The following is a 52073-nucleotide window of genomic DNA, read 5'->3' on the forward strand; positions in this document are numbered from 1 at the left end:
ACAGAAAAATTTTGATGTGTTTAGAGATGGAAAGGCTAACATCTAACAACTACAGTGGACTTGTGCACAGTTCACTGGACTTCCCTTCAGTTCATAAGATTACAGTGCCATCATGTGGCCTCACTGTAAGGTTTCAATCTAACAAACATGCACTGTCCCATCAGAGCTTTTGGTGCTTTCCTCTTTTGAAACATTTTTTATGAGGAATTTCTTCACAGAAGGGGTGATTAGACACTGGAATGGACTGCCCAGGGAGGTGGTGGAGTCACTGTCCCTGGAGGTGTTTAAGGAAAGACTGGATGTGGCACTAAATGCCATGGTCTAGTTGACATAGTGGTGTTCAGTCATAGGTTGGACACAATGATCTTGGAGGCCTTTTCCAACCTAATTGATTCTGTGATTTATTTTCTTAAGAGGATCTTCTAACGGAATGACTTCTCCCACTATAGGCATTATCAGTATTATGCAAACAGCAGCAAGCCTTAGAGAACATTTGTGGCCACTAAGAATGGAATGGAGGTCCACTGGATGCATGGGCCAGGTGACCCTTTAATGACACCCTTTAATGACACAGGTAGATGTTACAGTGTGATGTGGGAGTAGTGACATTTTTGTTCCTGAGCAAGTTCCAGGTTCCAGCTACCTGCTCTGGAGGGAGAGCATTTGACACTCTTGCCCAGAGCTTGGAAGCTACATGAATGAAAGTGAAGTGCAAGGTCCTACACATGGATTGGGTTGTGACAATCCCGGACACGCCTACAGATTGGACAGAGAAGTGATTAAGAGCAGCCCTGTGCAGAAGGACTTGGGGGCGATGGTTGATGAAAAACTCAACATGAGCCAGCAATGTGCACTCACGACCCATAAAGCCAACCAAATCCTGGGTTGCATCAAAAGGAGCATGGCCAGCAGGGAAAGGGAGGTGATTTGCCCCCTCTATTCTGCTCTCCTGAGAACCCACATGGAGTACTGAGTACCGTTCTGCTGTCCACAACATAAGAAGGACATGGAACTGTTGGAGGAAGTCCAGAGGAGGGCCACAAAGTTGATAACGGGACTGGACTCTCCTGTGAAGACAGGGTGAGAAAGCTGGGGCTGTTCGGCCTGGAGAAGGTAAGGTTGAATGGAGACCTCACAGTAACCTTCCAGTATCTGCTGGGAAGCTGGAGAGGGACTCTTTGTCAGGAATTGCACCGACAGGAGAAGGAGTAATGGGTACAGATTGAAAAAGGGGTCATTTAGGTTAGATACTAAGATGAAATTCTTTACTGTGAGGGTGGAGAGACACTGGAATAGGATGCACACCCGGCAGTGTTCATGGCCAGGTTGGATAAAGACCTTGAGCAACCTGGTCTAGTGGGACGTGTCCCGGCCCATGGTAGGGGTGCTTGTAACTAGATGATCTGTAAGGCCCATTCCAACCGCTTATCCCCCTATGACTCCACAGGTACTTTCCCCTCCCGTCCTTCCCCTCAGCCCCACGCACCCTCGCGGGACCCCTCCCACAGCGCACACGTAACGGCCGCTCCCGCCCCGCCCACACCGCCCGAAGGCCACGCCCCCTTCCTCTCCGGCCCCGCCCCCAGCCAGGGTAACTCCGCGAAAGCCCCGCCCACGCCCCGCCCCCACTGCAAAGGCCCCGCCCTCCGCTCCGCCCCCGCCGTGCCGGCCCCGCCCCGCGCCTGCGCAGTGCGAGCATCCCCGCTTTCCCGCCCGTGGCGGCGGCGCCGGCCGGCGGGTGAGGCGTTGGGGGGGTGCAGCCGCGGCGGGGGCTGTGGGGGCACCGGGAGCGCCGGGCACCCTCTGCCCAGCAGGGGCCCCTGGGTGCCTTGGGCCCCGTGAGGAGGGGGCCTCCCGGTGAGCCCAGCCTGCCCCCGCCCCTCCGTACCCGTCAGAAATAGGCGCCGAGGCCGGGCGGCGTGGGGTGTGCCCGTGGGGCGGGGACGGGGGCCCGAGGGCTTCCATGGTGCGGCGGGAATGTCAGGGCGCTCACTGGGTTTTGCTTCTCCGTTAAAGGATGAGAGGTGGCAAGGAACCGTTTTTTGTGAAGTTCATAAAGTCTTCCGGGAGCTCGGAGTATTTTTTCAAAGCTCTTGAGGTAAGTGGACTTGGTCACCTCTGTCAGTGAGCTTGGTGGATTTCTGTCGTTGACTGAGCTGTATGCGCCATATAATAAGTTAGCTCGCGTGTGTACACCTGGAAATAAAGCTGTTTCCATAACATAGGTGTCTAATGTTTAATAAGAACAAGAACAATTTTGTTGAAGAAATTATTCCAAGAGATAATACTATTTCAAACCCTGTTGACGTTTAGTGAAGAGACATGTAGCACATAAGGTCTGGGTGGTGGTCACTCATTTAAGCCCTAAGCAAACTTAGAGAGGACACCGTGCATTGTTTTCCAGCTTGAGAGCTTAGTGGGAGCCAAAGGCATCGTGTGGTAGGATCGGGTCCTGAAAGTTTGTATGATGAATGATTGAGTCAGAACGTTGTAAAGAGTCAGGGGAACAGGACACCCACAAGGTGTTTTGCATGGTAGCTTTGTTGTGAGCTATTTCAAGGAGATGCACTTGTGTAGTTTGCACAGGACTGTCTGTTTGTGATTTGTTAATAAATGTTGTATGCATCATTTACCTGCAGTCTATAAAAGAATTCCAGTCAGAAGAACATCTCCAGATCCTTGAAGAAGAAGCAGTACTCAACATAAAAGAAAATGATAAATCACTTTACATTTGTGATCCTTTTAGAGGCGTGGGTTTCAGTCATCTCAAAAAGGTATGCTACCCAGCAACTTACTCCTAGCAATATTCTTTCTTTTCTAGAAGAACTCATGTCTGTACTTACATCCTGCACGTTCTCTCTTGCACTGAGTGAAGTCGTATGAACTTCACTGCATCCTTTTTGCTGCATTCTTTTTGGGTGAAGATGACTAGCAAACCATAATCGTTATTTTTAAACACGTGGAAAAATAGTGTGGTCAGTTCTGATTCTGCTGGAGTCCCTAAGCTGGTTCTTAAACTTTTTTCTATCTCCTGAGAAACATGATTTGGTTTTAGCTGCAAGGAATTGTCTAGCAGACAAAGATAGGCTAGCTGGAATTCTCTGGCATGTTAGCCATAGCATCTGCAGTTTTTACTGAGGCCAGAAAATCTACAAGGATTGTACAGAAAATCCACCGCTGAAAGCAAAAACAAAAGTGTCAGCTACCCAGAAATGGTAGAGGAGGGGGAGGACAGACCAAGAGGCCCTGCCTTCCTTGGGATTCAGGGACAAGGAAAGCCTTCCTGATACCTGTGTGCCCTCTGCTTATTTTCTGTGTGCCTTTTCTGTTACTTTCTCGCAGCTTGGTTGCAGGATCGTGGGACCACAGGTAGTGCTGTACTGCATGCAGTCCCAGAGATGTGTCCCAAGAGCCGAGTATCCTGTGTACAACATGACCATGGCCGATGTGACGGTGTCCTGTACCAGCCTGGAGAAAGATGTCAGGGTAATGCCTTCCAAAAAATGGATTGCTTAGCTGATTGTTGTTGGTGTTTGCTTCAGAAGGCTCATTACTAAGGCAGCAGTCATACTGTGTATGTCTAACTACCTGTGTCTAGATCTACCTAGTCTTCTGTGGCTTGTAGAGTATGTGTAGTTTATGTAGAGAGTTGTATGAAGAAAGAGGGAGTCTTGCAAGTATATGTAGTATATAAACATGTACGTAGTGGTGTATCTGTGCATGCACATATGTATATCACATAAGTATATGCATATATAATCATATTTGAGGGGTATTAATATGGGAGTAAATGTATGTTTTAGGGATTTTTATTAACTGATTAGATGGATCACTTATCTTGCTAGTTTGTCTGCGACTATAATGCTACAGACAACATTTCTGGTTACTCAGACTGCATGGTAAAGGTTTAATATCCAGTCAACTGTGGTTTAAGTAGTTTATCATAGAAATTTACTTTTTATTTATTCTGATAGCTCTTTCTAAAGCTACCTAAGATGTCAACCATCTGTCAAACTTTGCTTATACAGTGTGATGGTAATGTTTTTATTAAGGGTATATATTATGTTCAACTTATCATAAGTGAAAATAGAATGGAAATTATAGTTATGTTTTTATGGCTTCCATATATATCCATTTTGTATTTTTTGAATATTTTTTTAGGGGAAACCATGGACAATTGAAATCCACATTTGGTTGTTTTGGTTTTTTTAAGGTGAACACGACTGTCATGTAGGTTCTTTTTTCTTGATAATTTTCAATAATATTTTTTGCCCATCCAGGAAGAAGTTCATAAATATGTGCAGATGATGGGTGGATGTGTGTGCAGAGACCTCAATGTGTCAGTAACTCATCTTGTAGCTGGAGAAGTTGGCAGCAAGAAATACTTGGTAGCTGCTTCTCTGAAGAAACCTATTTTGCTTCCCTCTTGGGTTAAGACATTGTGGGATAAGTCTCAGCAAAGGTATGAAAAAACAAAACTGATTTAATTTTGGGAACTGGTAATTCCTATGTTAACACAGGCTACTAGTTGATTTTACCCAGAAGAAAAAGTATGCTTTCCTTTTCTCTCTTTCATTGTTTAGCCTGGTGAGGTACACGGATGTTAACACGGCAGACCATGCCTGTCCCGTGTTCCTTGGCTGCACGATTTGCGTGACCGGCTTGAGCAGCTCAGACAGGAGAGAAGTCCAGCGCCTTACTGCCGAACACGGGGGGCAATACACAGGGCAGCTCAAGATGAACGAATGTACTCACCTCATAGTTCAAGAGCCAAAAGGTAGGACCGACAGAATAAATACTGTATTCACTTCTTGAGTTGAAGTAGTGTAAATGCGCATAAGCATAAGGTTGGGAACTGTCTCCCGCTCTGCTTCAGTGTTGCTCTTGCTGCTTCTGTTTAGGCAATCACTGCTGTTGGAAGGAACAACACAGGGCACCCTTGCTTTGGTCTAAAGGCATGAGAGAGAGAGAACAAAAGAGATAAAAAAGCCAGAGACACAGTTGGTATTTAAGGGGAGAAAAAAGGGTGAATCCTAGAGGGGGTAAAGAAAAGAAAAACTCATTTTTTTGGGAGAGCTGGATAGTACTCTAATTTATACTGCAATTGAAATTGGATAGTAGCCTGATGCTTTTTTAACTAATTATTCTTTGTGCCTTCCGAACTCTATACTAAGATAAAATGAAAGCTCCTTTTCCTTCCTCTTGGGAAGATGAAAGGATTTTAGTTTTATTGTAAGAAAGCATTGAAGGGTTTTCTTTTTTCTCTGGTTTCCCTCCCTGTCTCTACAGTAAAATATCCTGGGACTTTATAACCATTTCTTTCCCGTGTGCTTGAAAGCTTTAAAACCTTTTTTCCTTTTTTGTTTCTTTACTGCCCTGTCACACTGTACCCATGAGCTAACCATCCATGATATTTTTTACTCTAACTTTAATTAGAGAATAAGCAGCTTATCAACAGAGTCCAGGATAACACAACTTGCACATTAAAATAAGTTATTTGAATTTCTAAATTTTCTTAATGTCCAACTGTCTTTCTGCGATCACTATCTGAAGGTTCAGCCTTTTAGTGATTGTGATTTTTTAAAATTTTGTTTACATTTGGAAGGTCAGAAGTATGAATGTGCCAAAAAGTGGAATGTGCACTGTGTGTCCGTGCAGTGGTTTTCTGACAGCATCAAGAAAGGCTTCTGTCAGGATGAGACAATGTATAAAATAGAGACTGGATCAAAACTGAGTAATGCACCCAGTACATCAACACCTACGAATGATGCCAGCAAGCCTGATAGTAAGTAAGATATTTTAAAATATGTTAAAACTAAGGTAGGAAACATTTATATTAAGGAGGAAGAACTGTTTAAGATTGGGAAGGTGCTTGCTTTTGCAGTGCTGGTTTGACAGTTTGGGTTCTAGATTCTGCTGAAGTTCAAAACCCAATAGATTGCTTTTATACACGTTGAATATTCCAGCATGTGTAGACTTGGAACGTGAATGATTGTTAAAAACATGAACTTGAATTAGGTGTATGATTGTCTGCTTAAGAATCCATGGTGTATATCTGTAAGTCCTGTAAGAGTATGAACATTCATACGTTTGAAGTTTAAAAGCATTGTTTGTAATGAATTTAATCTTACAGCAGTCTTGAGAGTGGTGAACAAATGCTGGTTTTGAAGTTTTCTTATTATTATTTTTATTTTTGTTTCTTCATATACTTGTTTTTACTTACTCCATGCTTCTAACAGAAGGAAAGTTAAAAGTATTTTTTAAGCACACATTGGTAACATGAAAGACACAGCCACCTTTAATGTCTGATACTGATTCCTACTTCTCTTAAATCACTGAACTTCTTGTTGATTTCTCTACTACAGAGAGCCCTGTTTATTTGTAAGAGTATTTCTAATTGGTGTCTACAAAACTGGAATGAAAATCTTGAAAACCAGTCTCGTTTGCTGCTATGTCATAGGAAGCATCTATTTGGGAATAAACAGAAGGTGTATACTCTTGCTAGCAAGACCGTACTCAATCTGTGTTTAAATAAAGCCCTTGGTTTAACCAAGGTTCTACTTACCTAGTATTTTTCATTCTTCAGGCTTTACATTTTGTTGTTTAGTGAAGCGGCAGAGAGGGATGAGCCAAATCTAATGCCTCTTTTTTGATTTTAATTTTATTTAAAGATCAGACCCTTTCGGACGTCAGCCACATTTCCAATATCAATTTGAGCGGTGTTAATGAAACCACATGTAGCTCTGTTATGAGCAGCCGACTGGATCCTCTTCCTGATGAGCTGGAAAACTTGGACCTAAGTTCTTTTCAAGCCCCTGAAGATTTGTTAGATGGTTGTCGAGTATGTTTGACAATGTATACTTTGACATGTTTAGTCTTAACAGTGTGAAAGCTACTATGTTGGAGCACTGGCACTTGCTGCTTGAGTAAATTGTTTCAATGGTCAACAACTAATACCAGATTTGTGTCCACATGCTGTAGCTTGTGTATGTGCCTACATTTGTGTAGGTATACAATTGTATTAAATATGTATGATAAATATAAAACTCTATATTCGTAGACATGTATATTTAAATACTGTAGTGAATGGGTTCTAGAATTGGTGTGGAGGTTTGTTTTGGGGTTTTGTATTGTATAATTTATGGGGTCCATTCCATTAGTAAACATTGAAGCTTTGCTAGATTAATTTTCAAAGATAAATTAATCCAATCATAAATGCTTAACTTTTTTGCTGCTTCTCAGAAGCTGCACCACTGCTTTGTGTTCTGCAGCAGTTGAAACAAATTATATCAAAATAGTCTTCTTTGTTTTTTCTTTCTTTTTTTTCTTAACATTTCTAAAGCCTTATTTATTGCTCTGTTCTCTTTGTAGATTTATCTATGTGGCTTCAGTGGCAGGAAGCTGGACAAGCTGAGAAGACTTATTAATTTTGGTGGTGGTGTTCGATTTAATCAACTTAATGAAGATGTTACTCATGTCATTTTGGGGGAAAATAATGATGAACTGAAACACTTTTTGGACAAGACGGCTCACAGGTTGTGATAACTGTATTGTTTAAGGTCTACTTACACCTTGTTTTCTTTCTCCCAACACTGCTGGTGTCCCCAGCACATAAAGGACATCAACCTGTTGGAGCGAGTCCAGAGGAGGCCACCAAGTTGATTAGAGGGATGGAGCAGCCTCAGGAAAGACTGAGAAAATTGGGTTTGTTCAGCCTGGAAAAGAAAAGGCTTCAGGGTAACCTAATTGCAGCCTTCTAGTACCTGGAGGGAGCCTACAAAGAAAGATGGAAAGGGACTCTTTACAAGGACATGTAGTGACAGGACAAGGACTGATGGCTTCAATCTGGGAGAGTGTAAGTTTAGATTAGATATTAGGAAGAAATTCTTTACTGTAAGGGTAGTGAGGCACTGGCAGAGGTTGCCCAGAGTAGTTGTGGATGCCCCATCGCTGGCAGTGTTCAAGGCCAGGTTGGATGGGACTCTGAGCAGCCTGGTCTGGTGAAAGGTGTCCCTGCCCATGGCAGGGGGGTTGAAACTAGACGATAAACTGTAAGGTCCCTTTCAACCCAAAGCATTCTATGATTCTTTGAAACCACATATTCATTTGAAAATACTAAGTGGTTCTTGATTTAAATGAAACGACTTACAGCATGTGTTCATAAGTACATCCTTATGTGCTCTTGAATGCTGTATTTTTGAGTAGCCATGAGTCACTTCAGTGAATAGAAAAGCAAGTGTTCTTATGGGTGAAGAGAGGTGTTAGCATGTATTTGTTAATATATTGAGGAGGAAGAATTTGGCTACTCAGCAGTGGCAGATATAATTTATGTTACAGAAAATAGGTATGAAATGCTGTTCTCAGACTGAAACAATTAAAAAAACTTGAGGTTTGTAGAGTGCCCAAAGCTTGCTTAGTATGGGAGTTACAGACGTCATGTGTGTGTATTTCCTAGTATTTTGTGGAGCAGGAAAGAAGAATCACAAGTCTTAAACCTGCTGTAACTTGTTTCTATAACACTTCGTTTCCTAGGCCTCATATAGTGACAGCAAAATGGTTGCTGGAGTCATATAGTAAAGGCTATCTACATCCAGTGGAGCACTATATCCCTCTAAACTATCAGCTGTTAGAGAACCCAATTTTGGAGCAACCTGAAATGAAGCCAATTCTTCCAAAAAAAGCCAGTCTTGCAAAGAAAGAAGCTGTGAACGTTCTAAAGCACCAGAAAGCTGTTGAAGATGACTTCCTCTCTCAATATGTAAATAATGGTTCTACATTAGGTATGTCCTAGGCTCAGCATACTGTATAAAGTTTAACTGCTCATAATTAGCATTTGAGTTTTCAGGATTTGCTTATTAAAAAGCTAGCCACATCTAGTATGTTAACTTCTACACTGTGTTTCAGAAATCAAATTTAAACAGGCCTATGTAGAACAGTTTTTAACTAAAACCTGGCTGAAAACAGCAGAATACTGTCATTTCTTCACGAAACTGTTTTGGGTTGTCTTTGATGTTCTTGTCAATCAATTATTATGCTTGATTGTTCATTTATTTTTCTTTAACCTTTCAGATGAAGTGGAAGAACTAACATCCAGAACCTTCAATGATGTTACTAACTCAACTGTTCAAGGAGAGAATCAGTCTTCTATCTGTAATGGTTCTTTGGGAGAGCCTTCTGCACCGGCTGAGGGAGGTGTATTTGTCAGAAAGACTTTTCTTCTTTTGGGTTTTGGTGAAGAGGAGGAGTCCTGCCTTGCAGATATTATAAAGGAGAATGCTGGGAAAGTTCTACCACTGCACAGCAGAACCATTGCAGACTATGCTGTGGTACCTTTATTGGGGTGCACAGTGGAGCCAACTGTTGGTGATGTTGTCACAAATACATGGCTGGTAAGGGAGTTATACTTTTTCAATTCCACAAGTACATAGGTATGTATATTAGAAATTTGTCTTGTCAGAATACGGAGTTATTGGTGACTTACATATATGTAGAACATATAGATAAGATACTGAGAGATTAGCCTTGTTTCATTTGAAATATACTAAATGAAAGCATACTTTAAAACTTCTGTGTCTGTAGGGTATCTTGTCTGTTGCACTTCATTTACTATAGACTCTTAAAGAGGACTTCATTGTCCTGACTCAAAGGTCATTATAAGGTCTGACAGTATTCTCTCTAAATGATGAATTGTAGAAGGAGCTAGTTGACTAATAAGGATTTCATTTTATATCTTTGCTTGTTTCATGCTTTTTATAGCTTTTTTAATTTGTGGCAGAAGAGGAAGTCACCTTTACAACTTAAAAGTCAAAAAATACTAACCATATTTGCCAAGAGCGGGCATATGATATAAACTACCCGCTCTTAGTATTTTTCAGTATGAGGTAACTTTCTGTGAAGTAAATCTATACAGACCCTCAGATCATGCCTTGAACTACTCTAAGGGAACATAGAGGGTTGGAACTTAAGTAATGAAAAGTTCTGAATAATGCTTCAGTATTTCAAACTTGACAAAATTGAAGTGATCTAAAAAAGAATTTGGGAAATAATTTGTATCAGGTGTAATGATGGAAGCAGGATTGCTTGTTGAGTCCATGAATGCTCTTGTGCAGTTGCTGAAATATTGTTGGCTTTGTTGCTGTTTAGCTTGATTGACGTTTTTATCTCTTTCACCTTCTTAAAGATAGCATGTGTGGAACAACAGCTCTTTTTAGATCTCCGGTCCAATCCACTTTTCACACCAGTCCTGGTAATGGAAGGAACTACCCCTCTGGAAGACTGTGTTCTTTCTTTTAGCCAGTTCACTGGTGCAGAGAGAGACTCCCTTGCTTATCTGGCAGGACTGCTGGGAGCCAGGTATGTCTCCTGTCACCATTTCTTCTTGTTCTTAGATAGCCGATGTGCTGCCATTGTGCATTTCATTTTTCTTTACAAAGATTAAAATTCTTTTGAATTCTGTTTGTTTACAAAAGCTGGTGCTGAAGCATGAGACATCATTACATAGTTCTTCTGTTTTCCTTTCCTTTCAAGAAATATGGTCTGTACTCACACAGTCTAATTTCTACCAGAATATGCTCAGTCTTGTGTTTCCCAGTGACTCGAGTCTCAGTAACTTTTTACTCTGCCCTAGAACAGAGTAATAAAAGTCAGTTTTTCAGGTGTCAGGCCTTCTGGGTTGTTCTTCAGTTATCCAGGAGAGGACCATTTTTCCTCTTCTTCAGCACTGTCCGGTTCAGCCTCATAACCAGTGATAGTGCACCATTACTTAGGAGCTGGCATGGTGAATTATTTCCTCCCAGTTCATCAGGATCTTTGAAAAACATGTTTAATCATGACATGGCAAAATTGTGTAGCTTACAGTATCATTTGATCTGATTTGTAGGCTGTTTGAACTAAATTATTTGCTTATGAGTTCTCAGTCCTGCCATCTTTTTGGAAGATTGTGTCCTTGATGATAAGAGAAAAACCGTAATACAAAGAAAACTGTTAATTATTTGGAAATGATACATGTTAGCTCCAGAAGGGAATCAAACCTGTTCCATTAATCTTATAGAAGAATGTTAGGCCCAGCATATGATTTGAAAATGAAGATGTGAGGAGTGCTGGAGTAAGAGAAATATTGTTTTCAATACTGATAGAAGCAAAACATTACTGTTTAATTTTTCTTTTTTTTCTACTTGTAGGTTAGGCTGTAAAGTGCAAAGTGGGTGGCTTTAGATGTCTAATTCTACTAGTTCTTTTTCTGTTGCTTGAATACATTTTATAATAGTATAAATGTGCCCTAGATTAATTTTCTTAATGACTAAATGAATGTTTTATTAATGTAATTGTAGAGTCCAAGAATTCTTTGTGCGGAAAGCCAATGCAAAAAAAGGAATGTTTGCCAGTACCCATCTTGTGGTAAGAGAACCGAATGGTTCCAAGTACGAAGCTGCGAAGAAGTGGAATTTGCCAGCAGTCACTGTAGCTTGGCTTTTGCAGTCTGCAAGGACAGGGAAGAGAGCAGATGAAAGCAAATTCTTGGTTGAAAATGCAGAGACTCAAGGTTGGTTATCAGCAAGTTAGGGAATATGAGTGTGTCTGTGTGAGTTTGTTTACAATAAAAAAGGCAGGTATGATAAATGTTTTTTCCTAACACCTTCAGAGTATTAGAGCTAAAGGATATTTTTCCAAATATTAAGATGGAATCATAAAATGGTTTGGTTGGAAGGGACCTTAAAGATCACCTAGTTCCAACCCCCTGCCATGGGCAAGGACACCTTCCCCTAGACCAGGTTACTCAATGTAACCGTACTTTTTCTATATTTTTTTCTTGCTTTTGAGACATGATTACAGAAATGATACTGTGTATTTGCTGCAAGTCTGTTGGAGCCAATGGAGTCTTTTGGTTATCAGTCATTGGGATTCAAGCTCAGCATCTCAGCTTTGTCCTTTTTGGCACCTATGCTGCTCTGTAGCTTGAGTGGGAATTGATGATAGATCCAGCTTGGAACTTCGTACTTGTTAGTCTGCAGTGAAGTCCCTCTGTTCAGTCCTTCATGCCTACCCCATCTTCTGCTCCTTTTCCAGTTATTTCAAGTCTCTTATTTGGCAGTATTTCTTCCATATTAAGGTGCAGACTACAATGATTTAATACTGAATGTTAGCAGACCTGTTTTAAAAGTGCCCTCATAAATTAATTATGTGGGTCACTAAGTCAGAGGACAGAAGATATGCCATTGGCATGGCACATCTTATCTGTTTATTACATTTTTAAGGAAACAAAGTGGGAGGTCATGGGAAATGAGGAGTAAAATGTAAAAGCAATTCTTGTGTTAAATCTTTTTCAGCTATAAAGACAGTGAGTCATGCTTATCTGGAAGTATTTATGATAGACAAGTTATAACAGTTTATTTCTAGCTAAATCTTGGTCCTGTTAATCCAAAGGCATGAGGGACTGGATGTATATGTGACGAGCTAAAGTGATGGGATTCAGAGTTATGAATGCAAAAGAAATCTGAAGTTGCATGGGAAGTAAGGAGCCAGGAAGGAGGAGTTACCTTTAGTGTCGAAAGGGAAGATTTTGTTGTGTATTACATCATTTTCTTGGATTAGAATTTTGATAGTTGTTGTATGACATATGCGAGCTATACAGGTATGTGTGGAACTGCTAACAGTGTTAGTGGATCAGGGATTGCTCACTTCTTTTCAGACACTTAGGGTCAAACTCATGCCTACAGAATACAAACTAAGTAGTTAATTGAAAGAGACGCTGAACATGCTGGCTTTTAAAATGTAATTGTAGTTTAGAGCATTTATTGGGGGGGATATGAATTATTCTTTTAGGGAAAGAAAGGTCAGGTGAACTTTTGTTTGCTGTTTAAATAAAAGTGTATGTGAGGTCTGTGTTCAGAAGAAAAATTAGTCTGCTTGCTTATGTTTTCTTTGTTTCTTTTAAAGGTACTGAGAGTTTCGTTACTCAGCTTACCAAGACACCAGCAACTGTTAAATATCTTGATTCAGAACAGCCTGCTTATCTTCTTGAAGCTGGAAAAAAACCAGCTGTGACCCCACTTGATATCAACAGGTTCCAGAGTAAAGCTTTCCAAGCTGTCATCTCTCATCACATTGGGAACACAACCCCTGTTGCACCAGGCAGACCACTACAGAAAGAACCGTCTTTACATCTTGACACGCCGTCAAAATTTCTTTCCAAGGACAAGTTGTTCAAGCCTTCTTTTGATGTAAAGGTGATTGTCTTTGCAAATTTTTTAGTCTGTAGAGCCAGTATGGTTAAAGATGTGCATAAACTTAAAAGCAGCACAGAAACCTTTGCTTATCCATTTTTATACTGTGCACATACAGAATTTCCCTTTTGAATAAAGCCAGGAAAACTGGCTCCATTTATTTATATAGTTTTAGTTAATAACCTGTGGACAAAATTTATTGACTAGTAGATGCTGTAGTGTCCTTAACAAAGCTTCTTTGTGCTTATTGCATCACATGCTTGTCTGTCCTACACCTCAGACAGTACACAGTCTGTGTTTTCTGCATCTAAAGACTGAGAAATGCAACAAGGCAGCTTGTAATTATCTCTAGGTATTTGGAAACAAGTGTTTGTTTATTTTGTGATGAGATGCTACTTTCATACATGTTTTAATGTAATAGCTTTATAGCAATTATGAAGCTGTTATTGCAAATTGAAAAACGTGTTGGGGTTTTGGGCTCAGCATCTCATTCTGAAGGCCACAAAGGGCTAAAAAAACCAGCACAAAGAAACCCCTGATACTTAGTGAGTGTCTGTGCTGGAATAGCTCTTGAATGTTTCAAGTGTGCTTTGGAAGGATTCAGGTTTGATTTTCATTTTCAAGGCCTTAACTGAAAGATCAGTGCACTGAATTCCTGCAAAGTTGTTAGGTTTTTCTGGGGGGTTGTTTGTGAGTTGTCTGTTGTGGTTTGCATGTGTTGCGAATCCAGTGTTCTCTTCAGCTAGTTCTGCTTCATGAAGAGAAGGCTCCAGGGAGACCTTTTAGCAACCTTTTAGTACTTAAAGGGAGCCTACAAAGAAGGATGGAGAGGGACTCTTTACAAGGACATGTAGTGACAAGACAAGGACTGATGGCTTCAAACTAAAGAATGTAAGTTTAGATTAGATATTAGGAAGAAATTCTTTACTGTAAGGGTAGTGAGGCACTGGCACAGGTGGCCCAGGGAAGTCGTGGATGCCTCATTGCTGGCAGTGTTCAAGGCCAGGTTGGATGGGACTCTGAGCAACCTGGTCTGGTGAAAGGTGTCCCTGCCCATGGCAGGGGGGTTGAAACTAGATGATAAACTGTAAGGTCCCTTTCAACCCAAAACATTCTGTGAGCAAGTAAATCTATGATTCAGTTGGTATTTGGCTTTTCAAAATCCTAGTAGTTCACCACTCCGATCATTTTCAAAAACAAGATATTCTAGACCAGAATTTCTCTTTTTTAAAAAAAAGGCAGTCTGAAATGGTATTTTAAAGGTGCAGATAAAATCACATACTCATATGCGACTCTCGTGGGGTGAAGTATTAGTAGATTAAAGTAGTTGGTTGGAATTGTGAGTGACTAGTTTTGGCCACTGGCTTTTCCACTGAGGGCAGTTTTCAGTGATGGCAGTAAAAAGAGAGATTAATAAACTATTTTCTTCTTGTTTTGCTTATGCAGACTGTAAGACTGGGATTGTCTTGTACTGCTTTTCTGCAGTGGTACTACAGTTGCTGTTGCTAGCTGCTCCTCTAGTACACTGTCCTGGTTTTAGGAGTATGAAGTCTTACTGTGGACTGTGTTTGTGAAACTTGCACTTGAGTGAGAAGTATCTTCTTCTTCTTCTTTTTTTTTTTTTTGGTAGGATGCTCTGGCAGCTTTGGAAACTCCGAGAGGTCCTGATCAAAAAACTAGGAAACTGAGCACACCTCTCTCTGAAGTCATCGGCAGAAACTTGAAATTGGCACTGGCAAACAGCACAAGGCATACAGCAGCTCTTACTGCCAGCCCTCAGTTAACTGCTGCACAGGCGAAAGTGGTAGGAAATTTTGGGGTTTAGTTTCTGGAGCATAAATTAGGAAAAGGCCATATCTTGTTGTGATTTAAGTTACAAAGGAGTTCTTGAATTATTTGTGATCTATCTGAGTACCAATCCATATGATTATGCATTTGTCAATGACAGTTAAAGGAAGGCATGATAAAAGAATTTCCTCATGGAAGGGAACGAATTTTAAACTCTTCTTCTACTCTCTGTACTACTGTCTTGAATATTAACCAGTTGCTAAGTGACATGGTATATAAATATGTACCAGTTTAGACTTTGTAGTATTGGAATGAGATGATTTTGTCTGACTTAAGAAGTTCCCAGGCTCCAGCTGAACAGGGTTAACTATTTTGTCTTTAATGCCTCTTCTTTTCCTCCCTTCCTCTTTAAGGTACTCTTCTTACTAGGAAGCACAAGATGTGATCAGTTGCTTACTTCTTACAAAGACATACTATGTTATTCTTTCTTGCAGTCATCTTACCTCTTCAGTCTAATCCACCCTAGTGAGAGAAAACAAAAAGATGTAGGAGGAAAGGGAGCATTTATGTATGGCTTGCCATATTAGTACCAGTTACTGTAGAGGAGGACCATCAGAAAGGGAAGGCTGTCACTTCTTATTTTGTAGCTTCTTATTCTTAATTTTCTCGCTCCAGGACAGTGAAATACTACAGTGGCATCAGGTTTGATAATTCCCTAATTTCAGTGTTCAGGAAGTGTTCAGTCTGTGGTGAGAGGAGCAGAATATGTTCTTGGGAGATTGGCTGAAAGTGAATCTTTTGTCTTGGGATTCCTAGTGTATGGTGCAATAATAGTGCTGGGTTTTGACCATGGAGTTTGGGAGCAGCAAAAACAGAGGAAGTGTATTTATCTTACCTTTGTTGTTATTACATATTTTTCTTTAATATTTAGTGGAGCATGTAGTATTTTTGTTATTGATACAGAAACGTTCCAATAGTGACTGTCCTGTTTTTTATCCCTGCTGCTTGAACAGGAAGAAGAACCCAAGCCTCTGGCTGATGTTGTGATATATGTTAGTAAAAAACTTGCTAAGAGGCAAAGGGAACTGAATGCAGTAGCAGCTTCTCTTGGAGCAGACTGCAGGTATCAACCAATACAAATGGCTTCTAACCTTCTGTACTGATGTGATCTGAAATAAATATGAGTCTTCGCATTCTAATATGCCTTTTCCTATAGTTAAACGTTACATTTCAGCATCTTAAAGTCATCTTCTTCTAATGTGAAGTAAGACCATCTTTCCCTGCCGTGTCCCAATCTCTGTGTTCTTGATATGTCTATCTCAGAAAGTCTTCCTGATTTGCAGAAATTTTTTATTTTTTATTCTTCATATTTGAAGAAGTTTAGCTTTTGGATGGTTTAATGGTTTAACATTTGCTGTATATTTTATATTCTGAATCTGATGTGAATTTGTGTGTGTTTCTCCTGGGCTCAAAATGAATTGTTTTCTGGACTGTAAGCATGGCTAGGTCAGTCTTAGAAAAGCTTAGAAAAATAGGTTATCATGAAGAGAAACTACAAACTAACATTTGTGATTTAAGACAGAATTCTGCTTCCAATAAATCTGATTTATGTGTTTTGTTACTTGACTTATATCGTAAGTGTTATTATTCATCGTGTGAGGGAAGTTGCCTTATGTTTTGTAGTAGCTTAGAAATACTGAAGATACTAGCATTAGATAGCATTAAATAGCAAATACTAGATTTTATCAATTTAAAAGTTAGAATTCCTCATTTTGTTTATTTTGTACTTCTTATTGTACAGGCACATATTGTTCAAGAGTCAGTATTTCACTTGCAGCTCAATATGAGAACATTTCAGAAACTGATTTAAAACTCCACTTACTTGAATAAAAATAAAACAAAAACTAAAGCAAAACACCTCCTCTTCCATATGTTTATCCAATTTAGTTTTATTCAGGAACGCTTTCAAACAGCATAGAAATTGTTCTGTTGTGAAACATCCTTGTGCCTAAGAATGCTGTCTTTTTTGGGAAAGACAGTGAGCTTATTGTTTATTGCGGCATAAAAAAATAGGCAAAACAATATTTTAACCTGAACAAGGGACAGGAAAATTTCTGATTTGGATTTCTGATACTTTCTCATAGAAGTGATGTCTTCAATTTGTATTTTGTTTTCTTTTCTAGATGGTGCTTTGATGAGACAGTAACACACTTCATCTACAAGGGAGGACAGAATGACAACAATAAGGAGTACAAATCTGTTAAAGAACGGGGTATACATATTGTTTCAGAACACTGGCTTTTAGAGGTATGAAGCTTGTTTTGTTCCCTTTTTTAAAAATGAAGGGAAATGGAGACTTAAAACCAGTTATATGGCAGTGGATTTTCTGTATGCATTTATCCTGAACATGTATGGGGACTGAGGTTTTGTATCCTGCTTAGAACTAATAAATCGACTGGCTTGTTTTCACTTTTACCTTGTTCTCCATGAGGAGAAAACAAATTTTCCTGTTAAGGTGTGAAATTTCTTTTATCTGAATCAGTTCCTCATCTTTCTCTTATTAACTGATGTTATTACAGAGTGCCCAGGCATATAAACGGCTTCCTGAATCTCTCTTCCCTCACACTTACAATCCCAAAATGAGCCTGGACATCAGTGCAGTGCACGACATCAGGCTCTCCTCCTCCAGTAAACTTCCATCAACTGGAAACCCAGCAGAGGAAAATGAGGTATGATGTGTGATAAGAATTCATGTTCTTTGAAGTGATTTGGTTTACTTAATAGTTATATTAATATAATAATAAAAAACATTGATGCTTATTCAGCAATGTCCTGAATCAGGTTTGACTAGTAGTTAATAGTAGCTATTGCAGATGTCCCTTAAGGTTTTTTTGCATTTGTGATATTCCTCTTCTAGGATGATGGAGGGATACACAGGCATTTCAGGAGCTGCTTTCCAAATTTGAGATGATGTAGGTTCAGTCTTTGCCTCCTCTTGTAGGTAATGAAATCCAAAGTGTTAACTTCCTTTGCAGACATTTAGACTGTGGAATAGGAATTGTCACTGATGCTACTGTTCTACTGTCATTGCATTAGCAGAAATGTTAGATTTACTCTAAGGCAAGATTAATAATCTTCAGAATTTATGAAAGTGTCAAACATGGTTAAAAAGCAAAAAAATTTGGTATTTGAGAAATCAACTTGTCTTCATTGGCTTTAGATAATTCCAGTGGATGAAGATGATGCTGAAGGTGATATAATTACTGACCAAATAAAGGGAACAATCACTACAGGGGAAGAACAAAGTGTAAGCAGTGAATCCAAAGGAGGTAAATGTTTTCAAAATGTGTTCAGTTGTTCAAATGTTTTCAAAATGGTTTTGGAACATCGAACTATCAATATGAGCCTTTTACAGTTTCAGGTGCTGAGTGTTGAGATCTAGAAGCTTTAGGTACCATATTTACATACTGGTCAAGTACAGCTACTGTTGCTGGATGTGAGGGAAGAGTTTTCCTCTCTATTTTAAAGACTTTGACAGCCTGCAAGAAAATCATGATCATCCATTGCAAAGTACTTAATTGCTGGGTTTTTGTTTTTAAAACACCGAAGTTCATCTTTGACACGGCAGATTGCTGTTTTGGAGTATATGTTATGTAAATAAATGTGTTCCTGGAGAATTGTGGATCTAAGTTAGATCCTGTGAGCAAATTCAGAAGTCCAATGCAGTTTCTTCTTGTGCCTAAGAATAGGTGACTTGGAGCATATGTAGTTTTCCTAGATATTTTTTCCCAAGTATCTTTTCCTCTTCTTAATGTACAGTCTTTGTCCCAGTGCCAGGGGAAGTTGACTGGAATTCCAGTTTTCACTGAAACAGTGAACAGTCGTTCACTTTTCACATGTTGCAATATAACAGTTGTGATATTGTGAGTTTTGTTCCTTCTCTTAAGTTTTAACTCAAGCACTGGAAATGAGGGAGAACTTCCAAAGGCAGCTGCAGGAGATCATGTCTGCCACATCACTGGTGAAACCACAAGGGCAAAGAGGATCCCTTTCAAGGAGCAGTTTTGATGGTTCCCCAACCACTCCTGATAGCACACGGTCTGTGCGAAATGGCCGCAGTAGGGTCTTGGAAGCTCTAAGGTATTGGTTTGTGTTTCACAGTATCTTATTTTGTCCTCCTTGTGCATGTTTAGACATTCATTGAAATGTGAATAGGTCCTCAGGATTTTCAAGTGTATTGTCTGTCTCTACTGATGTGCTTGAGCTGCTTCTCTTACAATTCAGAATCTTTAACTGGATGTGCCAGATAAAACCAGAACGTTGTTTTAATCCGTAGTGGGTACCTTTTTGTTTTTCAAAAAAATCACAGAATAGTATGATTGGTTTTTAGTTTTGAGTTGAATTATGCCAACAGGTTTATTTTCTTTTTGTTCATATTAATGTTCTTATAGATTTTGAAGAAAGCAGTACTGCAATATTTCAGCATGTAGGTCATATACAAGTAGTAGGTATTCCTGCAAAGCACCTTTGTGAATGGTTCTTCTCTTTTATTTTTCTTTTCTTTCTAAACAGAGGATAGAATTTTTATTCTATCATGCTGAGGTACACTAAAAAAGTAATGGAAGTCTTGCAAAATTATTCATGTAGCTTGGTGTTTCTTTGCAAATAAATAGGCTCAGTAAAGAGTAAAGTACACTGATTTGGTAATAACTTATTAATAAGCACATAATAAAAACATCTACTGATATTCTGTGTGCCTTTTTTCAGCCAAGCTGACACTTGGGTTCACAAAGCCAGCATGCCAGAATAGCTCTTATACTGAAATTTTCCCCTTTCCCAGCCATTCTAGTGACTGTGAAGTCACTTGGATGTTAGAGTTGATGTGATCATTAACACATTGCCTTCTAGGATGAGTATTTAAGGTACCTGTGCTTTTTTCTTTAGGCAATCCCGTCAGGCACTCGCAGATATAAACACAGAGCCATCCCAGAGTGAGCAGATCGTCTGGGATGATCCTACTGCAAGGGAGGAGAGAGCAAGACTTGTCAGCAACTTTCAGTGGCCTAATAGTTCTTCCCAGTACACTGAGCAAGGTCAGAGTAACTCCAATAAGAATGTGGATGAGTCTGCCCTCAGAGGATCTGTACCGGATGCAGAGATTGCTGGTATAGGTAAAATCAGAAATGCAATATCCTTGGTTCTTTGTGGCAGCATCCATTTGATCTTTGAGACTTTTAAAATACAATTTTACATCTTTGAGCTCTATTATGTGTTGCTGTTTTTTAGAGAGAAGCTTTCCTGTCCATTTGTGGCCAAACGCCAAGGCAGTGCCTGTCTAAAAATAGACTGCCATGGTTCCAAAAAAAAAGATCTTCATAAAATCTTCCAAAGTTTTTTGGTGGTTTTTTTGGAACCACAGCTGGTTTCCAGGTAACACCTTAAGCAGGTATAGTGGAATTCAAATGGGAATACCAGTAGCAAAATGTTTTTCATTGTAGTGAAAATATTCATAGGTGAAGAATGGGGGTATAGGAAGATAACTCACACATCCAAAAAACGAGATGTGTTGAGTTGCTGGTGGACATGCTTGGGTCAGGACTCAGTGAAGATACTTTATCTATATTCCCTGTTCTTCTTGAAGTCTTAAGTGTACTGCTAAGATTAAGGAAGCAACATGCTTTTTCTGCCAAAACCAGGTGGTTTTTTATCTGTTTTTGCTTTCTTCCTGTTCTGAGTAATGGAATCCTTTATTTCTCTCTCCTCACTTCCTCCCTCCTGCCACCAATCTACTTGTAGAGTTTCTGCTTGTGGCAGTAGTCTTCCTGAAGACTGGCCCTTGTCCTACAAAGGGTTGAAGAAAATTATCTAAATGCATTCAATTGATTTTTTTTGTTCAACCAAATCAGTGCAGTTTAGCCAGAGAAATTAGGTCGTTTAAAGGTTTTCAGGTTTTTTTCAAAGCAAGGCATCTGGGGACAGGAGTCTGCAATACTGCAGTTGGTGGTTTGTGGTATAAGGAAGAGCATCTTTATGAAAGGTAGTGGTGAAATATAACTGTATACGTTGTAGCAGCAGTTGTGGAGGTTTTTATTTATTTTTATTCTTTACTTTATCCATAATTATATTCTTCCAAAGACAAGTCATGCAACAGTGCTTTACTTTCACAGCTGTTCCTGAGGCTGGAGATGGAGAGGTGATTGAAGATCTAAAGAATCCTGTGTGTAAAGATCCTGAAACACCGATTAAAGATAACGTGATTCCCACTCCACAGGCCCCCACCATTGCTTTCCCACTGGCTAACCCTCCTGTGGCACCACAGCCCAAAGAAAAGGTTTGTCATATGAAGAAATGTTTATGATGATTTGTGTTCTGACAGATGTAGTGACACTTTTAAGAAATTTTGAACTTGACAGTGAGTATAAAATAGGTGAATATCTGCATTTGAAATCTTGAAGTGGTTTACTTTTGTGCAGTACTATTTCTTTTTCCCCCTTTCTTTGAGATTTTGAACAAATAGTGTTTGCTCAAATAGATAAAGCTTGTTTGTTCAGACAAATAAAGGTTTTTGTCCTGTTAGTTCATGCTGGAACACTAAGGTAGGCTTTGGAGTGAAGAGTTACTATGTGTATTAATTGGAACTCCTCCAGCCACGTTAGGATGATGGAAGAAAGGTTAGGCCAAGATTTCCTTTGTGCTATCTGGAATTTTATGTTTAGGTACAAATGGAAAATTATTCTTCTGCCAAAAACCTGGTTTAAAATTCTATTTTATTGTGACCTTGGAAAGGGAAAGGACAATGAGGTTAGTCCTTTGTCTGCAATGCATCATCTAATGCTCAAACTTTAGGCAGCTCTGTGTCTTCAGGGGCATAATATGTCATGTTAGTGGAAAGGCCCTCAAAGAATATAAAATTCAGACTTTATGGAAACTCTGAATGAATAAGACAGTGTGATAGATCAGTGGTGCTTTCCTCATGTGTTCAACCTGGCATCTGGTAGATGTGAATGGAGGATTAGTTTTTATGACAGATTGTTTCAACTGTGCCCTGAAGAAAGGGAGAACCAAGAGGATGTTCAAGCAGGAGCCCAAGGAGGATTTTATAAGATCCAGGCTTTTTGTCAAGTGATTGACAGGTTTGATTCTGCTTTTCCCAGCTAAAAGAAAACTTAATATAAAAATAACCCAGAATGTTTGGCAGAGACATAGTCAGCTGTCAACCTAATCGTTCTGTCGTATTTTCAAAATCTGTTACTATATTTCTAGGCTGTTACAGAAGATGAGAAGGCTGATGAAGAACCAGAAAAACACCGTAAATTTCAGCTGTCTTCTCTTAATCCTCAAGAAAGATTTGATTACTCCCATCTGATTGAGGAACTAGGTACCAGATACTTGTGAAATGCAAAGAATACTATGTGTCTGCTCAGTTGTGGCTTGTTGGGGAAAAGGAAGGGCTTCTGTTAGTGACTTATCAGATTTGAGGTCTCAAATTTATGGCTTTCTGTGCCTGTGAGCGATTCTTTGAATATAGTATCATTATTGTGTGAGTGATCAGCTTTGCCATAAAACAGCAATGGGTTTGTCTTCTGGCAGCTTTCTTACAGCTGTCTCCACAACAACCTCATTCTTTAATGTTGGGAGTACCCAGGATCTGCTGTCCTCTGGTGTCTCCCATTCCTGTCTGTGTTGCAGTGGCACTTTACAGAGCCACTCTTTCCTAGCTGCTTCTCCTTCCTTGCCAGCTTCTGCCCATGTCATTTCAATTACAATACTTACAGTGTAAATTTGAGTAAAGCGTATTTTTATCTGAATTCAGATAATTCTCACTTTGAGTTGATCCTTTCTGTGGTCAAGCATGACTCTTGGGTAATTTGAATCAAATTCATTCCTCATTTCAAGGTGGAATAGTACTTGAGAAGCAGTACTTTGATCCAAGTTGCACACACATTGTTGTGGGACATCCTCTTCGAAATGAAAAATTCTTGGCTTCGATGGCAGCTGGAAAGTGGGTGCTTCACCGTTCCTACCTGGAGGCATGTAGAGGAGCTGGCTGCTTTGTTCAGGCATGTGACCCTATTACTGAGACATTATTATGTTGTACCTTTTTGCATTTGTTCTTGTTTTGCACTAGTAGGAAAAGACAACCTCTCAAATCCAGTTAGCAGTTTACGGTGCCTGAGCCTTGGGAGTTTTAGAGAATCCAAAGTCAGGAAAGTTTTTGTCTGAAAACTAGTTCTGGACCAAACTCCTCATATAAGATAAATGAAATACCTATGCTTTTTATAGTTGCTTTTGAAAATTGAGGGTTTTGAGTAGTTTTTGGTAAATTCTCCCTGGTATCAGCTAAATCTACATGGATTTTGTTACACCAGGAATTAAATGTTGATCCTTTCAATAAATGAACATATATTAGTTTTAAATAATCTGACTCTATGACCATGTGCATAAACATTTTTGAACTCTAGTTCTTCAGACTCTTCACCTCCCTGTTATTTTTGTTGGGTCAAGCAGTTCTTTTACATTGACCAGGTGAACTTTAAAATAATGCCTGTAGACTGTTCATATCTTTATGCAGCAAAACCAACTTTCATTCTTTTAGAAGACACTGCAGAAATAAAGTCAGTGGTGTGCAGTGTAGTGAGTTGCTTTGCCCTGCTGTTGAATTCCATTGTAGGTAACTGCAATGGGAATCTGGTTGTGTACATGATTTGATGTTGCAGAAAATGTGAGTTGATTTAGATACATATGTGCAATTAAGAGCCGTATCTCCAATTTTACCTAGAGCTGTTTTGGCCAAATAAAATCCCTATATAAATCTAGAGTGGGATGGGATTTGTTCTGGGGGTTTTTTGTTGGTTTTGGTTTTTTTTGGGGGGGGGGTTCTGTTTGGTGTGGGTTTTTTAAATCTATTTTTCTGCTGGTAAAGTTGGCAGGAATGCTTTGTAATTGAAGTTTATGCTTGTTCCAGGAAGAAGATTACGAGTGGGGAAGTAATTCCATACTTAATGTTTTGCCTGCAATCAATGTAAACCAGAAGAAACTAGCACTGGCAGCCATGAGGTGGAGGAAAAGAATTCATAAAGGGAGGCAAGAAACGGGCATTGTCGAGGTATTAGATACTCCTTAAGTGGTACAGTGTGGGTGGACAGGACAGGGATTGTCACCAAGAAACTTGGAAACTTAACTGGCAGGGGAAGGTAACCTGTCTTGTTATCAAGAACAAAATGTCTTGTCTGAAAATATTCCAGTTAAGTAATTTTCATTTTCTTTTTTAAACTTTCTATGCTGGTGTATTAAAAGTCTTAATCTCCTCCTGAAACATTTTTCATGTTTTGCAAAGCTGGAATGTGGCTACTTATGTATGTAAACGTCCCTCAGCCAGGAAGATGATATTTATGCTTCAGAGCACTGACTGAGGAGCCAGCCTCACTGAGCTTTATGAGGAAACCACAACTGGTACTGGTACCTTTCCTAAGGCACCTTCTGTCATTTTCGTGATGCAAGTTCCATAGTCTTTCAGTGAGATTTTTGGAAGTGGGACTTGAACTCCCCAAATTAACTCTTTTCTCAAAGCAGGCGTTGCAGTTGAGCATTCATTGGAAGGTGTTTCAGTTACATCAGGATAAATCTTGACTTGCATGGGTTTTAAAATAATCTTTTTTAAATGAATGCTTGTAGCAAATCCTGCCTACCTCTTTGCCTACTTGGAAACCACAGTGAGTGTTTGTAGGAGGCAACCACTTGGCCCTCGATGCTGTTACTGTAACTAAGTGCATGGTGGGGGAACAGGGAGAAATGTTTCCAAGTAATTTTTTTTTTTTAAGGTAAGTTTCTATAAATGAGTGTCTAGTGTTCTGGAAAACATACTCATTGCCAAGGGTCTTTTCATAGATTGGTTTGCTCATCTTGCTGTGCAGGCTGTGAGAGGGTTTGGTGGTAAGCTGCCTGACTGTGACCCAATAGCTGTATGTTCTGTGAATTTTTTTTCTGACATTTACAGTTAAAGACAAAACTAGGTAATTGCAAGTCTTCATCTGATGGATATTCTCAAAAGGGACAAATTATAGATCCATTAAGTCTTTGTACTTTTTCAGTACCAGCAAACTTTTGACTAAATTGTCTTTTCTCTAGGGAGCTTTCAGTGGCTGGAAAGTGATCCTGAATGTTGATCAAACCAAGGAAGCAGGATTCAGGCGCCTTCTTCAGTCGGGAGGAGCACAAGTATGTAATTGTTTGAAAAAAATAATGAAATGTATGTGTGTTTCTTTAATTATGGAGGTTTTTTTCTTTCTGTTAAACTGTGCTGGGCATTTTTCATGTGAGTAAAAGGTCTTCATGAACTAAACTGCTTGCACAGGGTAGCTGAGACATGGTCAAAGGTGGGAGGAAAAAGCTATGTCATCTTCACTTTGGAAGTGGTCAGGCAGAGGAGCTTGTCTGAAGTAACACAAGTCAGTAGTGCTGGTGGGAACTGGGGATAGAATTTCTGTGCCCTGCTCTGATGAGAAGGATCACTCTTCTGGGAAGGTATGTGATGGTACAGAATACAGCTGTAAATGGTAATTTATTTCCCATTGATTTCAAGTTAATTTGATGAGTGAAATTAAAGGTCATGAACTGCACTTGTCTTGGGGAAGAAACAAAACTAAACTCATTTTTGTCTGTTGTGTTTTGTCTGTAGGTGTTTTCTGGTCATTCTGTCTCTCTCTTTAAAGAAGCGACTCATCTCTTTGCTGACTTCAGTAAGCTGAAGCCAGATGACAGCAGGGTTAATGTAGCAGAGGCAGCAGCCCAAGGAGTGAACTGCCTGAAGCCGGAGTACATCGCTGACTACCTCATCCAGGTGTGCATGCCTGAGGGCACTCTCCACGACCCCACAGGCCTCCCTCAGACCCAGCCCCCTGAATCCAGTCACATGCCTCCTTTGCCAGGAATTGTGGCCACAGAGTGCCTACACTGAGGGCTTTGATCTGTAACCTCAAATTTAACTGCTGTAGCACGTTCTGGTGCTGGCAGTGGGATCTGTTGCAGGGTATGAAACTGCTCGCAAAACATATTCAAAATGTTAGGTGTGCAATGCTCATTTTGTTATTTTCAGTTTTAGGCAACTAATGAGCTGTTTCTTTCTTCTCAGAAGCTTCTTGAACTAACCCACTCATTTTTTCTTCCTCTGTTGAAGGATCCACCTCCCCCTGTGGATTCTTACTGCCTGCCAGAAGCTGAGTCTCACCTTCAGGATAACACAGCTCTTGGAACTGGATTATCTCAGAAAAGAAAAGCACCAGGAGAAATGAGCAGAGTCAAGCGATCCAGAATGCACTGAGCAAATTCTCTGTTCTTAAATTGTACATTTTTAAATTCATATTTATATTTTTTCATTCTCATCAGAAAAACTAAAAGCTTTGAGTTTTACTTCTAATTTGTCCTGAGATTAAAATAGCTTTACAGTAATACTCATAGGAAAGATTGCTTTGGTTACTGGTAGCATCTGAAAATGTGGCAAGAACTCATCCAAAAAATTCTTTGTCTCATAAATGTCCAAACTGTCCCACTAATGATTTTGTTTGGGGACACCATTGTATAATAATAGTTAAGAAATACTTTGTAAGATGCTTATCACATCTTTTATCTGTGTGTTTTGGGGAAAATACCAGTTGCTAAGAATTTTCTTGCATTTCACATACAGTAATGGACTTAGATTTTACATTAATACAGTAATTTTTCCTCTTTTGGTATTTTCTGTTGGAGGGGAAGGGGAAGCCAGACAAAAAAAACTGGCTTGTACATTTTTGTACTCATAGAGGGTGTAATAAATTATTTCAATAGATCAGAGTGCTGTTGAGGTGCTGCTGACCTGAGTGCTAATGAATCTGCTCAACAAACATAGAGCCAACTCTGTTATCCAAGAGGTGAAGTTTGTCTGACCACGCTCCCTGTTTGAGTCTGTGGCAGAAACCAGAGCCAAAGACTTCCATTTCCAGCAGCTGGAAATGTTCTTAGTCAGACAACTACAATATTTGACAAAGTATTTGACCTTTCAGTAACTGTGGGGTCTGGGTCTCTATTTACTGAACTTAGTGTATGTGAGTGCACTGAGTTAGTCTGTGCTCATGGAATCTGTATTTAAGGAGGAGCTGTATTTAAGCAGCTGGGATTGCCACAGTGTGTTTGAGCAGAAAAGCACAGCATCCATATGCACAGGACCAGTGGAGTTGTCTCAGAAGATATAAGTAGCGGTTGAAGTCTATTCAGTTCATCTCTTCCTTGTTTTGAAGGCAGGGGGTGTACTCTACTTTTATTTTCTAGCTGCTGAATATCGTTTTCTAGAACATGACAGTATCTGTCAAAGATCCAAGACCAAGCCACAAGCATCTAAGCCCTGCACTTTAACCTGGAAAATCATTCTAGGCTGGGGAGAAGTAACCCTTTGCTGCTGGGGGAAGGGACAAGGGACCTGAGCTTGAGTCTCCAGGTGAGAGAGAATAGGAGGGCAGCTTGTCTTTGTGTGCAAGGCTGTACTTCCTGCTTCTGCTTCCTGCTTCAGTGCAGCGGATGTTTTGTCAGTGAGCTCTGCAACTCACTGTCAGGATGACCTGAAGGAATTGTCAGGAAGGACTGCAGATGAATGTGAGGGATTAGATTCTTTTTAAAAAGTGAAATCTGTGCCCCAATCAGTGGAGGCTTGGCTGTGGCAAGATTGCCACGTTGAGTTGCAATGACTACAGTCTTATCACCTGATTTGGTTTTTTTGCTCATAACAGCTTGATGCTTTTTGCTGTTTGTGAATGTCAAACATCTGACTTGTTTCAAGTCCAGTAATGGACTGAAAATAATGCTGCTATTAATGCCTTATATCATGTTTTGAGTTAACTTTAAATTAACTTTGAATTAACTGTATTTCACGTATTTCACTCTGTTCTACCTCTGAAATGCTGCTTTGCATTGCACGCATTTTAAATAGGTGTGAATATTACCAGGCAACACCTAAGGTTTCTGTGACTTTTTCTTCCCAGTCCCCAGAAGCTGCTGTGTAAGGGTGGTGCTGCTATTCTCACTTTACAGATAAAAAAATCACTCCCTGACCCACTTAGCGAAGCTTTAAAGAAGTCTTGGAGAAACACAATTCCTGCAGCTGTTGTGAATCCTGGGGGCAGGGCAGAAGGGGAGTAGCTAAAATCAGCCACATACCAACCCCCAGTGGAACCAGTAACCTGGGATCTGAGCATTACCTGTTCTCCAGTGTGCACTGCCCTGTTGGACACTGGTTTTAACTTAGGGGGGATGCAGGAGGACAGGGAGGGAGTGCTGGGGGAACAAAGGCAGAAAGGAGCTGTTCCAGCCAGAGCCAGCACCTCTTCTGCCTTGAGCCTCGAATCCAGCACACTGCTGTCTGTATGTCACACAGAGATGAACACAACAAAAGCAAGACAAACTTGGGAGGTATAAATTCAGTTGGTGCTGTTAAGATAAATTTATTTTCTCCAGCTTTCTTCACAGGAAACATCACGAAAGTGCTTTACAGAGTTTCATACCATTACTCTAACATGGGACAAAAGGACAACAACAGGTGTGTGCACTGCACAGTTAGAAGTTGTCATATGCAGAAGCCATGATAGGTAAACCAGGGTAAAAAAAATCTACTGACAAAAAATAGATATATATAGTTCAGGTTTTGAACTTAATTTATGACTATAAACTTAATTGTATAAATATACAGGCACCATTAGGTTCCTGTGTTAACTGTGGGGTCCACACAGGGCTTCTCAGAAAGATCATATTGTACTCTACTTTGCTGAAACAGTTTCTGCTGTGCTCCATGGGCTCCCAGCCAAACCATTTTCCCAGCCAGGCAGTATCATTCTTTTGCACTACAATAAGCACTCAAATGGCTTTATCTTCATTTCTTCTTGTGAAGTCTGGTGGTGAGACATTCTGGTACATTGCTGAAAGCAAATTCAGTGTTTTTTTTTTTTTTTTCCCCACTTACAGATGTCCTATTACTATACTTCCCTCAGTCATCTCATCATTAAAAAAAAAATTAAAATGCTTTAGGCTAGACCGTGCTGTCCAGGTAAGACAGTTTTGTTTAAGCTAGCACGTTACCAGTCATGCAACCCTACTCCTTTCCACAGCTGAGCTGTGCTGTACTGTGAGCAGTGCTACTGCCTTCATTTTGCTGTATTCAGTGGGAATGGGGCTCCCATGTAGCCTCTGAGGCTCTAGGTTTCAATTCTTCAAGGAGATTGCATTTACTTGCTAGGCAATTTTGCGATGTTTGTGATACTACAACCCTGACAGAAGAAATGCAGCAGGTTAGAGACACAGGAGTTCTTGCCTGCTGCTTTCTAAATAAGCGGTGAATAATTCAGGCACCTAAGAAATCCTTGGCATGGTAATAATGTAGATGAACAGAAGGAGGGAATACCCTAGGGTGAAGAGAGGTCAGATCAGATTTTTGATGGGTTTTGAGTTGCAGGGAAAAAATGAGCAGAACCAATTACCTAGAAAACACTGTTGTGCCAGTCTGCCTTTTACCTCATTCCCAGATTGAAGACACAGTGCATGGTCGAAGAATTTGTCAGTCCTGAAGGTTACTGGGTGGTTAGTAATTAACACAATACGGAATTACAGGGGCAAGACGGGGCTTTGGTGAGTGTAGCAGCAGAGATGAGTCTCTTAGAGGTGTGGGAGAGGGTACAAAGTACTACATTCTAACAACTATCAGATTCATCAGCTCTATTTCCCCCCCCCTGCACTTCCTCAAAAAATAAAAAAAACCCCAACCCTCAACACCTATTTGCCAACTTAATAAACCCCCAGCAGCCACAGCTGGCTTTTGACAGAATACTAGTAACTGCTGTAATAGAACACCTACAGACACAGTTATTTGGATGCAAAATCCAAGGTACATTCTCCTCAACCAGTACTGAAAAGCAGCTGTTCTCTAGGATATGGTTCTCTGATATTGAGACACTGGCAGGCTATGCACATAAACAGGCTTGAGTCTGCCCTGACAACACCTCCTTTGTATCTATAAATGTAACATGACTGGTAAATGCAGTCAGTGCTTAGAGATTGAACACTACTTACAGCTGCATGTTCTCTAAAGCACAAGGTGAGAATAAAGATATGAAACAAACCACAAAGACTAAGCCTGCCCTCCAGTGTTGCTTCATCTCAAATATTGTAATCTAGTTTCAATGTCCAGTTGAATACTACAGCAGGTATATTAGATTAAGAATGGCTGAGCCCAGCTGGTTGCTGGCCAGAGCCCAAGTAATACATCTGCTTCATCTCTGCCACAAGGAGGAGAACAGCCCAGAAATTAAAAACAAGTTTGCTACGGGCCTTGTTCCCTTGCACTTGATAGCTGTTCAACCTAGACTTCAAGTGACATGAGCTCAAATAAAGGTTTAATGAAACCGACTTCATGACAAATAACTCCATTGAAGTTAAGCTCTGGGAGACCAGATTCGTATATGTTTTACCTCTTTCTCAATACATTTTTTTCTCTTGTATCAGCCTGGTTTTATGATTTGAATAATTTTGCTATGGTTGTACATACTCTGAAAGAGATACAGAATAAGTGATTTGTTTTAATTTAAAAAAGGAAGCTTATGACAACATCTTAACTAACAGTTTTCTGTAGACAAGTCATTTGAAATAAAGCAAACTGTTACAACTTCATTGCTGTAACTGAGCTAGAAAGAAAATTCAATACAGAAGACAGGAGATAGGAAAAGGAACAGAAAAGGTCAGACTGAGTAAAAATTAGTAAGAGCTCGCCATGCTAATCACTGGCGAGAAGTGATTATGTACACAAAACTGAAGATTTCAGTACATCAGATGGCAAAAGCCAATCCCCATAGAAGTTATTAGGTTGATGGTGATTGCCAGGATACTCTAACTAACTGTAAACTTGGCAATTAAGGGGCAAGTGAATGTCAACAGAACATAAACCCAAGGCAATGAATACTGGAAAGGTTTAAAACCACTCATACATGCTCTGGTGGATTCTGAGTTAGCTGTGATCTTTCAGGGGGACGATCTAGGCATCACCATGGACAGCTTGATGAAGACATCTGCTCAATGTGTAGTTGCAGTCAAGAAAGCGAGTAAGATGTTAGGCTGTATTAAAGACAGAACAATATGGAAAAATATTACAGCATCTATTTGTCTTAGAGGTCCTCAATGAATATTTGCTCTTTCATCAGGAACTTAAAAAAAAAGTGGCATATTAGGAAAATATAGGGAGTAAAAGGGTGAGAGAATGGTAGAAGCAGCTCTTTGTAGCTGGGAAGACAGTAAGACCAAGGTAGTTTATTTAAGAAGGGAATAGATGATAAACATCTTAAAGTAATTCTCCTTCCCACTGTATAACAAGATATCACCTCAAAGTCATTTTAAGCTGTCTACCAATATGTTGACCTGAATATAATGCGTTACCACCATAATTATTCAAAAAAGCCCCTGTGTTATTCTTCAGTGCTTATTATTCAGCTAGTTACACATTTCCTCTGAAGCAACTGCTATAGTTTGTTGAAATTTGACAGTAATAAATTATGACAGAGAATTGTCACAGCTGATGCACATTAACAACTGACTTAGAGGTACTGCAATGATAAAAATATCAGTAGGAGAAGAGAGCTGCTGGGCCTCATCTCTGTCCCGGACCCACCAGAGCTCTAATTTTTCTGCAGGCAGGCCACCATCGTGTTCTCTGCTTCTATTTGAGGGCCCACTGTAAAAGCTGAGCAATGAACCTTGAAATCACCAGCAACAGCAGACAAGGGCACATTCATAAGTTACTTCTTCATGTTCCTTCAGCTGCAGTTAACTGATAAACCAGGAGATAATAGTAAATAGGGTAATCTCCTCTTCTTTATCTGTATTCCTTCCTCTCTTACCTGTCCCTCTGCTTACCCCTCTCAGCTCTATTTTCTGATCATTTCTTTCCTTTATCTGTTTCACAGAAACCCTCCATGGGCAAGTATTTCCCTTTGGTTCATTCCCTTCGCCTTCTTCCTCCACTGTCTGCCTTAGTACCAGATTTTACAAGTTTTGAAGTTTATTCTCTCTCCTATATTTCCATTGTACCTGCATGCCACTTCAACTTAGATATGTGAAAGAATAAAGAGCAGGACATGGAAAGGGGAAGAAAACTACATTTCTATGACAAAAAATACCACTTAGGAATGAACATCTCTGATTCACATGATTTGAACAAACTTTAAAACAGCCACATTATAAGAGATGGCTATCAACTGTGAGCAGGATTTTATTTCAGACATGGAGTTTACAAAATATAGCAATATTGACTTCAGTATGTTCCACATAAAAACAAAGAGCCTCATATTAATATGCCATTTGGGTTGCACAGATAATTGAAGAGATGAAATACCAGATAGAGTACTCAGCCTGAACTTTCCCCTTACCCATACATACTAAAATAAGTCTAATTACATTATATTTAAATAGGATGTATATTACATTCTATAGAAATAAGCCTTTGCCAAAGAAGTATTAAAATACTATAATGAAAGCTAATATAAAGATCTTTTAATAAAGATTTTTAGTCCTCCGTAGAACCTTTCATCAGCCCCAGCCCTTGACAAACAGCTTTGGCCTCACAACACCCCTGTGAGGTAGGTTGTTGGGTTTTTTTGGTACAGCTGGGGAAACTGAGGCAAGGTGAAAAATTACTTGAACATAGCAGCTCAGTAGAAAAACAAGGCCAAATCCCACTCTCTTGGTCCCATGCTCTTCCTACAAAACAGCTTGTTTCTCTTCAGTGCACGCAGTTGTTTTAGATGATACTTTCCATTCCAATATTCCAGACGAGCTACTTTTTCTTGTGATTCATTAATACTGTGATACATTTTTAATATTTGCATTCTGGCTAAGAAGAACTTTACTGAACACTGAACTTCATTAACCTTGCTGTATAAACATATATTCTAAGCAACTGAACATAAACCCGTGATATACGTACCATTTAGAAGATGCTGTTTGAAACAATATCTCAGCTTTTTATCATGCAGAAGTGAAAACTAATTTTCTTAAATACACAAGTTATTTCCTAATAAGATTGCTGGACTATCTTGGAATTTGTCCTTTCTCGGTTCTCTCTTTAGACAACAGATCAGACAGCTTTGTACCAATGCAAAATTCTACCTTCTCTCTGAACAGCTTTTCCCAGTTCTTTTCTTTGAAAGGAAGAAATAAAACGGGATGCCTTCCCCAAGTACTGAAATTTAAACATTTTTGCTGATTTAAAGTCAGATGGATCTGTCACTTGTGAAATCAGTGCCTACCCACACAGCACTTCTCCTATCCAACATCTTACACTCCACTCCCTACCTCAGGTTATACATTTAATACTATCATTTAGAAAACAACCTTCCTAATCCCTCTCTTCTTATACCGCCTGCGTTTTATTTGCATCATTACTACTCTCCCTAATTTACTAATTTTTTAATCTTCCTTCCTGCTCTATTTCACTTCAAAGACATGGTAGAACTACACTTGGTGCTTCAGAAGCCAAACTTTAGATACGTGATAGTTATGACTTAGACCCCTCAGTTCTGTTTTCTGCTGTCATTTCTTGTTCCATCTGCTAGAGCTTGTAGGCTCTCATATTAGCCTCAATACAGACAAGCTGTCTCTTTAACTTTTTCTGAAGACATCTGCAAGTATATGCCAGATTTCCTCTCCTTTGTACACATCTAATTCACATATCTTAAGTTTAAATAAGCATGTTATTATTTTCTCATACTCCCAAATAAAACCCTCTATTTACCATTAAAACCAATTTGTGATTTAAAAGCTGAAAACAGGGAGAGACAATTTGGGAACTAAGTTATAGTCAGGCAAAAAAGCCTGGATTGTGGTTGTTAATAAAGATTTCGAAGTATTCAAAGTGGTTTTGGTAAAATTTAGTTTCTTGGGCCTCAGAAACAAATTGATCATATGAAATGAGGTATCCATTTCTCTGGCCATGTCAATATTGGAATAATATTACTACCTTGTAAATAAGCAACCTTTAAAGCATATGAAGCCCTGTTAGTGTAATAATCTGCTCCATTTTAGTTAGGGTATTTGACAGAAAACCACAAGTAAATTTAAAACTGCTTAACCAGGCAGAAATTAGATTTTCTTATCTAGAAATTAGAAAGACAAAAAGCTACTATTGCAAAATCTCAGATAAGTGAACTCCAAAATGTGCAGCCCAATCAAATTTATATTGTTCACCTGACCTGAACAGTACAGGTGTCTCAGCCATGGTGTGGTGCAAGTGTTTCCAAGAGCTGACAGAGGCAGTCAAGCACCAAATCTCCAGTTCCTGGGGTGTCAGGCCTCTAACACAGTTTGTATCCTTACAAATTCACCTATTTGTAAGAGAGGTGCTGTGGCCATGACTGGTAAAGCTACTAATACAAAACTGAAGCAACAGGAGACAGTTACTTTTGGTCGTCAGTTCCTCTTCATTTGTGAATAAGATTAAACCTGGCACAGCTAAACCAGGAGAGGTGAGGTGGGGCAAAACTAATCCTCTCCTACATTTACCATCAGCTCAAGTAAATAGAGATGCCAGATTCCTAGAGCAGGCATTTGGGAAGTCCAACTGTATTAAAATTATCTATTTTTTGGCATTTTAACATCCTTAAATACAAACTGTATCACTGAGAACCACAAATCCAAATTGTTCCTTTCCCAGTAAGCACTGGACATTTAAATGTTTTACTAGCAAGTTGGTAACTTTATGGCTGTACTTTTATTTTAAGCCAGAGGAAGTAAAATGGAACCTTTAAACTGGAAGTTAACAAGTAACCTATAATGAAAGCATGCCACAGGCTAGGGAGTTCCTGAAGCAGCACAGAACTGCATTTTATTGACTGGCATCAAGAATCTCATTTCTACAACTGACAACCCTTCATTTGTGGAATGAGCCTTCAACCAGCATTTTGGAGGAATGAAAAGGGCATTCTTAGCATGCCTTGAATGAATGCAACAACAAACCAGATAAAGTTGGACTTCAGAGTCTCAGAAGTGTACTGAGCTTCCACAGAAGACTGACTTTCAAAATTTCAGGCATGCAGAACAATTACTTGGTATAAGGAAGATACTGACAACTGGCATTTTGATAGTTGCTGGCAGCGATAATTAACACAGGGAACACTTCAAAACAGTTTAACATTCTGTACTATGGAAATCTGCTACGTTTCTGGTTTTTTTCTTTGTAACTCCAGAAAGAAACTGGAATGATATGTTTGAGAGAAATCTCCAAAATAACACCTTTAGTTATCAGTACCTGATGGACTCTAGTGACAGCAACCATCCAGAGGCTGGGTTTTTTTCCCCAGTCTTTAATTTAGCAAAGGTAGTTCCAAGTGAAAAGCAAATCAAAGCTTGAGTCATATTCAATTCACAATCTCAGACCAGATCTACATGGTGATGGAGTAAGAAGACACTGTGACAAGTAGCAAACTAAACTTCTATGTATAAATAAAAGTCGTATTAATATGCACTGCTATAAGCTCTGAAACAGAGCCCACCTGACCATAAGGCTGACTGCCCACTCCACAGCCTGTCCCTTAAGAGATCCAAATGCTCTGCCTTTCCTCACCTACTGTATGGTCATGATGTCAAACTAAAACGTAAAGACTCATTAGACTCCAGAATCCATGTATACTTTCATTTTATTTGATTTGAGACTTTTACAGGGTTTTCTTGAACTGCCAGAATTCATGCCCAAAAACCTCAAATAAAGGTGTCCTGGCTGCAGGAAGGGGGCGGAGCTTAGAGCTGGGTGGGCTATTCTGTACCACCCACATCACCATTGGGGGGCATGGCTTGGGGGGAGAAAAGGTGAGCGCACCCCAAAGCGGCACCATTTTGTTCCCCCTCCTCCTCCTCGGAGAAGTTGTGGTAGTACTGTGGACTCTCAGTGACCAGCGCTGAAGACTTTGTCCCTCTGCCACCCGTCCCTTCCCATTCCTTGATCAATGCAGCCAGGACACAGCTCTGAAAAAAAAGTTGCAGTGAGCTGAGTGGTGTAGTCTGGGAATGGAGTGACGGCGAGCCCAAGCCCAGCCCAGCTGAGCTGAACCAAGACTGCTGACCACAGCCGAGCCCAGCGGTCCAGAAAAGCAGGTGGCACAACGCGGATGATCCAGCTTTTGGGGGGTTTGTCCGCCACTGTTTTTCACTTTCTTGGGGATGGGGAATGCTCGCCACAGTCAACGCCTCACATCCTTTGTCTCAGGAGGGCCATGTGGCACTGGCTAAGGAGAGTGTCAACCACCTTGTCTTTGTCCCAGGAATAACTGTGTGTCACTGCTGGGCCACAGGAATGTCACCATCTTGTTTTTGTCTCAGTGGCCACATACAATTCAGTTGAGGTGGTGAACACCTGTGTGTAAAGCACCTTCTCTTATGCATACTTTTGTTATTAATGTTGTTGTTACTGGGTGTTTCTTATTCCACTGCTGTTTGCTTTCAGTAAATTGTTATCTCAACCCACAGTCTCTACCTTTGTCCCTTTCTCACTGGAGGGAGACAGGGAAGGGGAGGGGCGGAAGTACATTAAACTCAAAGTCATTGGGCAGGAAGCCAAACCTTCAGCTGAGGACTTAGGAGATAAGAGTGGCTTATTTGGAGTTTAATTCCCAGCTACTGTTAAACCACCACATTTAACTGATGCCCAACATAAGACACAAGAGGGCTGAGATAACAATGGATCTGCCGAAACAATTGGGTTGGAAACAATTCTGATCTAAGCATTTGTGTATTAGGTACAGAACTCCCTGGTTACCATGTTGCTTGGTCTGTTCATGTGGACGTGGTACCTAACCCTGCATTTACCTCAGGGTATGAACTGTGTGTTCCTTACAATGTTCTTTTTCAAAGCAGAGAGGGATCAGGATTGCTTTGTTGATGTCCTGTGTGGTATCAGTCTATGGCATTATAACATCAAGGGCAATGGGGGTCATGTGGGGGTAAAAGTGTTGTTCACCTGTCCTGGTTTTGGCTGCTACCTCTGGGGATTCATTAATTGCACCCAGCCTGTGGGGGGAACAGGGGAGGATGATTTTCCCCAGCCTTTTACCCCCTTTTCCTCCTTCAGGCCTACTACAACAGCTTTTGAGAATTTTGAATTCTCATTTGAATTGGATATTAAAGAAAGCATGTTCTTGTTGCTGTGTCTGCTATGTCTCCTTAATACGTCTACAACATGTTTAGAGTCAGTGTGATCTACACCGTGTTTAGAGTCAGGACAGAAATTTCTAGGATGTTGTCCAGGGACCTGCCATGGGGGTGGATAGTCATGAGTGGCATGGAACGTGGGAGAAAATGGGCCAGCTTTGAAGGAGTATTCTGCTCCAGTGGTTTGGAAGTTCACCCCTGAATAACGACAGGACCCTGAAAAAGTGGCAGAATATTTGAAAGAAAAATGCTCTGTCAGTTTCAGAGAGGTGAGAAGTTATGCAAGGTGCTGGGCCCAGGCTACTATTTACCAGGCACTGCTTGGTACTAGATAGCACTCTCAGAGGAAGAGGAGGAAAGCAGACCAAGAAGCACTGTGGCCACTCAAACTGCAGCTGAACCGGAGGAAAAACCTGTGCCAGTGGCAGTCACCCCTTATACAGAAGAAGAAATCCAAGACCAAATCAGTCTGTGTAGTGAGCGATGAAGAGGAAGCAGGACCCCCACAACCAGAGGAAGAGACAGGGCCAGAGATAATCACCCAATCCCTATCCCTGGGTGAGCTGCGAGATAGGCAAAAAGATTACAGTCCGCAGTCAGGTGACCCCTTGGTGACCTGGCTGCTCCAATGCTGGGATATTGTGGCCAGTGGTGTGACACTAAATGGTAATGAAGCCAAACAAGTAGGATCCCTTTCCTGAGACACAGGCATTGACCAAGGGATTGGGAAAAGACCAGAAACTCTCAGCCTCTGCAGGCTCTCTGCATGAGGGAAAAGTATCTTGCAGGTATGACCTTTTAGTGCACCAAGACCTGCAGACCACCACAGAGCAATTAGCAGTACTGGAGGCAATCTATAAGGATTCAAATGAGCAATCCCCCATAAATCCAAATGACATCCAGTGCATCCAAATCACGTGGCAGGAGTTCCTATGGAGCATGCCATCGTGATATGCTAACTCATTGTCAGTGATGTCATGGAAGGAAGGAGAATAAAGAGTGGACAATTTGGTTACCAAACTCCTCCCCAATACAGGCCTGTGTCTCATCCATGGAAAGACTGTCCAAGGACTTCCAGCAATTTAAAGAGGAAATGTCCCATGTCCTGCCAATATACACCAGAGTCTCTGTTATTTGGAGCAGGCACCTCCCTGATCAAGAGAGAAGGTATGCACAAGGTAACCTGTGGTTTTACCCGCATGACCACACAGAAGACATGAGGAAGAGGGATGGAAAATCCACCTCTGCTCTAACAGCATGGGTACGTGAGTCGAAAGGAAGAACAACCTCAGAAAGAATAGAAGGGATGATGTTATGTCCAATCCTCTTGAAGTCATATTTACAAGAAGTGAACAATGAGTACCATGACCAGGACTAGAGTGGCCCTGCCTCCAGTGGAGGAAAGGGACAATCAAATCTATTGGACTGTGTGGACCCGATGGCCTGGCACATCAGACCCACAAGAATATAAGGCTTTAGTTGACACCAGCGCACAATGTACCCTGATGCCATCAAGATATGTAGGGACAGAATCCACCTATATTTCTGGAGTGATGGAGGATCCCAAGACCTGGCTGTACTGGAGGTTACAGTGAGCCTGACTGGGAACAAATGGCAAAAACACCCCCTTGTGATGAGAGGCCTTGTGCATCCTTGGCATAGATTACCTCAGGAGAGGGTATTTCAAGGACCCAAAAGGGCTTTTGGGATAGCTGCTATGAAGACAGAGAAAATTAGACAGCTGAATACCTTGCCTGGCCTCTCAGAGAACCCTTCTCCTGTGGGATTGCCGAGGGCTGAAGAACAACAGGTACCGATGCACCACAAGAGTGCATCGTCAGCAGTGCTGCATGAACTGACACCTTGCATGGAAAGACTGAAGGCGGGAACCCTGCCCCTCACATCAGCCGCAGGGACACGCTGACCCCATGCTTATAAGGTGGCTGTACGACTGCGGAGATTCCCCCACATTCTGGTGAGCCGGGGCTGCACTGCACTAAGGCGGGAAACCCTGCAACACACATACAGCTGGCACGTGCTACGGGCACGCACACACACACACACACCATGGATGCACATGAGCTGTGCCCCAGCACTGCGACCAGCCTGGTTGGACCCAGGATGCACTGCAGGACCAACACATGCTGCGAGAACTCCACTCATGCTGCAGAGACAAAAGACCAGAGAACGACCCGATGGAGATCTTCTCCCCTCATCAACAAGGATGAGATCCAGTGTTTAGTTCATGATGGTGATAACACTCTTTTCTGTGCTTCTAATAATTATTCTTACCTTTTCCCACTTTTATTTTTCTTTCTTTCTCTCTCTGCCTCTTTGATAGTTTAAATAAAGTTGAATTATTGTTTTGGATACCAACATTTGACCTCGTTTTTATCTTAATCTCACTTTTGGGTATATTTGATCTTAAATTCCTTCCCACATGTATGGGCAGAGGCACACTTCACCTCTGTATCTAAGGTTGGAACATCCATATTCATAAGATGATTTGTGGAGAGCCACGGAGTGGTCAGCAAGACTCACTCACCCTTTAATAGTCCTCTCTGGCCAGTGCTTAAGTCCAATGGAGAGTGGAGACTGACAGTGGACTCTCAAGGCCTGAACAAAGTCACACCACCACTAAGTGCTGCTGTGCCGGACATGCTGGAACTTCAGTTCGAACTGGAGTCCAAAGCAGCAAAGTGGTGCAACCACTGACATTGATAATGTGTTCTTCTCCATTCCTTTGGCAGCAGAATGCAGGCCAAGTTTGCCTTCACCTGGAAGAGTGTCCAGTACACTTGGAACCGACTGGCCCAAGGGTGGAAATACAGCCCCGTTATTTGCCACGGACTGATCCACACTGCACTGGAAAAGGGTGAGGCTCCAGAACACTTGCTGTGCTGTACATCAATAACATCATCATATGGGGGAACATAGCAGGGAAAGTTTTTGAGGAAGGGGAGAAGATAATCCAAATCCTCCTGTGGGCTGGTTTTACCATAAAACAAAGTATGGTCAAGGGCTGCTGAATTGTGGCAAGACATTGCTGCTGGGGTAGGGAAGTTGGCCGTAAAAGTACATCATGTAGATGCACACGTACCCAAGAGCTGGGTTACTGAAGAGCATCACAATAGACAGGCGGATCGAGCTGCCAGGATTGAAGTATCTCAGGTAGATCTGAACTGGCAACATAAGGGTGAATTATTTCTGGCTTGGTGGGCCCCTGAGGGTCATTATGGAAGAGATGCAACATACAGATAAGCTCATAATTGAGGGGTGGACTTAACCATGGAAACTACCTCCCAGGTTATTCGTTACTGTGAAACATGTGCTGCAATAAAGCAGGCCAAGCAGGTAAACCCCCTTGTGGTATGGGAGACGATGGTCAACATATAAATATGGGCAGGCCTGGCACATTGATTACATCACATTGCTGCAAACCCACCAAGGCAAGTGCTATGTGCTGCCAATGGTGGAAACAACCACTGGATGGCTGGAGACATACCAGTGCCTCATGCCACCACTCGTAACACCATCCTGTGCCTTGAAAAGCAAGCAAGTCCTGTAGCAACACGGCACCCCAGAGTGAACTGAGTCAGACAACAGGACTCATTTCAAAACCAGCCTCACAGACCCCTGGGCTAGAGAGCACAGAACTGAGTGGATGTATCATATTCCCTATCATGCACCAGCTTCTGGGAAAACTGAATGTACAATGGACTGTTTGAAAGCAATGGGTGGTGAGAACTTCAAACATCAGGATTTATACTTAGCAAAGGCCATCTGGTTAGTTAACTCTGCCAATCAAGCTGACTCCGCCCAATCAGAACCCTTACCTACCACAGAAGGAGATAAAGTCCCCATGGTGCACATGAGAAGTTAGGGAAGACAGTTTGGACTAGTCCTGCCTCAAGCAAAGGCAAACCCATCTGCAGGACTGTTTTTGCCCAAGAGCCTAGATGCGCTTAGTGGGTAACAGAGGAACAGGGAAACACACTAGGTGCACCTCAATGGGATTTGATTTTTGGATGAGAACAGTCTGTAATGTTGAACTGTGTATGTAATATTGGTTGCTGAATGACACTGCCACCATGTGTCATAACTACCATGAGTGTGCACTGCTCCAGTTACACCAGTTGTGAGCTCCTGATGCAGCTTGCAACCCACTGACAGCACACCAGCTCTCCTGCCGTGGAAGACATCCTGGATGGACAGAGCCCACAGACGTGGACTAAATGAATTCAACAGATGTCTTGGGGAACAGCCATTTACTAATGAAATGATACCTGTGCTTGTGTATAGTTATGCGTATATATATATATATATATATATATACACACACACACACGCACACACATATACACACTTGGAAGGTCTAAGATTTGGGCATGACACAGATACTTTAGAACAAGGGGTGCATAATGTCCTGGTTGCAGAGATAGGGCAGAGCTTAGAGCCATGCGGGCATGGCTATGTTGCTATTCAATACCACTCACAGCTGGGAGGTATTAAACCACCACAAGGTGGTACAATGGATAGTCTCATCTACCCTACACAGGAAACTCAAACTCAATTCAGATGCACTGGTGACCTCACTCTCTTTAGATCATCAGGAAAAGTGTTTTAAGACTTCACATTTCTACCCCATCAAGAGATATGTCCATTTACCATGAATTCCACAGAAATTGTGACAACAGTTTGGCTGGCAACAATGGTTTTTCAAGGAAGATACGCAGCTCAGAGTCCAAGGTATCAGTCTTTCAGCGGGGTTTTGTTTCCAAATGAAGTCTCCAACTTTAAGAATAGTCTCTTGAGCCCTCTCTTTAATAGCAGCTTCTAGCAGAAGTTTTAGAGACAGTGAACTCTGCAAGGGCAAGGCCAGTTTTAGTCCGTGCACAAAAAGAACAGGTGAAACCCCAGCCCCACTGAAGTCAACAGCAAAATCCACAATGGCCTCAGAAAAGTAGTTTTAAAGCAAGTCAGCAGTTAGTCAAAGGGAACCCAACTAGGTGATTCCTGCACTATCCTCATTTTCTGCACATACACAGTACTCCCACACACGTAAGCAAACTTTGTTTTGTTCCCTTGTTTTTCTTGCCATTGGCAACTCCTGGGGTCTTGAGTCTATTTTTTGGCATTTACTCTGAAAAATCTCAACACTGGAGCACACCACTATTGTACTTCATTTTGCTTCTGGTTTAAGAATTCAGAGAAGAGAAAAACAGTTACAGCAGAACACTTTTGGTACTTGACAGGTTTGGTTCATCAAAACAGAATTACAGGCAACGTCCTATATTCTTAGTGTATCAGTGCCATTTTGCCTTCTTCCACTGAATTAAGTAACTTAAGGAAGTCAATGCCTTCCATTATTACTAAACTTTCTGACTGTGAATAAACACCATTTATGAATCATACTTAGAGGATTTCTGCCTCAGAGAACCTGCATGCTTCACAGAAGTAGCCAAACAAATCAGGCTTACCAGCTTTAGTTATCCCTCTGCGTACTAAGTTATTTTGGTTACCAAGTAATCATCAACTCTTCAACAAATAATTATTTTTGATAGAAGACAGTTTTTATGCAGCATCGCTACTGCCATGTATCTCATTTTAAAGGACAAATTCTGAAGCCTGTAGTTGGAGTCCAGATACTTCTGTGTCAAATCAAAAACTCTCAATGCTTTAGGGTGAGAAAGATAAACTTCATGACAAAAACCAAAATAAACCCTATTTCACTACAACATCTTATCATTGTTTAAAGATACTGCAAATTGATACCAGAAACAGAGCAGGCTTTTTTTTTGTGGATAATAGAAAAAAAAAATGCTTAAACAGACAACTGTGAAAATGGCTAATGCAAACAGACCATTCAAACCCATCATTCCTCAAATCTGATACTGAATGAGTTTTAATTTGTTTTGCAGTTACTTCTGTACAGCTGTCTAAAAAGGTAAACAAACTACAGCTCTGTTATACGTGGATAGTATGAGTGGTATGGTATGCTCCAGAAGTCTCTAGTAGGCTATGGCTACACATGACAGGATTCCTCAGAAGGGGAACAAACAGGTTTGTCATTAAGGTCACTTAAATCTTTGTTATAGCAAATTGGAACCAAATGGCTGACTTCTGCAGGATTTCTGACAGGAATCCAGTAGAGCTGGTTTCAAGTTTCAGATGGCCACTAAAACAGCTGTAACCTTCTCTTCCAGAAGTTGTGATCCACATGGTGTCCACAATGAGTGCAGCAAGTCTGAGGTAGTCAACCTTTACGAAGGCTCAGTATCTGAACATAAAAAGATTTTGAAATGACCACTGGCTGTAGGTATCTTTCTGAGCAATTAAAGAACACTGATGACTCGTTCAATCATTTACATTAATTTGCCCCATATCCAATGGAGAAGTTGCAATACATTATGCTTCCATAGTGCAGGAGAACCAATCACTTACGTCAAAGTAGTCTGCACTCGCTGCAGTAGATCCAGCAGAAATAAGGTGGCATGTTCATCATAGCTGTTAGCTGTAGTTTAGTTACCTTAGTAGAAGGGTTACCAAAAATGCATTCCTTAATTGTAATGTGTGTGCAGCTCTACTGATCCCCAAGCACAGCATACTGGTTGTCTAGCTGAAGTTTAGGTGCCTGGTTTTTTGACACCTCATCCCTACCTCTAGTTTTGTATTTTACTACTTCAAAGCTCTTCTCCATTTCTTTATCCCTAAGGGAAAATAAATGTAATCAGTAAATATCTTATCACTAGCTTGTGAATTGTGAATTTCTAGACTATTTCCACCCCATCCCAACAAAAACATTATAAACATAAAACAAACACAAAGGTCTTAAGTTCAACAGAATAGCCAAACATTCCCAAGCAAATCTTATCTCCAAAATACATAAATATCTATCCATTGTACCACCCAGTATGATTCAGATTATAAATGTCAATATTAACATTCTCAAAAGTAAATTTAAGTGCAATTATGAAAAATAGGTTCTAGAAAGCAGAAGCCAATTTCCAGAATGTTCATTCAGAGTTTCACCTTGACTCAATTTGTACCATTCAAACCCCAAAGCACCAATGACAGCACGTTTCATTTGCCAAGCACACAAAGCCACACCAAAAAAAAAAAAATCCCAGAGCTTCTGCCAAGCTGTATTAAACAGTAACATAGTAAGCAAGGAGAGAAAAAAAACCCATCAAACTACAACAATAACAAAATGGAAAAAAAAATCATCAACAAAAAACCCCCAAAAAATCCCAAGTGAATTAAGTATTGGCCTAGCTATCTCTTCTATTGATAATGAGCTTATGGTGAGATCAGGATTCAAAAGCAGGGTGAGACTCAAGTCTTCAGCACTACATAAATACAAAACACTTCCGTAAAACGGGGAGCCCATCACTGTTAACCACAGCTCAGACAGCAAGTGTATGGATTTGTACTTGTATCAAACCCCATTCTTCCACTTCAGCTACCTTCACAACTCTAAAGTGAAGGCAGTATGCTCAAGACTTCCTACATGCCTGTTGAAGGTAGTAACAGAGAGCTTCCCTGCCCATGGTTAGTGTCTCAGGGAACCAGATGCTGTCAAGTGCATAAATATTTTGCTTCAGGGAAATCCTTCAGCCATCAAAGATAACATAACTGGCAGTCTTGTTTGGCTGTCTTACTGGGCTAGGTCCTATGAAAATTATTTAATGGGCAGAGTCAGAAAATATAGTTAACACCTCTTAGTAATTTCTTTCTCTGTGGAAAGATTCAGGCTTAAGCCCTACACAAAATAAGAACTTAGAGAAAGCAGTTAACTCATGTCTCTTGGGGCATTAATGGAATGTACTTACTTTCGACTGTCTACGAGCTTGGCGGTGGACTGCAGTGATGGGAACTGCGTATCACTATAGATTTCTGGTGGTCCTTGCTGTGCTCTCCGTGGCCTGCCACCCTCCCGGGCACCGGGCGGCCTGTATACACCACCAGTCTGAACTGGTTCTGGAGCTTCTGTAACTAGGTACAAGGACTAGAGTTACACAAGCGAAAAGGTCTACATTCATAGCTGAAGGAAAAAAAACAACAAACAACCAACAAACAAAACAACCAACACACAAACCAAACTCCACAAATCTTTTAAGTACGTTTTTGCACCTTTTAGAGCTTTGGAAGCAAATATTTTAGACGAAGTAGGAAATCAGCTATCACCTAATTTGATCTATACTCAGTGGTCAAATCAAAACATGACTAATTAGCTTTACCTCCTTGCCTGTACAAACAAGGAAGAACAAAGCAGACTATTTTTCAGTAATTTCTCAGCAAAAGAGAATATTCTGAACTCAGATCATGACTTGGTAGTTTACGTCCACTGATGCTAATAAATTGTATTTAATAAAAAAACTAAAGTCCTACTCTAGTTAAAGAATCAATTTTGCAATGTCATGTTCTCCATATCCTAGAACTAATTTGAAAAGCGTGCTACTAACCATGGAAGCCTATTCAAGAACTGCCATGTTAGACATCAGATATTGGCTGAACATCCACAGAAGTGTTAAAGCAGTATTTTTAGATCAATAGAAATGCTTCCCACAGATATTTTGCAGATTGAATAGTAGATGGATCTCCTGAAAAGACAGAATGTTTCTCCCCGCCCCCTTGAAGTCAGAAATAAAAAATACTTCCCCTTGTGTTTTAAAGAAGCGGGCAGACACTTTAAATTCAATTCAGTTCCTCAGATGCCCTCACAGGAAAATTTCCTCGTTTACTAGCATGCCAAACAAGCCACTAGTATGTTAATGGGTGCCTGAACAAAACTGTTCCTTGAGCTTTACCCAGGGAGCAGCTTAATTCAACCTGATGCACTTCCAATTGGAAAAAAACAACTCTGAGTTAAATTTACCAATTGGTTCAATGACAGGTGCTGGTGCAGGAGCTGACTTGTTCCAAGGACCAGATGATCTATCTACACCACCACCACCAGTCTCTTCCCAATTGTCACCAGGTTCTTCTCTTTTTTCACTTTCGTCATCTTCCTTTTCACTATAAAAAAAGAAATGATCATTAGTACCTTACAAGCAAAGGTTTAAGACTTGCCAGAGATTACAGAATCCCCATAAACAAGGCTCCATGGTTGCTGTACTGAAGGGACTAGCTTAAACCAGACTACATTAGTCCCATAATCACTGAACTAGTAATTCCATCTGAACAATTTTTGGCACACTGCTACATAACTTGGCAACTGAGAAGAAAAAAAAAGTACTTGAGAAGCAAAACTTACAAAAAAAGACAAATTCCACTTGAACTAAGTGATCTAAGAAACTGGTATCTTATTTTGAGCTTAAAGGCTTTTTTCTTACTAAGACATTTGAAAAGGTTGAGAAGACAAAGCAGGAAAGGTCTCAAAGTCCAGCATCCATAAAATTCTTTAGTCAAGACGAAGAAACAGTGGAGCATTGGTGAAAAAAAGCAAGTCCTGAGCTCACATTCCCTATAGGCACAACCACGTGAGAAACACACTCATATTACCCATACACACATATTCTACAATCAAACTCAGATTTTTTTTTTTCTGAAAGCAGGCAATCAAAAAAACCCACAAGAGAGTAAAATATGTCATTTTTTAAAGATAAATCCTATGCAAAAGCTTGACTGTATTTTATTTAGACTATTATATTTTGCACAGAAATAGTCAAGAGACCCAAAATAATTTCCTGATCAAAGCTACTACAGAAAGCTGTGTAGTAGAATGTGACAGATGTGGAGGGTGAGGCTGTTGAAAAAAAATCCAGACACTGATCTCAACAGCAGCAAAGTGTCAACTCAGAAGTTTGTAATACACCAAATCCTACTAATCATGATCTGTGTAAATTTTCTGTGTAAACAACAGAGAACAGCAAAATATGCCTGTAATTTCTGAAAAATAAGTGGCCTTTTACTGTTCATCCAAACACAGTAACAATCATAGTAAGGTGATCCAAGGGCCTAAACCATCACTACTGCATTTTAAACGAGAGTCAGAAGCAGATGCCTACAGACTAACTACAACAGAGCCAGTACAAGTAACATCCCACCCCGTCAGATACTCTATATCTTATTTTCAGCAAAGAGATCTCCAGAGATGGATAATTTATAACCTCTAGTGGTTTTTTCTTTCATTTACTTCTCCACTCTTCCCTTCAATCTACGAGTGGTTACAAAGTCCTGTGGCAGAAACTTCCATGTGCCTGAAAATCTGCCACAGCATCAAAAGCATTCCGAATGCCAGCCTTTGTCTGGAAAATCAAGGTACTGGCTTTCCAGTCCAACAGCACCAGTAGTCAGTGAAGCTGCAGCCCACTGGTTACTTGTCTATTCAGATGTGAATATCCACTGTGACACTTCAATGGCATGGACAGCTTGTGGGCCAAATTCATGCAAACGGCCCAGAAGGACTAGTTAACTAAAAGGGGTAGGGGGAATTACGTGATCCAAAAAAGTAAATAATTCAAAGAGTATGTCAGACCTGCTCACACAGTGGAGAAAACATCTACTGCATTGGTTATGATGATTTTAGGACAACATTATTTTGATCATCATCAATATCTGAACATGGTACCTAATTGCCAGCATTATCTGGCATTCTCAGGCTACGACTGAGGTCATAAAAACCCATTTTCTGACCCAATGAGAAGTTTTTCTTAACCAGGACGGACTTAAGTAGACCTACTTTGGACCAGACAACAGGAAAAGTCTAATGAAAAAGCAAACAAGAAATCATGGATGAGACTCAGAAATGCAGTCCTGTGGGATCTTATCATGGGACACTAGCTTTAGCAACTATAAAGACGCAATGGTTCAGGAATTTGCTCCCAAACTGAAGATCCTAAACAGATTGAGTCAGATACTGTTACAGCAGCCAAATGATTCAGTGGGAATTACTACCCTGCACTCCTCTGAGAAATTCTTTACTATCTTTATGGAGGGGAATGTTAAGCATTTGTAATAAAAATCTGAGTCCCAACTAAAACAGACAGACCTAGAGTACGAATGGAAATTTAGAAAATAAAGAATATACTGGCAGAGACCAGTCAAACCTAAGTTACCCAGGAGCAAAATTCTATACTATCAGAAATGTACCAAACTTCCTTTAACTGGACTCCATGGAAGCAGCTCTGAAGAAAAAAATCCATTCTTTTTAAACATACGGAATGATTATACTGGAGAAAAAAAATAAGGAAAAAGTAGTACCTTATTTGCATGGATTGAACTCTAAGACCACTATAATCAATTTCTTCCTTTTGCTCAAACTCCTTCCAATCATCCTCTTCCTGTAAGAAGAGAAAAATTAAGTTGTAACTTTCTTTACAACAAAAGTAGAAAAGGAGAATGTAACTAAGATAATGCAAAGAAAACTGAGGGTAAAGGTGCAGTTCTAAGAGAAACCAAACTGTGACCACCAGTGGCAAGAGGGTAAAGGATTGTATGCCCTCCTCCCCTAACGTACTGTCACCAGGGACACACCTGTGAGCTGACTTTAACTCACTGCAACAGCTAAGAAATGCCCCAGCAAAGAAGTCATTCGAGTGAAAGAAAACCACATCATCTCAGTAAACATCCATGAGGAAGTCAAGGGACAACACAAAGCATGGAACAGGACTGTGCAGTCATGACCAGGGAAATACAAGGCAAGCCCTCTCTCTGTTACTAACAGTAAGCTTTTGTGACAGCTTGAAGGCACACGAAGCTTTAGATTTACTTTGCCATCATGTATTTCATGAGCAAAACAGTAAAGAACATCTGGAATGGCTTCCTGTGGATTTATGACAGAGATTAATATTGATACATTTGGTTTTTTCACATTCACAGCCATGTTTACAGTCTTGTTTTCTTAGAAACGTTTTTATAACAGCCAAAAGGTCAGCTTCAAAACCACAGCAATCTTAGTACGCAGAAACATGTATCTTTCAAGAGCTTCACTACAGAGTTTTAAAACAGGAGTTTGATTACGTATTTGGGGAAAGAGGGACTCACCTAAGTGGAGTTAATTTTGTCCTACTGTGTCATTAGCAGATTCTGGGATTATTAAGGTAGGCCAGAAATGGACCAGAACAGATAAGCAGTCCTCACAATGTTCCCAGTCACAGCTTTAAGACACACACAGCCTAATTAATAGTTTACATAATTCTTACACACTACATGAAATGCAGTTATACTACTTTAAATAGGAAGACCTTGAGAACAAGGTCTGACAAAGGTACAGTCCCCTTTCCACTGAACAGCTGGGAATAAAGCTTCTTCTAGAGCTCTGTGCTAGGACCTTCTACATTGTCAATCTCCAGCAGAAAAACTCTGACCTGCTTTAGAGTAACAGAAGTAGGAAGTGACCCCATGTAACTGCACCATCTGCTGAAGATTCAGTCTTTTGGAAGAGCATGAATCTACAGCTCCAAAACCTTTTAGACTTCTTATATCCCCATCTCCATGGAAACATCACAGTTTCCAAGCTAACATACCTTTCACATTCAGTGATTTTTATTTCTAATCCAAGTGCGAGCTTCAGTCAAAGCCACATACTATTTTACCAGCAAGTGAGTAAAACAGCAGCTGAAAGATTACCGCTGACCTTGATCTACTCAGAAAGCTACTGCACTTGTTGAGTTCTCAGTTAAATATCAGGAAACAGTAGAGTATTTCTTAAAATTTGTTTTGAAACATGCAGCATTAGACCTCTTGTAACTGCTTCTGGTTTCAGTATTCAATCCGGCACAAGAAAATATCCTTAAATCATTGATCCCCTACGTAACAATGAAGGAAGCAAGGTATCTGACTTCCAAAAACCCTTTCACAAGCCATCTTTTTATATTCAGAGTGTACAATAATATCACAGGGACAGATGAAGATTTGGTTTGCAGCAGCAAAACAGAGAAGAGATCCTTAGATTACTACTTGTTAAAGGAAAACAACATCAAGAGGTAAAAAATTCCAAAGCAGAAATAAAAGGTTCAAGTAATTTCTTAGGTTCTATTTGTCCTGTCTAAAGCAGAAAGATACATTAGAAAGCTACGGCATATGTCAGGCACCCCAGTTTAAACATCACTACGAAATAGCAGAGTATTTCTTAAAATTCATTTTGAAATATACAGCATTAGAGATCCTATAACTGCTTCTGGTTTCAGTTACATTAGTTCGGTGCTGATGCTGGGGCCAGGGGAGAGAAGGGTGGAGGAAGAAACAGAGGCACTAACTCAACTACGGGCACTTAAGCTTATCCTGCATTCTCATCGCTGCACTGTAATACGGTAGGAAAAAAAAAAAATTACTGGCAGTAAAACCCTTCCTGGCAGCGAGGCACAGAGCGGACTCCGGGGAAATCTTATCGCCAAGGTCCACAGGCCACGCTGCACAGCCCCAGGTGGCCCAGGGCTGGCACCTGCCGCAAACTCCCGGTTCCGGCCGCAACACCCGGAAACCCGGGAGGGACCGCAGGGCGGGAAGGGGCCCCGCTCTCCCGCCTCCCACCAGGCCAAGACTCGCGGCGAGGGGCTCCCGCGACCCTCCCAGCAGCCGCAGGAGCAGCAGCCGTCCCGGCGGCCCCGGGCGGGGCTGGGCTGGGGCTCGGGGCTGGGGCTCGGGCTCCCCGCCAGGCCCCGCACGGCCCCGGGCGCCGCATGGCCGGGCGGCGGCGGCGCCCCCTGCCGGCAGGAACCCGCGGCCTCCCCGCCCGCACCTTGCTCGCCGCCTTGGCCGAGGAGCCGCCGGCGGCGCCGGAGGCGGCGGTGGCCCCAGAGCCGCCGCCCTCAGCAGGGCGGGGGGTCCCCGCGGCCGCGCCCGCGGCGTTGGAGGCGGCGTTGGAAGCGCTGGAGGCGGCGGCGGCGGCGCTGCGGCTGCTCTTCTCCTTCCGCTTCTTCTTATCCCGCTTGGCGAAGAAGTCGTCCAGGCTCCGCTCCTCGGTCTCGGCCATGGCGGAGCCGGGCGGGGGCAGGAGAGGTGGCGGCGGCCCGGGCGGACAGGCGAGCTGCGCTCCCGCTGCTGGGCGAGCGCGCCCGCCCGGCGGCGGCTGCGGCGGCTGCGGAGGCTCCTGCCCGGCCCGCCCGGCGGGTCGCGCGCCCCACGCCTGACGCGGCCCGGGGGGAGCAGAGGGGCTGAGGGGAGGCGGGGCGGAGCCGCGCCCCTGCGCGCGCATGCGCTGCCGCGCGCCGGCCAATGAGCGCCGCCGGCCCCTCGGGGGCGTCTCCGAAAACGGGGCGAAAGGCGCTGACGTTGCGGCGCGTGAGGCCCGCGCGCGGCGGGCGCGGGGAGGGCGGTGGCGGCGCGGCCGCGGATTGGCCGAGTTGGGCGGGGCGGCGCGTGCGCGCCAAGGGCCCGGCTCGCTCGAGCGGACACCTCGCGCTACCGCCCCTCCCCGTCTGGGCAGGGATCGGCTCCATGTGGGTGTGACAGGTTGTCCACGAAACTGCAGTGTGACACCCCCCCGTGCTTGCCAGGAGGGCCCAGTCGTATCCTGGGGCGCATCGGAAAGAGCGTGGCCAGCAGGTCGAAGGACCCTCTACTCAGCCCTAGTGAGGCCACATCTGGAATAGTGTGCCCAGTTCTGGACAAGGAGCTACTGGAGAGGGTCCATCGAAGGGACACAAAGATTATTAAGGGAGCGGAGCATCTCTCTTATGAGGAGAGGCTGCAGGAGGTGGGCTTGTTTAGTCTGGAGAAGAGAAGACTGAGAGGGGGTCTCATCAATGCATATAAATATCGCAGAGGCAGGTGCCAAGGCGGTGGTGCCCCACTGTTCAGTGGTGCTCAGAGACAGGACAAGGAATAGTGACAATAAACTAAAACATAAGAAGTTGCACCTCAACGTGAGGAAGAACTTCTTTACCTTGGGGATGGCAGAGCACCAGAACAGGC

The 52073-nt window shown here is 41.4% G+C and overlaps 2 protein-coding genes across 8 annotated transcripts; one reads left to right on the plus strand and one right to left on the minus strand.

Moving 5' to 3' along the window:
• The first annotated feature begins 1645 nt into the window (after positions 1-1645).
• On the plus strand, positions 1646-26953 carry TOPBP1 (DNA topoisomerase II binding protein 1). Of its 3 annotated transcripts, XM_051789091.1 has the most exons (27): positions 1759-2098; positions 2640-2774; positions 3343-3486; positions 4281-4462; positions 4584-4777; positions 5606-5785; positions 6672-6841; positions 7372-7535; positions 8533-8780; positions 9070-9389; positions 10181-10353; positions 11331-11542; positions 12937-13226; positions 14854-15027; positions 16025-16134; positions 17195-17318; positions 17591-17740; positions 18232-18340; positions 18959-19151; positions 19956-20182; positions 21179-21342; positions 22275-22389; positions 22908-23071; positions 23977-24117; positions 25140-25229; positions 25690-25851; positions 26188-26953. In XM_051789091.1, exons 1-27 carry the CDS (start codon positions 2018-2020, stop codon positions 26329-26331), a joined length of 4560 nt encoding a protein of 1519 aa, XP_051645051.1. In that variant the 5' UTR covers positions 1759-2017; the 3' UTR covers positions 26332-26953. The 3 variants fall into 3 exon arrangements, with proteins under 3 accessions (XP_051645050.1, XP_051645051.1, XP_051645049.1); XM_051789090.1 differs by lacking the exons at positions 25140-25229; positions 25690-25851; positions 26188-26953 and adding an exon at positions 1646-1738 and having other exon boundaries at positions 2017-2098; positions 22908-23075; positions 23981-24098; XM_051789089.1 differs by lacking the exons at positions 25140-25229; positions 25690-25851; positions 26188-26953 and having other exon boundaries at positions 22908-23075; positions 23981-24098.
• A 1502-nt stretch (positions 26954-28455) lies between these two features.
• Positions 28456-51343, minus strand: CDV3 (CDV3 homolog). 5 transcript variants are annotated; one of them, XM_051789135.1, is made up of 7 exons: positions 50899-51343; positions 48420-48499; positions 46093-46232; positions 45047-45209; positions 43875-43924; positions 43659-43743; positions 41862-43494 (listed from the first exon to the last, which is right to left on the minus strand). In XM_051789135.1, the coding sequence occupies exons 1-6, from the start codon at positions 51130-51132 to the stop codon at positions 43736-43738; spliced, it is 675 nt and encodes a 224-aa protein (XP_051645095.1). In that variant the 5' UTR covers positions 51133-51343; the 3' UTR covers positions 41862-43494; positions 43659-43735. The 5 variants fall into 5 exon arrangements, with proteins under 5 accessions (XP_051645096.1, XP_051645097.1, XP_051645095.1 ...); XM_051789134.1 differs by having other exon boundaries at positions 43659-43924; XM_051789136.1 differs by lacking the exons at positions 41862-43494; positions 43659-43743; positions 43875-43924 and adding an exon at positions 28456-31136.
• Between the last annotated feature and the right edge of the window lie 730 nt (positions 51344-52073).

This window comes from Manacus candei, unplaced genomic scaffold (assembly GCF_025592945.1).
Source record: "Manacus candei isolate 608988 ecotype Guabito, Panama unplaced genomic scaffold, ASM2559294v1 h1tg000026l, whole genome shotgun sequence".
NCBI classification, from domain to species: domain Eukaryota; kingdom Metazoa; phylum Chordata; class Aves; order Passeriformes; family Pipridae; genus Manacus; species Manacus candei.

Excerpts from the sequence above, each read along its gene's own strand:
- TOPBP1 (XM_051789091.1), top strand. The coding sequence starts at position 2,018 with ATGAGAGGTGGCAAGGAACCGTTTTTTGTGAAGTTCATAAAGTCTTCC. Across the intron at positions 4,463-4,583 it reads TGGGATAAGTCTCAGCAAAG|CCTGGTGAGGTACACGGATG; the intron begins GTATGAAAAAAC and ends TTCATTGTTTAG. Across the intron at positions 22,390-22,907 it reads CCATCTGATTGAGGAACTAG|GTGGAATAGTACTTGAGAAG; the intron begins GTACCAGATACT and ends CCTCATTTCAAG.
- CDV3 (XM_051789134.1), bottom strand. The coding sequence starts at position 51,132 with ATGGCCGAGACCGAGGAGCGGAGCCTGGACGACTTCTTCGCCAAGCGG. Across the intron at positions 48,500-50,898 it reads CGGCCAAGGCGGCGAGCAAG|GAAGAGGATGATTGGAAGGA; the intron begins GTGCGGGCGGGG and ends CTCTTCTTACAG. Across the intron at positions 45,210-46,092 it reads ACCTGTCATTGAACCAATTG|TTACAGAAGCTCCAGAACCA; the intron begins GTAAATTTAACT and ends CCTTGTACCTAG.